Source organism: Magnolia sinica, chromosome 9, assembly GCF_029962835.1.
Source record: "Magnolia sinica isolate HGM2019 chromosome 9, MsV1, whole genome shotgun sequence".
NCBI lineage: Eukaryota > Viridiplantae > Streptophyta > Magnoliopsida > Magnoliales > Magnoliaceae > Magnolia > Magnolia sinica.
In genome coordinates this window covers 1,376,304-1,448,047 of record NC_080581.1, presented here as the reverse complement: position 1 = coordinate 1,448,047, position 71,744 = coordinate 1,376,304, and the positions used below count along the sequence as shown (strand labels likewise).

At 41.7% G+C, this 71,744-nt stretch overlaps 5 protein-coding genes across 8 annotated transcripts; 1 reads left to right on the top strand and 4 right to left on the bottom strand.

Annotated features, from left to right (window-relative positions):
* Positions 1–715: 715 nt before the first annotated feature.
* On the bottom strand, positions 716–5,739 carry LOC131256271 (uncharacterized). The gene is made up of 3 exons (XM_058257257.1): positions 5,518–5,739; positions 1,022–1,402; positions 716–940 (listed from the first exon to the last, which is right to left on the bottom strand). The coding sequence occupies exons 1-3, from the start codon at positions 5,737–5,739 to the stop codon at positions 716–718; spliced, it is 828 nt and encodes a 275-aa protein (XP_058113240.1).
* Positions 5,740–6,887: 1,148 nt separating this feature from the next.
* On the bottom strand, positions 6,888–7,991 carry LOC131256270 (uncharacterized). The gene is made up of 3 exons (XM_058257256.1): positions 7,672–7,991; positions 7,350–7,500; positions 6,888–7,283 (listed from the first exon to the last, which is right to left on the bottom strand). The coding sequence occupies exons 1-3, from the start codon at positions 7,989–7,991 to the stop codon at positions 6,888–6,890; spliced, it is 867 nt and encodes a 288-aa protein (XP_058113239.1).
* A 141-nt stretch (positions 7,992–8,132) lies between these two features.
* Positions 8,133–8,600, bottom strand: LOC131256269 (uncharacterized). The gene has a single exon (XM_058257255.1). It carries the CDS (start codon positions 8,598–8,600, stop codon positions 8,133–8,135), a length of 468 nt encoding a protein of 155 aa, XP_058113238.1.
* A 36,210-nt stretch (positions 8,601–44,810) lies between these two features.
* LOC131256600 (auxin response factor 19-like) lies at positions 44,811–61,002 on the top strand. Its single transcript, XM_058257517.1, has 14 exons — positions 44,811–45,448; positions 45,674–45,786; positions 47,636–47,734; positions 47,872–47,928; positions 48,866–49,021; positions 49,118–49,202; positions 49,620–49,710; positions 50,207–50,371; positions 50,593–50,715; positions 51,263–51,338; positions 52,024–52,162; positions 56,865–58,702; positions 58,814–59,004; positions 60,441–61,002. Exons 1-14 carry the CDS (start codon positions 45,406–45,408, stop codon positions 60,637–60,639), a joined length of 3,375 nt encoding a protein of 1,124 aa, XP_058113500.1. The 5' UTR covers positions 44,811–45,405; the 3' UTR covers positions 60,640–61,002.
* Positions 61,003–61,631: 629 nt separating this feature from the next.
* LOC131256601 (protein FAR1-RELATED SEQUENCE 5-like) lies at positions 61,632–71,029 on the bottom strand. Of its 4 annotated transcripts, none has more exons than XM_058257521.1 (7): positions 70,823–71,029; positions 68,198–68,270; positions 64,026–66,631; positions 63,809–63,901; positions 62,991–63,072; positions 62,819–62,908; positions 61,632–62,001 (listed from the first exon to the last, which is right to left on the bottom strand). In XM_058257521.1, exons 3-5 carry the CDS (start codon positions 66,611–66,613, stop codon positions 63,030–63,032), a joined length of 2,724 nt encoding a protein of 907 aa, XP_058113504.1. In that variant the 5' UTR covers positions 66,614–66,631; positions 68,198–68,270; positions 70,823–71,029; the 3' UTR covers positions 61,632–62,001; positions 62,819–62,908; positions 62,991–63,029. The 4 variants fall into 4 exon arrangements, with proteins under 4 accessions (XP_058113504.1, XP_058113502.1, XP_058113501.1 ...); XM_058257519.1 differs by having other exon boundaries at positions 62,819–62,885; positions 64,026–66,688; positions 70,823–71,028; XM_058257518.1 differs by having other exon boundaries at positions 62,819–62,885; positions 70,823–71,028.
* Positions 71,030–71,744: the final 715 nt, after the last annotated feature.

The following is a 71,744-nucleotide window of genomic DNA, read 5'->3' as shown; positions in this document are numbered from 1 at the left end:
AAATGGCCCTGTGGGGTCCATTCTGGTGATTGGAGTGGTTCTGATGACCCTCTGGCTATGAAATTCATACGATAGTTGCTCCATGGCCCGATGAAGGGCCATACAAATTTTAGGGACGATCGGGTCTGGGGTTTGGTAGTACGGGTCCGATTTGTGATGGACGGTCACCGCTCTACGATCGGGTCCCAGAGTTGGTGGACAGGTGTAGGAAAATTCATTAGACCTTCACCGTAAATGTGGAAGAGATCCGACGGTTGGATAGCTTGATATCTCGGTTTCATTTGTAAGCGACAGATTTCGGTCTTAGCATTGGTGGGGTGCATTTTGTCAGTGTCAGATCCCACTTCTAGGTGTCTACTGGGTCCGTGGTCCGCAATGGTGTACAAGCCCATCGAGATTTATGGTTCCCTTTATTTTTAGAATTTTCTGACCTTCCTGTGTCACGGTGTAGCCCATACGGGCTGTCGCTAAGGGCAAATGAGCCATCTGGCTCTGCAGCCCACACCGGGCCCTGTCATTACCCGACCGGTTTATTCTAATGGGCTAATACTAGGTTGATTTGCTTGTGGTATTTCACCGCGCATGGTTTAAATGATCAGTCCTCCAAAAAATCTTACGTGGACACCCCAGGACACTGTACTGGTTGGACGGGTTGTTATAATCTACCCCCCTTACAAATAAATTTCGTCCTCGAAATTTGTACATGTTCGTATTGCTAAAGCAAGGTTGGGTAATGCTTGCGGACTTCTGCTTTCGTCTCCCAAGTGGCCTCTTCTTCATCGTGATGGGTCCATAGCACCTTGACCAACGGGATGACCTTGTTGCGTAGAACCTGCTCCTTCCTATCAAGTATTCGAGTGGGCTGAAGAATGTATGTGGCATTTTTCTTAAGTTCCACATGTTCCCACCTGACGATATGCAAAGGATCGGGGACGTATTTCTTCAACATGGATACATGGAAGACGTTATGCACTCCGGCTAGAGGCGTGGGTAGGGCCAAGCGATAGGCAACCGCACCCACACGGTCCAAAATCTGGAATGGCCCGATGAATCGTGGCGCGAGCTTTCCCTTCTTGCCAAAACGCAAAACGCCCTTCATTAGGGAGATCTTGAGAAATACGTGGTCCCCAGCTTCAAATTCCAAGTCCCTTCGCCTTGTGTCGGCATAGCTTTTTTGCCTGCTTTGAGCCGTCAAGAGGCGGCGCCGGATAATTCCAATCTTTTCGGTCGTGATCCGCACCAGATCCGGTCCTAGCAAACTCTTCTCGCCAATTTCCTCCCAACAATGCGAGGCTCGGCATGGACGCCTATACAAGGCCTCGTAAGGTCCCATACCGATGCTAACTTGGAAGCTATTGTTGTAGGCGAACTCGGCATATGGGAGGCAATCATCCCAACTCTCCTGGAAGTTAAGAACACAAGCACGCAACATGTCTTCCAAAATCTTGTAATGCCCTGAAAATCGGGGGTCGTACATACGCTCGACTCCCAAATTCCCGGGGTCACTTATAATCGGTTTTCATTAATAGGCGATTAATCCAGGTTTAAAGACGCAGCATGGAATTACTTGAAACATGAAGCACGATCACAACTAGTCTGCTGAAATGAAAAATAGATCATTATATACATGTCCAAAAGGATATAAAAAGGGTCGCATCAGGCGTTGCCCAGCAAAATCACAAAAGGAGTATCATGCCCAAAAGAATAGGGCTGAGTCCACAACTCAGCGATTCAAATCCTATCTATTAAGCCGACGGGGAACCATCCATCAGCTGAAAGTAAGAGAACTCGTCCTCCTCATCGAGGCTCGCATCACCAGGCTCCACGAAATATGTATCACCTGCATCTATGAACGAGTCTGGTTGGTGTTTTAAAACACCGTCCCAAAGTGGGAGTGAGTGATCAACTCAGTGGGTACTATTCGCCATAAGTTGTAACAAGCATCAATTATAATAAGAATTTAATGAAAAACAATCAATCATAAATATCTATCTAGTCTTGTTAATGTGCATGCATGCAGGATGATATGATGTATGCCCTCACCACAACGCTCCCTCGTGCGACAACATCTAACGATCGCCAATGGCAACACTCCCTCAGTGCGACCTCGACTGCCGAGTCGCCAACCTAACTAATGCCATGCAATGATGATGTTAACCGGGTTCTTAGTTAAGTCCATTCATCCAGCAGATTTGAAAATTTGATACACCCCACGTATTAAATGCCCTGAACTAGTTGCGAGGCCAAGACCCCCCAATGTGTGAGGCCGAGACCCCGCCATCCTTGATCCCGTCGGGTTTCCCCCATCCCCGACTTCAAGCACATGGGGGGTGCTGAATGTGGGGTCGCTCGCGGTCAGTACGGGGAGGCGCGTCACCCCAGCATAGGCTGACAGCTCGGACACAGTATCCCATTCCACCATGCCCGACTCACGAGACTATGGATCAATATTCCATCCGGTATCGATGGGCTACAACGGTAGTAGGGTGTTCCAGTTTCCATACATATGTGAGCAAACAAGGTTAACAACCAGGGTTGGATAGTAAATAGGCTAAACCGCATGAGTCAGGCGAGCACGTGACGGACAACATCGAACACAAGAGGCCCATGTAGTCAAACTACTGCCGTCCACGCGCACCCGCCCAAATCCATGGGTTTAGACTTGGGTAGCCCTACCAATGGGGCTACCGTCTCTCCTCAAGTTTCCTAACCAATCCAAGGATTTGAGAATGACTCTTAACATGCCAACCATCAAGAATATCATCTAGCATACAGTATCATGTTCACATACATCTCAACATCTGATTCTAACACTCCTAGCAAGCAAACTACAACAACATGTATAAGGTGCATATGAGTGGTGTGGATTTGGGAGGAAGTCAAGCACTTCCTATACCTCAAGGGATCAATTACACAAGAACAATGAATCATACACACTAGGAAGCAACACATATGAGAGAAAAGAAAATCAAACAAACATGAGCATGTGATCATCCATACACTAGATCATGAGAAGCAAGATTTAACATCAAGGAGAACTGAACATGCCATTCCATACAATCCAACAACATACCATTCCTAGGTTCCTCTAGATTCTTCCATACAACATACCAAGCAAACAAAATCATTAAACTCCAACTATAATTGGTGTTAGGCCACTTAAGGATAATAGTCCGCACCTTTGGATCGTTGGAGGCTTGAAAAACGACCTAGGAATGAGGGTTTTTGGGGTCGGACGACCGGAATCCCTAAAGCAACCATTCGCATGTTAGAGTTTCAAGCAAATCCTTCCTCAACTCAAGGTTTTCAAGAAAAGTGATGAGGGCTTTTACCTAGACGATCAACGGGGTGAATGTGTGGTTGTGGTGGAGGGTTCTTCCTTGAAGAAGAGGTGGGGAGGTGCAAGATTGAACTCCCTTGGACCCCACCTTAGTTATGACCCACTTCCTCTCCCTTCTTCACTCTCCCTTTCTCTCTTCTTCCTTTCTTCCTCTCCCTTTTCTCTCTTCTCTCTTTCCTCTCTAGGAAAAATTCGTATAGAGAGAGGGGGTGCCCAAATAGGGCCTTTATATAATGTCAGGTTTGGTGTAAATGGCCCTAAGGGATGGATTTTTACCATACTAGCCCTAGGGGGTATTTTTCTACCATTTTGGGGCTATTACGGTGTGTAGGAGTCGACACCCACCGTTGGATAATTGACCCTAGTGATGATCTACATGTAGACACGAACGACCTGTCATTTGGATGCGTCGATCGACGGGTATGATCAGAATTCAGTTCAACGGTCACCGACTATCGATCGGGGCCGCGGCTATACGGATATGAGTAGAGAAATATCCTCACTCCACGTGTGAAGTTTGGTCGTAAACCGAAGGTCCGAAATCCTCAACTTTGCATAAAAGTGGACTACTTAATTCACTTAAGTTCCAACTCATTCCTTTAGGGTATTTGCACTTCTCATGCACTCATCCTTCGGCTTAAGTTAAGCGGTTCTGGACAGTACCCCGGTTCGACTCACGCGATGGGCGTCAAGCCTAGTAAGATGGACATTATTCTATAGTTTTGGAACTAGTGGCCCACCAACGAGCGGTCTAGAGTTTGTTTGGAGAATCGGGGTAGTTCTGGTGGCCCTCTGGCCATGAAACTTATAGGATAGGTGCTTCATGGCCCGATGAAGGGCCATGCAAAATTTGGGGACGATCGGATATGGGGTTTGGTTGCACGGGTCTGATTCGCGATCAACGGTCACCGTGCCATGATCGGGTCCTAGAGTTTGTGGACGGGCTTAGAAAAATACATTAGACCCTCATCGTAAATTATGAAGAAATCTGACGGCTGAAGTGTCTTACATTTCAGTTTTATTTACACGAGCCAAATTCCAATTTTGGCATTGGTGGGGCGTATCTGGCAAGTGCCAGATTCCACTTCTAGGTGTCCACTGGGTCCGTGGTCCGCGATGGTCCCTGAGCCCAGTGAGACCTATGCTCCTCTAGATTTTTATAATTTTCTGACATTCCTGTGTCACGGTATAGCCCGCACGGGCTGTCGCTAGGTGTTAACGGCCATCTGGCTTGGAGGCCTGCACCAGGATCTATCAGGATCCATCTGACTTATTCAATTGGGCTAATCTTAGTCTAATTTATTTGTGATACCTCACTACGAGTGGCTTAAACGAACGGTCCTGTGGTAAATCCTACGTGGACGCCCCAGGACACTGTTCTGGTTGGGTGGGACGTTACACTACACCTAATATTCAAGTGATTGGGCGGATTCATTGGCTTCCTACGGCTGATTAATCGGACTGGTGCGGTTCTTTACTAGTTCCACCCGTATTTAAATTATCATTGAGTGCTAATGGTCATTAAGTGATGTTATAAGTTAATTAAATAAAATAAAAAATAAAAATTGATGGATTTTTGGAAATCCAAAACAGTGAAAATCAAGGATGTTATAAATTTAGTTCACCCGTTCGGTTTGCTCATCTGTTTGCGGGTGGAAGGCGGTGTTAAACTTTAGTTTCACTCCCATAGCTTCTTGAATGCGGGTCTAGAAGATCGACGTGAATCGAGTATCCCAGTCTGACACAATCTCCAATGGGACGCCATGGAGCTGCGCTATCTCCTTGATATACACCTTAGCCAAGTTATCGGCGGAGCTAAAAGTCTTGATCGGCAGGAAGTGGGCTGATTTGGTTAGCTTGTCCACAATCACCTATATCGAGTCGTGCTCCTTTATAGTCCTGGGTAACCCGGCAATGAAGTCCATAGATATGAAATCCCACTTCCATTCTGCTATAGGCATGGGCTGCAACAGGCCCGGTAGTCGGCGATGTTCAGCCTTAACTTGTTGACAGGTGAGGCATCAGGATACATATTCCGTTATTTCCTTATTCATGTTGCCCCACCAATAGGTTCGCTTTAGATCCCGGTACATCTTTGTATTACCAGGATGCATCGCCAACTTGGAGTTGTGAGCGGCATTTAGATCTTCTTCTCGTAGTCCCTGAAGGTTTGGAACACAAAGGCGGCCTTGGTACCACAATCCCCCATCGGTGCCGACTCTCCATTCGGACTTCCCATCGTTCTTTACCCCTTCCCTCATTTTCTTCAATAGCTCATCGCCCTCTTGGGCTTCAATGATTTTACTGTCAATCATTGGCTGGGCTTGAATGTGGGCTATGAACTCGTATGGTTTCTCTACCGTTAGCTTCATGTCGAAGTCCCGAACGAACTCCACCATGTCTCACTCTCTCACCATTAGCGAGGCCGCAAATTCAATTGTCTTTTTGCAACTCAAGGCGTCTGCCACCAAGTTGGCCTTGCCAGGATGATATGAGACATCGAACTCGAAGTCTTTCAACGTCTCCATCCAGCGACGCTGTCTCAGATTCAGGTCCTTCTGGGTGAAGATGTATTTGAGGCTCTTATGATCAGAGAAGAACTCAAACTCCTCACCATAAAGATAGTGCCTCCATAACTTCAATGCGAAAACTACCGCCGCAAGCTCGAGGTCATGTGTAGGGTAGTTCTCCTCATGCTTCCTTAACTGTCGAGACGCATACGCAATTGCCCTGTCATTTTGCATGAGTACACAACCCAAGCCCACATGAGAGGCGTCAGTATAGGCGGTGTACTTGACCCCTTGCTCGGGTAGCACAAGCACAGGTGCCGACGTCAGTTTTTCTTTCAACTCTTGGAAGGCCGCCTCCGCCTTTTCATTCCAGACAAATTTGAGGTCCTTCCGAGTTAGCTGGGATAGCGGTCGGGCTATCTTCGAAAAGTCTTTAATGAATCTGCGGTAATAGCCTGCAGGACCAAGAAAACTTCGCACTTCTGTAACCGACTTCTGTTGCTTTCAACCTTGTACCGCCGCCACCTTGGCGAGATCCATAGATATCCCTTCCTTAGACACTACATGACTCAGAAATTTGACCTCCTCCTTCCAGATAGCGAATTTCCTAAATTGCGTAAACAGTCGATTTTTCTCTAGAGTTTCGAAGACTGTCCTTAAATGTTCTCCATGCTCTTCACGGCTCTTCGAATAAATCAATATGTTGTCGATAAACATGATGACGAATCGGTATAAGAATGGCCTAAGGATTCAGTTCATGAGGTCCATGAAGACCGCTGGGGCATTAGTGAGCCCAAACGACATAACAAGGAACTCGTAATGGCCAAAACAGGTTATAAAGGCCGTTTTCTGTATATCCTCGTCCCTAACTCGCAGCTGATGGTACCCTGATTGTAAATCGATCTTTGAGAAATATTGAGCACCCCTCAACTAGTCGAATAAATCGTCGATTCTGGGCAACAGGTATTTGTTTCGATCCGTCACTTAGTTCAGTCTTCTGTAATCCACACATAGTTGTAAAGAGCCGTCCTTCTTCTTTACAAATAGGACCGAGCTCCCCATGGCGACACGCTGGGCCGGATGAAGCCTGACTCTAGCAAATTATCGATTTGAGTCCACAGTTCTTCCATCTCACATGGGGGCATGCGGTAAGTAGGCAAGGAGATGGGCTTGGCTCCAGGAACCAGATCAATCGTGAAGTCTATCTCACGTCGAGGCGGTAGTCCAGGTATGTTTTTAAATACGTCCCAAAAATCTTGGACCACGGGTGTGTCCGTTATCGAGGGTCCAGTATATCCGTCCTCCAATGAAGCATAACACAAAATCCTGCGTTCGTAGCTGACCTGGACCGAAAATGTGAGGGAAGTGCAGTCGTCCTTATGTATCTTCACTGTCTTTGTATCACAACCGATTTCTGCTTTCATCACTGTCAACTAGTCCATGCCCAGGATGACGTCATAATGGAAGATTTTGGTCACTATCAAATCCACGTGTGCCACCTTGCATCCCAAGTCGATGGGGCAATCATAGCATATCTTCGTCGCTTCTGAGAAAGTACCGGCGGCTGCAATGATCTTTACCCCCACGAAGGGGCTAGGGCGTAGCCCCAGATGCTTGACAGTTGCATGAGATATAAGAGAAGCAGTGGACCTGGTGTCCACCAAAAGGAATATGGGAGTACCTTGAATGTGGGTCGTCACCTCAAAGACCGTAGGAGTAGGGACTGCCACATCTTGGCCTTCCACCGCTAAGGCATGCACTCGAGCCTGCTGTGGTCATTGTGGCGGTCTAACCTGAGGTGGTGGTGGATGACGAAACTACTGGTTAGGCCTCATTGCCCGTAGGGGCGAAATCTGCAAGGTCTGCTGCGGAGGCCTAAAGTTGCGCTGCGGCGGTGTGAAACCGAAGTCCCTCATCCTCGTGAAGCAATATGGCTCAGAGTGCCCTGCCCTCTTACAGTAGCTACATGTCTGGACAAGTCGTGCAGAAGGGGCCAGTGTGGCGGCCAGTCGGGGAGGAGAGTTAAGGCGCGGCCTTTTTCCTACAAGGGAAGAGGACGGGCCCTCCATCCTGTTCCGTGGCCCTAACTGCGAGCAGACCCGTGCGACACGCTCTTCATCTTGCTGTGCCCATGTCGACATCTCTACGAGCTCGGCATATATCCTGATGCTGGGACAACACATGTTGGAGCAGATACCGCTTCTTAGCTCTGCCGAAAATCACCTCATCTTAATCGCCTCGCTGGCGATCATCTCGGAAGCATAGCGCGACAATTCTGTGAATCAGTTTTCGTATTGCGCTACTGTCATGCCCCCTTGTTGGAGGTGGAGGAATTCATTTTTCCTCTCATGTTGGTACGTCTGAGGGAGGTACTTTTCGTTGAAGCAGGCCTCGGACGCCTTCCACGTCCATACATAGTCCTCCGGGATGGAGCGGAGAATGCTTTCCCACCACAAGTCTGCCTCCTTCTCAAAGAGGTAGGAAAGGAGCTCAACGCTCTCTGCCTCGGTACAATGGAGAGGCCTAAGCAGTTTGGTGACTCGATTGAGCCAGTACTCCGCTTCCTCGGGGCGGTGGGTGCCTGCGAACGTAGGCGGTCTGTACCGCTGGAACCGCTCAAATAGGTTGCTCACGTTGTTTGCGGGTGCGGTTAGACCGGGTTGCGCCGGTTGCGGCATACCCATGTTCTGGGCCATGGCCCCCATCATAGTGGCCATCATCTGCTGTTGTTGTTGCATATTAGTGACCATCATCTGTTGCTGCTATTGCATGAGAAGCAACATCTGGTCTACTCGATCCATAACCGGTGGCGGAGGAGGTACAGATGCCGCGGCCTGCGGTGGCGGAGCACTCGGGGCCGCCTCTTGGGTAGTGCTACCTGTATTCTGGGATCCATTCCCGCCTAGGGGGCCTTGCGGATCGTCAGGGAGGAGGTCCCTCTCGACTAAGCCGCCGTGAAGAAGGAGGACGTATCCACCCTCCGGTCGCGGAGGCATTTCCTGGACAGACAAATTTTTTTTGAGTGTTAGTTACTAGAACACCGCGTATACTAGGCAAGCACATTCTAGCGAGTAGAACTTCATGAAGATCCATACATTAGCATTAATTTCAAAATGTTATTAACATGGCCAGTTACATGCTGCAACATGGATTACACAGATTACTAGATATACTAAGCGAAAAGGAAATACAAGCTAGTTAAGCAGAAGTCCTAAGCAGTCTTCAGTACATAGAATTAATTCTAAATAACTTAGAGCAAACTACTAATTGGCAGTAAGGTGGTGCTGCTACTCGTCTGAGTCGGGCGAAAGCGGGAGTACTTCTTCCCCTTTGCTGCAGCAGATCAGGGCCTTTATGGCTCGGTACATCTTCTTTTTTCATTTCTCTTGCTTCGCTTGGTTCCTTGCTTGGGTTTCCTTGATCTCTATCACCTCTGTCTTAAGCGCATCCAAGCGCTCACGTATGTCTGGGGTGGTAAGTGGCTCCCTGCCAGCTCTGTCGATCTCATCGACTCTTACCGCCTCTTCGGCTTCATCCTCGCTCTCATACTCATCACTTCCGTCACTATCCTCTTCTCCTTCAACAGGATCCCCATATTGGTCTATGTGGGCCTGTTTTTGTTTGGGTCTCACTCTCATAGAGTTTAGTAGCTTGTCCCCCAGGATTTTCGTTGGTACGGGGTCCACATCCGATCCACCTATCCCATACTTTCTAGCTATGTAGCAGGCCAGTCGGCCAAATGGGAGAGCCACGTCCTTCTGTACTGAGCTTGCGGCCTTCACAATTTGGTAGAGCACGGTACTAGGAGCGCACACATTTGCTCCCAGGCCCACCTGATACAAGAACTCCACCATGTAACGAGAACATTCATTGCGGTTCTTCAGCCTCGGGTATATATTGTGGGTTGCAATGTGGTGGAGTATCTGAAATTCGGAGGCCAGGGACATTGCGTACAGGCGGACATCCCGCGTCCATTGGGCAGCTTGACCACACAAGAGGCGAGTACGCACATCACGGGCTTGACCCGATTTCAATTCTTTCTCATCGATTTGCACCTCCCCTAATGACACTCTCATAAATTCAACAAATTCTTCAACCCCCAAGTGGATGTTTTCACCACGTACTAATATGTCAAATCCCAGGGGCTCGAATTTGGGGTTTCTAATTCAAGTGTAGAATGCCCTGGCCTGCCCCACATCGGCCTTCTCGTTTCCATAAAACATAGGGCCCCAATCCTTCTTCATAAGCTGGTCGAGTAAGGGGTGGTTACCTAGCAAATGTTCTTCCACGGAGGCTTCAAAGGGGACTTGACGCAAGCGAAAATTTTCCAGATCTGCAACGAGCGCTTCATCTCTTTGGGAGTCATTCCGCCTCTTGGATCGGACCTCTGAGCTTGCCCTTCCCTTCGGATCGGCCTTCGCCTTTCTTCGTCGCTCTTGGCTCGGCCCCGCTCCCTCAGGAGCTGCCCTTTTCTTTCCTATGAGGAAAATGATCACCGGAATGGTGAAGATGAGACAATGGTGGCAAAGAATGCCATCACACTAGGAAAAGGGGAATGGGTCTTTAGAATCGGTTGTAGCTTGGGTTTTGAGGATGGATTTGTGGATGGATAGATGAATGTGGGTTGGGTATGAATTTGAAGGAGAAATGAACTTGAATAAATGGGTTTGAGGATGGGGTTTTTTTAAGGTTATATTTGAGAATGGAATTTGAGATGGTGTTGGGGATGGGAGTTGATAAATGGGGTTTGGAGTAAATGAATGAATGAGAGATTAGAGTGGAGGTTGGTGAAGTGGAAGAAGATGGGGTGGAGAGATGGAATGTGGTGATGGGATTGAGGAGGTAAAGAGTTGTGGGAATGAGTTTTCAAGAAGGGTTTGAGGTTGGGGGATGAAATAAATGAAGGGATTGAAGGAGTGTTGAGAGGAGATGTAGAAGTTGGAGGTTGTTGGTGATGGGTTTTTTTTTTTTTTTTGAAGAGGGTTGAGTTGTTGAAGGAAGGGAAATAGGAAGGGAGTTGAGAGATTTGAGGTTTTGTGGGGTATGAGAGAGAGAGAGGGTCCCTTAAGTGTACAAGGCAGTATGACCCACCCAAATTTCAAAAATTTTACAAGTAGGGCCAAGAAGGTGGCCCGGCGGGGTGACCACGCCGGTTCGGTGGGGGCCACGCACTCCGCTAGACGTGTGGCGGGGCGAGCACGCCGCTGGCGGGGTGGCCACGCCGATTGGCAGGGTCCACTTTGAACCCCCTTTTCGGGATGCTGGTGCGGCTCCCCGAGAGGTACCATATATGATTTTGGGATAGGAGGAGCTGATCTACGTAATGGGCCTATTGGTTTCATATGATTCTTCCCGGTTAGGATCGAAAATCTGATTTTTCCTCCTTTCTCTCTATTTTTAGTAAAATTTCGTTTGTGCTTACCTAATAACCCCTAAACGGGTCGGAACTAGCATGATCGGCCTGACATCAATTCATTTAGTCTTGGACGAGGGCTCCTATGGTCAAATCTTTCAGTTTAAGGATCATTTCTAACAATATACAGGGGAAGTTCGAGAATAGAGCGATGACGGTGAGTATCTTAAGAAGATATATTGGAAAAAGAATTTCGATCTTTGGCTTGCTTGGCTAGTGACCTTAAGTTGTACTAATTAAGATGGCCATGTTAATCCCAACTCGAGATTGGGAATGACATGCCTGGAATGATTGTGGGACGGGATTTCCTAATTAATTGAATCGTGTCGTGCCGTCAAGTTCCCAACTCCTTGTCTGGGAATAGGGTGGTTCCTAATGTTTTTGTGGTTTCTATTGCGTAACCTCTCAAGTCAGCGGACGCGTTAGTGAGTTCATGACCCATGGCCCAATTGATTCCAAACTATTGCTCTGATACCAACTTGTAACGCCCTGAAAATCGGGGGTCGCGCATGCGCTCAACTCCCGAGTTCCCGAGAGTCACTTATAACCGACTTTCATTAATGAGCATTTAATTCGGTTTTATTTGCGAAGCCTGGAGTTTTCTGAAATATGAACATAACCACACAAGTCTACTAGATGAAGGAGATCTATCATATATACTGGTCCAAAATATAAATGGGTCGCACAAGCGTTGCCTAACCAAAACAACAAAAGAATACTATGTCCAAAAATAATACAGCTGAGCCCACAACCCATCAATCCCGATCCTGTCCATCAAGCCGATGGAGAGCCGTCCATCAACTGAAAATAAGATAGCTCGCTCTCCTCGTCGAAGCTCGCCTTGCCCGGCTCCTCCAGTCCTGAGTCACCTGCATCTATAAACGGGTCTGGTTGGTGTTTTAAAACACCGTCCCAGAGTGGGAGTGAGTAATCAACTCAGTGGGTGCTATTAATCTTAAGTTATCACAGGCATCAATGATAATATGACCTCAATGAAAAACAGTCAAGCATAACCGTCTAATTAATCTTATTAATGCACATGCATGCAGAATGATATGATGCATGTCCTCACCACAACGCTCCCTCGAGCGACTCCATCTAACAATCACAAATGACAACACTCCCTCAGTGCGACCTCGACTGTCGAGTCGCCACCGTAACTAGTGTGATGCAATGCGATCGTGTTAGCCGAGTTATTAGTTAGGTCCACTCATCTAGCCGATTGGGGAATCTAGTACACCCCACGTATCAACGCCCTAAACGGGTTGCGAGGCTAAGGCCCCCCAATGCGTGAGGCCAAGACCCCACGGTCCATGATCCCGTCGGGTTCCTTATCCCCGACTTCAAGCACATGAGGAGTGCCGAGAGAAAGGGATCGCTCGCGGTCACTACGGGGAGGCGCGGTACCCCAGCATAGGCCGACAGCTCGGACAGTTCCATTCCACCATGCCCGGCTCACGAGACTGTTGACCAATTACAAGTGGGTTATTGATGAGCTACAATGGTTGTACGGTGTCCTAGGTTCCATACAAGTGTGAGCAAATATGGTTAACAATCAAAATTGGCCAGTGAGTAGGCTAGACTACATGAGTCAGGCGAGCATGCGACGGGCGACATCGAGCGCAAGAGGCCCATGTAGTCAAACTACTGCCGCCCATGCACACTCGCCCAAATCCGCGGGTTTAGCCTTAGGGTAGCCCTACCAATGAGGCTACCGTCTCTCCTCATAGTTCCTAACCAACCCAAGGGTTTGAGAACGGATCATTATATACCAACATCAAGGTTATCGACAAGCATAACAGTATCATGTTCACCTATATCGCAGCATATGATTCAAATACTCCTATCGAGCAAGCTACAATATCATGAATAGGGTGCAAGTGAGTAGTGTGGATTAGTGAGGAAGTTAAGCGCTTCCTACACCTGAAGGGATCAAATACACATGAGCAATGGATCCTACACACTAGGAAGCAAACACATATGAGGGAAATCAACCAAACATGAGCATGAAATCATCCATATACCAAATCATGTGAGAGGTAAATTAATCATCAAATGAGCACCAAACATGCAAATCCATACAATTCCAATGACATGTCATTCCTAGGTTTCCTCTAGATTCTTTAATACAACATTCCAAACAAACAAAATCATTAAACTCCTACTATAATTGGTGTTAGGCCACCTAAGAGTAATAGTCCGCACCTTCAGATTCGTTGAAGGCTTGGGAACGACCTAGGAGCGTAGATTTTTGGGATCGAATTGTCGGAATCCCTAAAGCATACATTGTATGTTAGAATCTCATGTAAGTCTCTCCTCTACACAAGGGTTTCAAGTAAAAATGGATGAAAGATCTTACCTAGACGATCAACGGACGATCTTTGGGGTTGTAGTGTCGGGTTTTCCCTTTGGAAGAAGGATAGGGAGATGCAAGATTTGCTTCCTTAGCCCCCACCTCGATCTAGGGTCCACCTTGCTCTACCTCCTTCTCACTTTCTCTTATTTACTCTCCTTCACTCTCCTTCACTCTTGGTGGTTGTAGCAATTGAGAGAGAGTTATGAGAGTTAGGGTTTATTCCCTAGACTTGGGCCCTTTGGCCTTAAGTTTCCTCAAATTCTCAAAATAGCCTACTAGGACTCACCTTTAGAGTTGGAGTGACCCTAACACTCCTTTGGCCACCAAATTTGGTGGGTACGTGCCCTATGGCCCGATTAGGGGCCATGTAAAATTTGGAAACAAATGGACGAACGGTTATGGGGTTTGAGTCAACGGTTCCGATCTTTAAATGGCCCTATGGGGTCCATTCTGGTGATTGGAGTGGTTCTGGTGACCCTCTGGCTATGAAATTCATACGATAGTTGTTCCATGGCCCGATGAAGGGCCATGCAAAATTTGGGGACGATCGGGTTTGGGGTTTGGTAGTACGGGTCCGATTTGTGATCGACGATCACCGCTCCACGATCGGGTCCCAGAGTTGGTGGATAGGTGTAGGAAAATTCATTAGACCTTCACCGTAAATGTGGAAGAAATCCGACGGTTGGATAGCCTGATATCTCGGTTTCATTTGTAAGCGCCAAATTTCGGTCCTAGCATTGGTGGAGTGCATTTAGTCAGTGCCAGATCTCACTTCTGGGTGTCCGCTGGGTCCGTGGTCCGCAATGGTCCACAAGCCCAGCGAGATTTACGGTTCCCTTTATTTTTAGAATTTTCTGACCTTCCTGTGTCACGGTGTAGCCCATACGGGCTGTCGCTAAGGGCAAATGAGTCATCTGGCTCGGTGGCCCACACCGGGCCCTATCATGACCCGACCGGTTTATTCTAATGGGCTAATCCTAGGTTGATTTGCTTGTGGTATTTCACCGCGTATGGTTTAAATGATCGATCCTGCGAAAAATCCTACGTGGATGCCCCAGGACACTGTACTGGTTGGACGGGTTGTTACAATTTTGAGCTCCCTAATATTGTTGTGGGCGGAGGCTACAAAAAAAAAAAAAAAAAAAAAACAAAACAACACAAAACAACGGGAGGGCCATGATTAATGGCATGGAAAAATTAGCTAAACACTGTTTATGTTACATAGAGTGGAAGTAAAATGAATTCATTTTTAGGTGTTTATCAAGCTTTTAAATTAGCAGTCAACAGTTAGGAAAATGAGTTATCCATGTTTATTTGCCATCCAATCTATATTCATAAGGTCATGCGAACCTAGATGAAGGGAAAACCTAAATATCAGCTTGATCCAAAACTTTTGTGGCCGTCGAGAAGTTTTCAATGGTTGTCTTTCAATCCCCATTAGTTTATATGGCGTGGTCCACTTGAGGTTTGGATATGCCTGATTTTTGGGCCCGTGCCCTAAAATGATCTTGAAAAATGAATGGATGGTGTAGATATACCTCATATATCATGGTGGGATCCACATAACTTGCTAACATGAACACCACCTTTTGTTGGATTTGGGAGCAATGCGAACGTGGTACATATCAAATTCCTTCCTGCAGCGTGTGAGCCTGAAAGGAATTTCGGGTATCCTCTCCAAGACAAAGCACATTTTTTCAAAGTTCGGAAAGGTAATTTCTATCGGAGGAAACAAATAGCACGTGGGTTTAAAGGATAGGATTTTCAGATTCAATAGCACCTAATACCTCCCAATACGTTTAACCAAATAAGCCCCAAGCTACACCCTTCAGATTGTGGGGTCCACTGTACATACTTAATCCCAAAATTATTGTTCAATCAACCCCTGATATGTAGACACCCAGATCCATAGACTGAGTGGTGATACCTCGTTTCAACACTTGAGGTCTTGGTATCGATCCCTAGTTGGGGTAGTTGGGGTGGCTAACATGGAGTGTGTGTACTGACATGGGTGTGTACTAACAAGCTAACCCAAAAAAAAGTCTCATAAGTGGAGACTTGTCTGCTGAACTAGGCTACGGAGGCACATATATCCCAATTGCCGGATCCTTACTCTTGCTCCCGTGGTAAACTCGCAGGAGTTTCAACACCCACTCAAGGGTTGAAGCATCCATAGGAGGGTGAAATCCCACTAAGGCATGCGTGTGTAATATATATATATATATATATATATATATATATCCCAGTTGACTCTCATGAGTTCTTGTGAAAACTTTTTGAGAACTTATCACATGTGATGTGATTCCAAAATCTAAATGGTGCATGTGATACAACATTCCATGAAACCCTCAAGCCCCAACTTTTAATATGATCCAAAGCTTTGGTGGGCCATGGCAAAAGAAAAAAGTTTCCACCTTGGATTTGCATCTCTCTTTGCTATGTCCCACTAGATTTTGGATTAGGATGAAAATTGGTCCCTGAGAGTTTCATGGAGTACCACATCAGATGGATTATTTATATTTTAGGCCCATGACACGTGTGCAAAGGTGCACACTTGCACTGGTGAGCATGCCTTATATATAGAGAGAGGCATACTCACTTGTGCACATGCGCACTAAAGTTTTGAAACAAGGTAAAAGTTGCGATCTTGAAGTTTCGTGAGGCGTTGCATCATGTTGGGCTCACATCATGTATGATGAGTTCTCAAAAAGTTATCACAAGAACTCATGAGTAATGGTACGTATCAAAGCGTCGGGCTATAGAGAGAGAGAGAGAGAGAGAGAGAGAGAGAGAGAGAGAGAGAGAGAGAGAGAGAGAGAGAGAGAGAGAGAGGAATGCTCAACTACTCTCAAGTTCTCATGAGTTTTTGTGAAATCTTTTTGATAACTCATTTATTGTAATATGAGCCCAAATTTTGAACCATCCACGTGATGTGAGCGCGCGCGTGTGTGTGTGTGTGTGTACACATACCTAGTTGACTCTCATGAGTTCTCGTGAAAACTTTATGAGAACTTATCACATGTGATGTAATTCCAAAATCTAAATAGTCCATGTGATACAACATTCCATGAAACCCTCAAGTCCCAACTTTTACTCTGATTCAAAGCTTTGGTGGGCCATGGCAAAAGAAAAAAGTTTCCACCTTGGATTCGCATCTTTCTTTGCTATGGCCCACTAGATTTTGGATTAGGGTAAAAATTAGTCCTCGGAGGTTTCATGGGGTACCACATCACATGGACAGTTTATATTTTAGGCCTATGACACGTGTGCAAAGGTGCACACTTGCACCGGTGAGCATGCCTTATATATAGAGAGAGGCATACTCACCTGTGCACATGCGCACTAAAGTTTTGAATCTAAGTTAAAAGTTGCGCTCTTTAGGTTTCATAAGAACTCGTGAGAAATGATACGTATCAGAGCGTCGGGCTATAGAGAGAGAGAGAGAGAGAGAGAGAGAGAGAGAGAGAGAGAGAGGAATGCTCAGCTACGCTCCAGTTCTCACAAGTTTTTGTGAAATCTTTTTAATAACTCATTTATTGTAATATGAGCCCAAAATTTGAACCATCCACGTGATGTAGTACCTCATAAAACCCTTAGGACCCAACTTTTACCTCGATCCAAAACTTTTGTAGACCATAGCAAAAGGAAATAGTTTCTTCCCTTGATTTACCTCTCTTTCTTCATCACCCACCAAAGTTTTGAATCAAGGTAAAACTTAAGCCCTAAAATTTTTATAAGGTGCTACATCAAGTGGATAGTTCAAAGTTTGAGCTCATATCACTAGAAATGAGTTTCTAAAGTGATCACAGGAGCTTGCGAGAACCGGTGCACATTGGCATTGATATATATACATAGGAATGACGCACTCTCACGGTGAGCACCTGTGCGCACCTTTGCACAAGTGTCATGGGCGTGAATTCTTAACAGTCCACATGATGAGGCACCCCTGGAAACTTTATGAGCCCAATTTTCAGCCCAATACAAAACTCTAATGAGCCATGGCAAAAGGAAACAATTTTGTCCATTGATTTGCATTTCTCTTTTCTATGGCCTACTATAGTTTTGGATCAATCTGAAAATTGAGAAAATAGAGTTTCACGAAGTGCCACATGACATAGACCATTCAGATTCTGTGCCCATGACATGTGTGAAAGGTGCGCACGGTGCTCATGTAAAAGGTGGGCAGGTGAGCATATATATATATAGGGAAAAGGTACTATGCGCTCAACCTCACGAATCCATCCCATGAGGTTGAGCTGTGTGGGCCCCACCGTGATGAGTTTCGAACATCTACCCCATCAGTTAGATGCACCATTCCATTGTGGGCCTAGGTCTCAAAAAACAAGTCAATCCGTGACTTGTGTGGGCCACACCACATACAGAAATGGGGAGGGGCCGTGCACCATTAAAACATTCATAATCAGTTTTTTGGACCCACCGAGATGTGGTTTGCAAATTCAGCCCATCCATTATGTGTGTCCCACTTGGATGAGGGTTCAGACCAAGTTGCAGCAGCATTAAAAACTCAGGTGGGCCCCACCAAATGCTTTTATATGTTTTAACAGTGTCTTCATATGATTTTAGATGGTATGGCCCACCTGAGTTCCGTATACGGATGATTTTTGGGATATCCCATAATTTAGAGGGGACCCATCAAATGCATGGTGTTGATGGTCGACATACATCAGTGGGGCCCACACAGCTTGATCTAACGGAAGCTTATCCCGAGGTCGAGCGCATAGTACCTTTTCCCATATATATATATATATAGCAAACCAGCGTTTGGTCTATGATGAATCTATAGAGGGATTCGCATTCCGCGGCGTGTGCCTGCATATCAACCCTCCCCTTCTGCAAGAGTATAAAAGTTTCTAATATGTTACAGTTGTTACTGACCGTGGCCTTTCATACACATGGGAGCACAAGTTGTTAAAGGCATGCGTCAGCAATAAGGTCTTCTTTATCTGCGGTTCTGATATTTTCAAGCCGTCTATTTCACTATTTAATATAAAATACTCATCTCCAACTGGTTGTAAGGCTGCAACCTGTCATGTGGGTGTGACATCCAACCCGTCCAATATGTTTCCTTGCTATAAGGATCACCTGTAAAAAAATCAGCTCGATCCACCATCAGGTGGGCCACAGGATGGAAGATGATAAATTTCTACGTACATAATAAAAAAACACAGGTATGGCCCACATGGTAGATGGTTAGAGCTGATTTTCGTACAAGGTGATTGTGATCGTGTAGACAACATTTTGAACGGGTTTGATTCAGCACACACATGACAGGATGGAAATTATCTTATGGTTGGACAGGAAATTAGCAGTCCAACAGTTTGAAAATTATCATCTATCATTTATTATAATATTCTGATTTTGTTTCCTGATAATGTGTTGGACCTAAACCATGTTCTAGACAGAAAGGACTCCATTATTTAATTAATTTAATATTGTTTTGAAATTAGAAAATTCGCATTGGCATGTGTACTTCCACGTGTGGTAGTAAATGCACACGCAGGAATTCCCTTGTGGTGGGCCACACAGCATCTGCAAACTACATAAGAAAATGGGATTTGATTGCCAATGGATTATAGAAATGGAGTCAGATTTCTCAGTGACTATCAGGGGGAATTCCATGTTACCCTCAAAGTTAGCATGTGAAGGGGCCAATGTTGGCTTATCCAAGCCGTTGATATGATGGCCCCATGATGGATAGAACATGCCCACAAAATCTTCCAAATTGGAAGATCCTATCTGTTCGTGGATTGTTGGTGGGCTTCTTCTCAACCATGTGTTTGGATGCTGACGGTGAAAAGGCTAAAGTAGTCCAATTAAAGAGATTTTTGGGGCATGGTCCATTGATCATGGGAGACACAAGTTCAATGGTCTGGATCCCCAAACCATGAGTCACATATAAATTCATTCCATCACGATGAATGTACGGTGGTAGATCGTCGGTACGGAAATCTCTTTCAACCGTGGCCAGACGGGATCTAATGCGTTGCAGCGAAATGAAAAAAAGGGTAGCGGATTGCGTGATGACCCCAACGGATATCCCTGATGACCGGACTCTGTGGGGCCCACCGTGATGTGATTGTTTTATCCACGCCATCCATTATTTTTTCCAGATCATTTTAGAAACAAAACCCAAAATTGAAGCATATCGAAAGTTCAAGTGGACCACACCACAGGAAAGAGTTGGGATTGAACGCCTACAATTAAAAACATCTCGGGGCCCACAGAATTTTTGGATCAAGCTGATATTTTTATTTCCCTTCTTCCAATTCTTTGTGAATTTATGAACAGTTTTGATGGCAAATAAACATCACGGTGGGCCCTAGGAAGGTTTCAATGTTGGATGTCATTATCCCCACTGTTTCCTGTAGTGTGGTCCAATTGAGTGTTGTATATACTTCAAGTTTTGGTATCATGCCTGAAATGAACTGAAAAAACGAATGGACCGAATGGATAAGATAAATACATCATCATGGACCCCACACAGTCCGGTCATCAGGGATATCTGCAGCGTTGGGTCACTACGCAATCTACTTGCAAAAAACAAAGGTGTTATTTCCATCTTGACTAAGGTTTGCTAAGCCCACTCACGTGTATAAGGCCTCTAAGTACATGCCACCATATGTGCCATCGTTGCACACGGAGATGAGATCCACGCCGTTCATCACATGGGACGCATGGTGTAAATTCGCTGGCCCATAAATTAGACGGATCCACTCATCATATGCTTGTTAATGTTAGCAATGGTCAAACAACTTCGAAAAAATGCTGAAATTTTCTTTTATCCATCTCTTATATACACGGTGGTCCACTCATTGTTCAAACAAGCCTATTTTTTTTTTGCCTGAGTATTAGCAAGATACGAGTACCATGATGGACGGATAGGATCTCATGCCTCTGCACCCCGGTTGTACAAGTCATGGAGTGTAGATGGGATGGCTTATACACCCTCATCGGAATTATTGCTAGTAGATGTTTTTTTTTAAAAGCACAAAAATACACGTCCCGAATGCCGAAAAAATTATTTATGTACTAAATAAAGCAATTTTTTAATGATTTTAAATTAATTTAATTATTGCGGTTGTGATGACCACTTGTTAATGTTTGAATTGGAAAATTCAAATAAGTTGGATGTTGGGCAATGATCGAGCATGACACCACCTTGATGAACGGTTGACACCGCATCAATTTTAGATTTTAAAATTGGTTTTCTAAGTTGAAAGGTACAATCCTAGTACAATGTTTTTACTTTTATAGAACTTAAGTTATTGATTTTCTGTAATAATTTAGTTCTTTAAAATTGACCACTTGTTAATGTTTGAATTGGTAAGTTGGATGTTAGACAATGATAGAGCATGGCACCACCTTGATGAACGGTTGACACCGCATCATTTTTAGATTTTAAAATTGATTTTCTAAGTTGAAAGGTACTATCTAAGTACAATGTTTTTATTTTTATAGAACTTAAGTTATTGATTTTATGTAATAATTTAGTTTTTTAAGTTAGTTTCCTATTTTCTGTTAAAACGATTCTAGATTCTCTACTTTGATTTTAAGATAGAAAGCTTGCAATGTGTGTTTAATTAAGAGAGGCTTATGTTCTTAGGCCTCATCTGACACTATGGATTGGGAATATTTGGATTAGAAATTCTCCGACTTTGAAATACTCAATATTTGGAATCTTTCAATTGTGTTTGGCAGCCTGCATTCAAAATTCCTATGATTCAAAAGCAATCATACACTTAAATTATGTAATATATTTATAGGAGTGTGAATTTAATCACTAAATCAATTTTAATATCCTTTATTAGTGTACATATGTAACGCTCGACGTAATGATTGTAATTAATTCTTGAAATATATACTCCGACAAAAAATGGTGAAATTCCAAGCCTTGGATAGGCCAGAGCATAGGATCACAACTAACCAACTAATCAATAATTTTTAATTGTTAATTTACATGGATAATGTTTGGTCTGTTCATGTCATCCTATTGAAAAAAATTAGTGATCCAATTGATAATTTAATAGTTTTAGGATATCACCGGTAGGCCACGTGCCTAATAGATTAGTTGGCGCCTAGTGACGTATATGTTACGCATGTGATTCTTCTGCATTTAAAAATAAAGAAACAAAAAAGGAAGAAGAGTAAAGGATTGGAAATCCAAGCAAAAGTAAAAGATTGCAAAACTACCAAAAAGTGAGGATTTGAAACCATTGGATTTGGAATACCCTCTAATCCCCCCAAATCCTCAGTGAATATGGATGACTTTATTTGTAGAGAGAATTAGGTCAAATAGATGCGTTCGGAAATTCAAGTAATAAAGTAATAAAGTGTTTTTCATTTAAAAATAAAAAATAAAATTCTCTCCTTTGTTTCCTTACATGTGGTGTAAAGGTTAATTAGTTCTTTTAGAACTACAAGCATGATCATTGATAAATGAAGTAGGATTTTCATAGCTTACAATCATTATAACCGCAATCTAATGGTTAGATGAATGGATCTCAAAATCCTAGCCGTACCAGATTGGCCATGGTTGTAAATGTAAGTCTTTGAGATGAGCTAAACATGAAAAGGCATAAATCAACATTAAAATCATTTTGAAACTGGTCGAAGAAAAAAAAAAGTTAGAACAAAAAATAATTGTTTTGTTTTATTTTATATAATTTTAATCTAATTTGAAAAACTTTAAACTTTATTTAGAAACCATTTTGGTATTCTGAAATCAAAATTAAAGTTTTATATAAATTTTAATCTATTTTGAAAAACTTTAAACTTTATTTGGAAACCATTTAGGTATTTTGAAATTAAAATTAAACACACGATTCTTCATTGTCACACATCTATTAATTTACCAACGCATCTATCAATTTATTAAATAAATTATAATTTGACCTAATTCTCTCTACAAATAAATACCAATATATGGTATAGCATTACTATAGCTTTCTATGTGAGGTATGTTTCAATGATCCAAACTTATTATGCCAACTAGTAATGTTATGTGATATAGACCGTTCATATGACATAGTACTATCATGGACAAAGGATGTCCAATAAAGAAGCTTTTTTGTAATATCCTAGATTTTCATTGTTTTGAATTTTCAAAAATTCTTAAATTTTTTTAAATGTAATTAACTTATATTATCACTTAATGACCATTAGTACTCAATATTAGTTTATACAGGGGTGGTACTAGTAAAGAACCGCACCAGTCCGATTAATCAACCGTAGGAAGCCAACGAATTCGCCCAATCACTTGAACATCAGGTGTAGCCCCATGATTTACTCACATAGGACTCAAATCTAACCGACCCATCGCTAACTAACCAAGACAATCATGACTAAATTAAAAATCTAACGGGGCCGAGTCAGATAAGACCCGGATCTTGAACTATTAGACCAAATCAACCCCGTACTCTTTTAGCGTAAAACCGACGGGTTAAAGTAATCATGATCAAATCTCCACTTTCACTAGTTATAAATAGGTAATCTTATAAACATAGTTAATCTAAACCCTAATCATCGCTTACGAGAAATCGCAATACCTAATTCATTTCAGAAAGGCCCCGATTTTTCGAACAAGCTCTAGACCGCTCGTTAGTGAGCCACTAGTTCTAAAACTACAGAATAATGTCCGTCTTACTGGGTTTGATGTCCATTGCGGGAGTTGGACCTAGGTGCTGTCTAGAACCGCTCAACTTGAGCAAAAGGACGAGTGCATGAGAAGTGCAAATACCCTAAAGGAAGAAGCGGAAACTTAAGTGAATTAGGTCGTCCACTCTTATGCAAAGTTGAGGATTTCGGACCGTCGGTTTACGATCAAACTTTACCTGTGGAGTAAGGATATTTCCCTACTCATATTCTTATAGCCGCAGCCCCGATCAACTATCGGTAGAGGTGGGCAATCCTGACTCGATCCGATGGATCTGACCCATTTCAACCTGATCCGACCCGATTCGACGGCTGGATCAGTGTGAGTCGAGTAGGTTAGGCTGGATCCAAAAGCTTTTCGGGTCGAGTACGGATCCATGCTTACTCGGACCGCCCCGACTCGAAATCTGATCCGATTGGATCTGATTCGATCTGAACAGACCCGATCCGGATGTATGTGTTTCTTTCATTCCGTTCATTCATTTTTAAAATTCATATCATGGCTTGGTACCAAAAATGAGAAGAATATAGATCTCAGGTGGACCACACCATACGAATACAATAACGGTTGAATATCCACCATTAAAATCCTCCTGAGGCATGCTATACTATTTATTTGACATCTAAGGCATACTATACTGTTTATTTGACATCCAATCCATTAATTAGGTCATACAGTCCCAAATGAAGAGAAAAAACAAAGATCACCTTGATCCAAAACTTTTACGGCCCTCAAAATGTTTGTAATGGTCGACTCTCATTCAACACTATTTCCTGTAATGTGGTCCACTTGAGAATTGGATATACCTCATTTTTAAACTCATATTGTAAAATGATATATAAAAATATATGGACGGCATGGATGAAACACATACATCATGGTGGGGCCACATCGCACTGACTATTTCAGGGAGATTAGCCTGTCCATTTCCCTCCCCGTACGCCCGGTGAGCCATGATGTCTATCTGACATCCACTCCTGCTATGTAGGTACGTGTCGTGAGAAGACGAGCACTGGCGCTCCTCGAGCTCCAAGTTGTACAAACGGTTCAAAGGATATCAAAGTTACAACTTACATGGCCCACCGTGATGTATTTATTGTATCTACACCGTTCATATATTTTTAAATATAATTATAGAGTATTTTCAAAAAAATAAATAATATCCAAAGATCAACTGGACCACACCACAAATAGTAGCAGAGAATGATTTGCATCATTAAGTAATTTGTGTGGTCCCCACGATAGTTAGATCTATCTTATTTTTTGTCTCAGGCCTTAAGACCAGCTTGCCAAGTGGATGAACGGTTTGGATATAACACATACCCCATTATAAGCAAGTAACGTGCTTATATACAACAAGTTACAACTGACGTGAAAAGTACGGCACTGCACTTGTGTGCAGTGCATGTAAACATTTTCCTTCTCCAAAGGAAAATCCTACACCACAACCACAAGAATAATTTCGTTGATCGTCTAGGTAAGATCTCTCATCCCTTTCCTTGAAACCCTTGTGTTGAGAAGGGATTTGCATGAGATTCTAATATACAAATGTTTGCTTTAGGGATTCCGGCCGTTCGACGCCAAAAATCTACATTCCTAGGTCGTCTTCCACGCCTTCAACGATCCGAAGGTGCGGCCTATTAACCTTAGGTGGCCTAGCACCAATTGTAGTATGAGTCTAATGATTTTGTTTGTTTAGATGATGCATTTGGAGAATTTAGGGAAAAACCTAGGTATTATTGGCTTGTTTGGAATTGGATGGAATTGTATGTCCTGTTGATTTCTTCATATGATGTTGTTTTTGCCTCTCACATGATTTGGTACAAATTAATGATCTCATGTTTATGTATTGTTTGGTTTTCTTCACATGATGTTGCTCTCTAGCATGTATGTCTTATTAATCCTTATGCAAATTGGCTCTATGAGATGTGGGAAGTGCTTAACTTCCTCACCAACCCACACGATATACATGCACCTTTATTCATGATATTGTTAGCCTCTCTTGCTAGGAGATTCTGAATTGTATGTTGAGGACTATGAGAACATGATGTTGTTTATGCTAGTTGATAACCCTGTTAGTCGGCATGTTATGAATCACCACCCAAACTCTTAGGTTGGTTAGGAATACGAGGAGAGTGAAGGCGGCCCCATTGGTAAGACCGTCTTGAGGCTAAACCCATGGATTTGGGCGAGTGTGTGTGGGCGACAGTATTTAGACTACATGGGTCGCTCGTACCCAATGTCGTTCCACCACGTACTTGCTTGAACTTATGCGGTCTAGTCTACTAGCTGACCAACCTCATTGTTAACCCTGTTTGCTCATACATGTATGGAACCTAGCACATCCTACAACTGTTGTAGCCTATCGATAACCACCTGAATCTGATCCACCGACTCGTGAGTCAGACATGGTGGAATGGGATACTGTGGCAGAGCAGTCGGCTTACGCTGAGGTGACGAGCCTCCCCGTAGTGACCGCGAGCGATCTCTTTCTTAACACTCCCCATATGCTTGAAGTCGGGGATGTAGAACCCGAAGGGATCAAGGATCTGGGTGCCCTGACCTCGCATGTTGAGGGGCATTGGCATCGCAACCAGTTGAGGGCATTGATATGTGAGGTGTATTAGATTTCCCAACCTACTGGATGAATAGACTTAACTAAGAACTCGGCTAACACGATCGCATTGCATCGCACTAGTTAGGGTGGCGACTCGGCAGTTCAAGTCGCTCTGAGGGAGTGTTGGTCATATGCGATCGTTAGATGGAGTCGCTCGAGGGTGTGTTGTGGCGAGGGCATGCATCATATCATCCATCATGCATGCGCATTAATAAGATTAGTCAGGTATTTGTGAATGATTATTTTTTATTAAATTCGTAATATAACTGATGCTTGTTACAACTTAAGACTAATAGCAACCACTGAGTTGATCACTGTAGCATCCCGTCCAATCGGTACAGTGTCCTAAGGCGTCCACGTAGGATTTTTCGCAGGACCGAACATTTAAAACATGTGGCAGGGATACCATAAACTAATTAATCTAGAATTAGCCCGTTTGAATAAACCAGACGAGCCTTGCCAAGGCCAAGTGCAGGCCGCCAAGCTGGATGACCATTTACACTGAGCAACAGCCCGTACGGGCTATACCGCGACGCCGAAGGGTCAGAAAAATCTAATAATTTAGGGAACCATAGAGCTCACTGGGCTTGTGGTCCATCGCGGACCGCGGACCTGGTAGACACCTAGAAGTGGGATCTGGCACTGACTAAATGTACCCCACCCATGCCAGGACCAAATCTGGCGCTTGCAATGGAACCAGGATTTCAGGTTATCCGACCATCGGATCTCTTCCATATTTACGGTGAAGGTCTAATGGATTTTCCTACACCTGCCCACCAACTCTGGGACCCGATCATGGGCCGGTGACCGTCGAGCACAAATCGGACCCGTGCGATCAAACCCCTGGTCCGATCGTCCCCAAATTTTGCGTGGCCCTTCATCGGGCCGTGAAGCACTGATCCTAGAAATTTCATAGCCTGAGGACCACCAGAATTACTCAAATCACTAAAATGGACCCCACAGGGCCGTTTAAAGATCAAAATAGTCGACTCAAACCCCACAATTGTCCGTCCGTTTGTTCCCAAATTTTACACGGGCCCTAATCGGGCCATAGGACACCTACCCACCGAATTTGGTGGCCAAGGGAGTGTTAGGGCCACTCCAACTTTGAAAGGGAGACATAGTAGGCTATTTTGGGAATTTGAGGGAACTTGGGGTCAAAAGGCTCAAGTCTAGGGATAAACCCTATCCCTCATAACTCCCTCTCCCATTTACTACAACTACCAAGAGAGAAAGAGAGTAAAGGAGAGTAAAGAGGAGAAATAGAGAAGGGAGAGATGCAAGGTGGACCCTAGATCAAGGTGGGGCCCCAAGTGAGAAAACCCCTCCAACTCCTTGTCTCTTTTACAAGAAGAAACTCTTCCCCTTAGCTTCTACAACCGTCCATGGGTCGCCTAGGTGAGATTTTCACCCATCTTTCTTGAAATTCGTGTAGTATTGTGGATTTGGGTTGGAATTCTAACATGCAATAGCTTGATTTAGGGATTCCGACCGTTCTACCCAAAAGCCCTCATTCCTAGGGTGTTTTCCGAGTCTCCATCGAGCCATAGGTGCGGACTATTACTCCTAGGTGGCCTAGCACCAATTTCAATATGAGTTTAATGATTATGATTGGTTGGTTGATGCATTTAGAGAGTGTAGAGAAAACCTAAGAAATTATGCCTATTTTAATGGTATAAAATTGTATGTTCTATTTTATTCTCCTCACATGACTTGTTGAATCTTGATTATCGCTTGTGGATGATTGGTGGATTGCTCATATGATGATGCCATATGGTACATGTGCCTTATCAATTCCCATGTTGATGTTTCTATGAAATGTAGGAAGTGAGCAACTTCCTCACCAACACCCACAACACATGCACCATTGCTAATGAATTGTGAGAACTTGCTTATTTGACGAGTATGATTTATATGATTGACGTGAGTGAACATGATTACGATTTTGCCTGTTGATACTCTTGTCCGTTGACATGTAGTGGACCACCATTCAAACCCTAGGGTTGGCCAAGGAAACGAGGAAAGCTAAGGCGGTCTCGTTGGTAGGATCGCCTTGAGGCTAAACCCACGGATTTGTGCAAGTGTGTGTGGGCGACTGTAGTTAGACTACGTGGGTTGCTTGCACCCGATGTCGTTCCGTCATGCGCTCGCCTGGACTCGTGCGGTCTAGCCTACTGTCTAGCCAACCATGATTGTTAACCCTGTTTGCTCACACTTGTATGGAAACTGGGACACCCCACAACCATTGTAACCCAACAACAACCCACTTGAAATCAGTCCACAGCCTCATGAGTTGGGCATGGTGGAATGGGACACTGTGTCCGAGCTGTCGGCCTATGTTGGGGTACCGCGCCTCCCCGTAGTAACCGCGAGCGATCCCTTTCTCTTGGCACTCCTAATGTGCTTGAAGTCGGGGATGAGGAACCCGACGGGATCACGGACCGCGGGGCCTCGGCCTCACACATTGGGGGGTCTTGGTCTCGCAACCAGTTTAGGGCATTAATAGAAGGGGTGTACCAGATTTTTCAATCTGCTGGATGAATGAACCTAACTAATAACTTGGCTAATACGACCGCATTGCATCGTATTAGTTAGGTTAGCGACTCGGCAGTCGAGGTCGCACTGAGAGAGTGTTGGCATTGGCGATCGTTAGATGGCGTCGCACGAGGGAGTGTTGTGGCGAGGGCATACATCATATCATCCTGCATGCATGCGCATTAACAAGACTAGACAGATGCTTATGATTGAATGCTTTTCATTAAATTCTTATTGCAATTAATGCTTGTTACAACTTATGGCTAATAGCACCCACTGAGTTGATCACTCACTCCCACTCTGGGACGGTGTTTTAAAACACCAACCAGACCCTTTTATAGATGCAGGTGACTCGGGACTAGAGGAGCCTGGAGAGCCGAGCCTAGACGAGGAGGTCGAGCTGTCATACTTTCAGCTGATAGAGGGATCGCCGCCTGCTTGAGGGGCGGGATTGGATGGCTAGGCAATGGGCTCAGTCTTATTCTTTTAGACATCATATTCTTTTATTGTTTTGGTTGGACAATGCCATGCGCGACCCATTTATATTTTTGGACTTGTATATATATATGTGAGACCTCTTCATTTCAGCATACTTGTGTGTTCATGTTTCATGTTCAGGAAATTTCAGGCTGCGCAACTCAAACAGATTAATTGCACATTAATGAATATCTGTTGATAGTGACTCTCGGGAACTCGGGAGTTGAGTCGATGCGCGAACACCGATTTCCAGGGTGTTACAATCACTCACTCCCACTTTGGAACAGTATTTTAAAACACCAACCAGACTCTTCAATAGCTGCAGGTAGCGATGAGTTTGAGGAGCCGGATGACGCGAATCTTGACGAGGAAGATGAGCTGTCTTACTTCCAGCTAATGGGCGGCTCTCCATCAGCTTGATAGGCAGGATTTGGATTACTGCGCAGTGGGCTCAACTCTATTCTTTTGGACTTGTCATTCTTTTGTGATTTTGTTGGGCAACGCCTTGAGCGACCTATTTACATTCTTTTGGACTTTATATATATATATATATATATATATATATATATATATATATATATATATATATATATATATATATATATATATATATATATATATATTTGACCTCTTTCATTTCAGTAGATTAGTTGTAATTGTGTTTCATGTTCCAAGAAATTCTATGCTGCGCATTTAAACCTGATTAAATGCCAATTAGTAAAAATCAGTATAAGTAATACCCGGGAACTTGGGAGTCTAGTGTATGCACGACCCCCAATTTTTAGGGTGTTACATTTTTGGTCAGATATTTTGAGCCTTTTATTATTTAAGGCTTTCCTTTGAATATGGACGACTTTTCATTGTTTATATAAATGAGTCTATCATGAGAAATGGGAATGTGTACTAAGTAACTCAATAAGTTTTTATCATGATGAGTAAACTCTCTTGGACCCACTGTGAATGTATGTGGTTTATCTATGCTGTCAATCCATTTTTCCAGCTCATTTTAATGGTTGAGCTCAAAATTGAAGCATATCCAGAGCTCTAGCGGACCACGCCACAGGAAACAATGGGAATAATAATTTCCACTGTCGAAACATTCCTAAGCCCCACACATGTTTATTTGTCATCCAACCTATACGTAAGATCACTTAGACATGGATGAAGGAAAAACACGAATATCAGGTTAATTCAAAACTTCCGTAGCCTCTAAGAATTTTTAAATGGTAGATGTTCAATTCACACAGTTTCCTATGGTGTGGTCCACTCGAGCTTTGGATATGTTTAATTTTTTCCTCGAGCTCCAAAATTATACGAAAAATGGATAGACAGAGTGGATAAAATACATAAATCACAATTGACCTCCACAGAATTTACTCAATATACAATCAATGTCACTACCATGGAGGGAGATATTTGATAAAGAGATTAAAGTAGAATATTTTAACCTTTTGATTATTTTACTCATATATTTAGTTTGTTTGCATTGGTAAAATTCAAAAAAGTAGATTTAAAAAGCACAATGTCACTAAAGAGAAAAGAAAATCATGAAATGAAATCTTAAAATAAGCAATTCTTTTAGTAAATGGGATTTCTAATGGAGTTAAAAGATAAGCATCATATCTCAAAATCTTAGAAAACACATTAGTTGGGTTTTAAGAGAATATAAACAACCTCCTTTTATGAAAAACTATAGAAAACAAAACCAATTTTCATGGAAGATGATTACTCTAATAGAAAACACTTTCTTTTCTACATGTACTTTTTGAGGAGGAATGCTCACATACAACTAATTATACATATAACTAAATAGCATGTGGGAGATACTATGGTGTTAATATGACATCTTGTCCATACAACAAGGTTGTCCCACCATAAAAATGAGATGCAGCAAAATTCAAAAACAATCCAACCATAAAAATGTGATATCCCATGTGAATGTGGAGTCTTGTTTTATATTTTCTACAGCATACCTCATTTGATAATTGAATCCACCTGATTTTTGGGGCATCTCATTTTACTAAATGGATAAGTGCCGTACAAACACTATGGTGGGCCCCACATGAAAACTCGTTGGACGTACAACTAGTGTGTGAGCGTTACTCTTTCTGAATTCTACAGCTTAAACAAAAACACTTTTTTTCCTTAAACAGGAACGATAAGATAATTACTCTAAGAAGTATTTACTAAATATTTGCAATGAATTTACTATTACTCTGGAAAATCAAACGTGCCCTTCAAAGATCCTGACTTAAGGTTAAGAAAATGTTGATAGCTGAATCTCAACCGTTCGCTATTTTACACTTCAACCAACCATTAGATGGCCACCAGTCTGCACGTCGACAGTAGTGGGGCCCACTATTTGAACGGCTTTAGCTGAGGAAATTGTGGACCACGTGTTACAATTATTGCAATCGCATGTGCATGAGCTCTCTTCCTTGTAAGGTCCCTCTTCTCTGCCTTTGTATGATCCGCTCTTCATTCATCTCTGTTCGGACACTAATCCCTAAGTGTCGTTTCCGAGTGATGCAGTGATGAGTCAAAATCTCTCTTGGGACTGCAAATTCCACGTGTCATGGGAGGAAGCCGGGGAGTAATGATTTTGCGGACGTGAATTGCGTTGGTACATGTAGGGACCATGTGGGGCCAACCGTGATTTATTTGCTTCATCGAGGCCGTCTATCCATTTTGAAAGACCATTTTAGGTACGATCCCAAAGATGGAGCAGATAAAAGGCTTAAGTGTACCACATCACGGGAAGCAGTGTTCGTAATTAGATCCACGGTTGAAACTTTCCTAGGGCCCACATGATGTTTCTTTGTCATCCAACCTGTTCAGATAGTCATGAATGAAGGGAGAGCATAAATACTGGCTTGATCAATACTTCTAATGTTCTTAGGAAGGCATTATAAATATTACATTGATGTAAAAATCAAGTGAGATAAGTGTAGAAAAGTGACACCCAGAACCGTAGCTCAAGTGGTAGACTGAGCGAGAGATACCTCGTTTCAACAACAACGAGGCCTTGGCATCGATTCCCTGGTAGGGGTGGGTAACAGTGAAGTGTGATCGGACAATGAGTGTACTAACACGCTAACAAAAGAAACACTAAAAAAGCCTTGAAGAGTGAATCTGATATTGAAATTTAAGTACCCACCGATAAATTGGGTCAGTCTGATATTTCGAGGTGAATTCATTACTGACAGTTTGGATGGCACATGAATATGAAGGCGAGTCTCAAAAAATTTCCAAGGATAAAGTCCAAATCCCAACTGCTCTATGTGGTGCGGATCACTTGGTCATTGATTTGCTTAGTTTTAGGGCTAACGTCTTAACTTAAGCTGGTGTAATTGTTGGATGAGTATATATCATGTGTATAATAGTTGAAATATAGTTTTTGAAAAATTTAAATTTAAAATTTTATTTTAAAAAATTGATAATTTATATGTGAAGGTGTGTAGTATACTTAATTGGCAAAAGTGTGTAATATTTTTACCCAGAGTTTTGAAAATTGATAAATAAATAAGTGTCTGAAATATATATATATATATATATATATATATACAACTAGGAATGGATACGAGCTTTGAGTGATGACGGTGATGTATGAGTCTTATCCACACCGTCCATCCACTTTTTCGTATCATTTTCAGTTACAAACCCAAAAATGAAGCGGTTACAAGGCGAAAGTGAACCACACCGCAGGAAGAAGAAGTGGTGATAATGATTCTCAATGTTGAAACTTTTCTAGGGCCCCATTGTAATATTTATTTTCCATCTAACCTATTCATAAAGTTACATAGAACTTAATGAAGAGAAAAAACAGGTATCAGCTTCATCCAAAACTTTTGTGGCCCTCAAGAAGTTTTCAACGGTGAGAGTTTAATCCCCGTTGTGTAATCCACTTAACCATTGTATCTGCTTCATTTTGGGGATTATAACCTAAAATGATATTTTAAAAAAATGAATGGACGGTGTGGATAAGACCAACACATCACGGTGGCTACTCAAAGCTCCTGCCCGTTCCCACCAGGAGACGGGCGGGGGTGGGATGCAATCTTCGTCTGGCTGCCACAACTGAAGTTGGCGTCCATGCCATCACGCGTGGTGGCACAGGCAATGTATGCAGTGCATCAACTTTCAAGCACCTTTGATTTGTCCACGTCAGCAACTTCCTCGGACCGATCTTGTTAATCTCGGTCAAAATGGTGGGCCCCAATTCCCACCGTTCCCCGAAACAGGGCAGCGGGGCCCACCCCTCTTGTGTTAAACAAAGCACCGGATAATAATAAATTAAATATAAAAAACGCTAATATTTAAAAAAAGAAAAAAAAGAAAAGGAAACGACTCCAGTCAACATCACATGACGACACGGGATGCCACGTCAACATGTTTTTCTATTCCAGAAGTGCTGGGCCCCACTGTGCTATCCCCAGAAATCAGGATGCTCCATCATCATGCGGGCCCCGTTGTATAAAAGAAGAGAGATTTGGTAATTCTACACACGTGTGAGAGCCATATACCTCCACACGCGGGCACACGTGTCACATTGTGATGTGTTTGTGAGATATGAGCTTTCTTTCATGTGAGCTGCACTGTTCAGATATTCCTGGCAAAAAAATCAGGTCATTCCACACCTCAGATCAAAACAAATGAACGGCTAGAAAAAAATCACCCATCATTTATTTTATAATCTGTGACTCACCTAAAAGAATGAAATTTTTTAGGAACTGGATCTGAGCATTATTTCCAACCTTACTGAAAGTTCAGATCTCATACACGTGTTTCATATTCCACAATATGCCCGCGTGTGGACGTGTGCGACTCTACACGCCTGTTGAATTAATCGGAATAAATAAAAGCCATGGATTATTGTAAAAAAAGGAAAAAAAAAAAGGAATATGTCTATGAAAATCAAATTACGACACAGGATGCCACGTCAGCATGCAATTACTACTCAAGCAGTGGTGGGGCCCATAGAAATCTCCTGAAAAATCAGGGTGGCCCATCATTCCATGGGACACGTGTATAAGACAAAAATACAAAAGGTGCACGACTAACACCACCAACTGTTTGTACATATACAAGTTATTCACTTGAACGGTCCGGATCTTGCACAAATGTGCCACGTAAGCATCTCACGTGCCCCCAAAGAAGCTATCCATGAGGGAGATCTTCGCGCATCGGGATCAGCCAGACTATCTGCCAACGTGGCATGTCTGTAGGGGGAACGGATTGGGTGTTACCCACGTAACACCTTCGTGGGTGTTACCCTTACGGTGGGGCCCACCTTGATGATGTGTTGTATATCCACGCTCTCCATCCGTTTTTAAAGTCCATTTTAGGTCGTTGTCGTAAAAATTAAGCAGATCCAAATCTAAGGTGGACCGTAGCACGGGAAACAGTGGTGAATGAACGTCCACCATTAAAATCTTTTAGGGCTCATCTTAATGTTTATTTGCCATCTATCACATTGATAAGGTCAACCAGTCCTGGATGAAGGGAAAATAGATGGATCGGATTGATCCAAAACTTTTGGAGCCCACAAACAGCTTTTAATGATTGATTACCACTGTTTTTAATGGTATGATTCCACTGAGATTTGGATCTGCTTTAGTTTTGGGATCACATCCTAAAATGTCCTGGAAAAACGAATGGACGGCCTAGATATGCAAAATATTCATCAAGGTGGGCCACACAGGGTCAGGGTAACACCCACCATCTCACCTTTTGAACGGCTCAGATATCCTGCGCAGGGGGCACGTAGGCGGAAGGACAACTGCATGTGTCAGTGCACGTGCAAGCACTGTATGCGATCATTCATCCTATTTCACGGAATCTTCAGCTGAATCGGAAACTATGCGAGTTTCCTGTAACCCAAAGTTCTGTGGGGCCCTATAAGATGTTAGTGTGAACTCGATTCCATCCATCGTTTTATACAGCTCATGGTAGAATTTTATACGAAAAAAAGAGGCATTTATAGAACTCAAGTGGACCACACCACTGGAAACAGTGGAGATAGAAATTCCGACCATTGAAAACTTCGTACGGCCCTCCATGATGTTTATATTCCATCCGGTCTGTTCTAAGCCAATAACCCACTAGGATTAAGGGAAAAAATGAATATCTGCCTGATTCAGAACTTCTATGGACATAAGAAGATTTCAACGGTATGATTCAGTACTCATTTTTCCTCTGGTATGGTACACTTGGTAATCGGATCTGCTTAAATTTTGGGCTCATGACACTAAATGAGATGTAAAAACGAATGAACGGAGTTGATATAAATCACATCAATCAAAGTGGGCCCCACATTCTCAGATCCACCGACGGTGGTGCCTTGATCCACTAAACGTACGTCCTCGCACTTAACTCACGCTAGCGGAGCTTGCGGACATTCATGAAACTCATTATCCAATCAGAGCTGAGAGCGTACTGTGCGCTCGGTAGCAGATTGCGTACTGAGTAAACTCTGTGGGTCCCATCATCATTCATAAAATTTATCCACTCCGTCCATAGAATTTATCAGATAATTTTAGATCTTATTGCATAAAAAGAAGCATTACAAATCTCAAGTGTACCACACCACTTGAAAACGTGCGAATTCAATGTTTACCGTTGAAAATTTCTTGAGGGTCACAGAAGTTTTACATGAAGTTTATATTTGTACTTTCAATTTATCCATATATTTTTTATCTTATGAACAGATTAGATGACAAATAAACATCACTGGAGGCCATAGAAAGGTTTCAACGGTTAAAATCAACATTTCCACTGTTTATTGTGTTATGGTCCACTGGAGCTCTGAATATGCTTAAACTTCGGGATCAACGATTAAAATGATATGTAAAAACGGATGGACAGTGTGGATAAACTACATACATTCACGGTGCCCAACAGAGTTTGATCGATACGATAAGAGGGTACTGAGTAACTCAGTAGGCAATCCGATTTCTGCGCGGTTTACCTCCAGAAAGCAGTACTCCGACGGTGCCGTCGGATCCATATACATGCAGAAGGCCATTATACACGTGGCATACGCATACGCCCATCCCAAACAACCCAAAATTCCAAAGCACCTTAGATGGTATGTCCTCAAAGCCAAAGTCGTAGGAAGATCCCAATCACACGTTCATTCACATTTATCTTTTAAATTTCGTTTGTTGATCTTGTTTCATTTTACCCATCCAATCGATGGCTGATCGTCCATTAACAATATCATCGGATTAGTTTCACGTAGCGACATCTATAACCGTGTGCATGTTTACGGATTTTCATACTCTAGTGTATATAATAACTTTTCATCGCCAAGGAAGAATGTAGAATTAAATTCATTTAGATATGGTCTGGTACGGCCCTCATCCAACGTACGCTTATCGTACTACACCTCTTTTCCCGCCAAATTATTTTCCGTGTGGGAAATCCAAGCTGTCTAAAATGTCTATCTCATCATGAAGATCATGCTGCTATAATTTTTTATGGATAAATCTCAACAAATGGACACAACTTTGAAATCAATCCCAGGACGGTCACATGAATAAACACACAAGTCGGCCAGATTTTTGCACCAGTTGATCTTCACGATGGGGTCCATCTATTTTACGGCTCAGATGTCCTGATCACGCGAAATTTTCGAGGGAAAAGTTGCATTCCTGTAAATGTACGGCCCAGAGGGCCGCACCGGATAACCTCCCATCGTCATGGTAGTGGGGTCCACCTTTTGCACGGTCTACATTCAATGCTAACTTTTTGTGTATGGTCATCGTCATGGTCGAGGGGTCCACCTTTTGCACGGCTCAAAATTCCTGGAGCTCGTCAGATAGACACGTGTTGTGCACGTGGAAAGAAATGCTTGTGAGGCTTTCCAACAGTAGGTGTGGAGTACGTCTGCATAGTATCAACCACACAACGTGACGGAGAGTCGTCCATTCCACGCGTTTTGTCAGGGTACGGTCCCTTATCTCTGCACCGCAAAGTGGCCGGTTTGCACTCCTGATTGCATCCTTAGATTGATCTGTACCGTTCATCTTACCATTACTTACATATAAAAGCTATGATCGTATAGTTATCCTTGATCGATGGTCCTGACGTTTGAATCTCGAATTTCAATATGAGCCATTAAATATTCATCTTCATACACAACCACCCGTTCATCAAAAAAATTCTTACCATGGTCCGGGTAGCAAATAATCCGGAACATTAACGGTTCAGATCATTATTTAAGTGCACTCTCAAGGGCTGTAAACGAGCTATTGTACCGTATTGTGGTAGTGGAACCGTACCCTAACAAAACCCGCCTTTTGCATGACTCTGTACACGCATTTATGTTCCAACAAGGAAACAATCACACGGCCCCTCTTCATCCCATGTGCAGCCGTGGAGCAATTTCAGCCATCCAAAAGAAAACACGTGGCATGAAAATTTGCTGCCACTTGGCAAATCTACAGCAGAGAAAAGTGATCTCCGACAGGCAACTGTACCATAACTTTGTCGTACGATGATATCTTTCCAGCTGACATGTCACTATTTAGGATATCGGTACCATAAAATCGATTGGCCCCACCACAAGGATCATCTTCCTCAAAAATCAGGTTGGTTCACTAACTAGCTGGGCCAAACCTGTATTTTTAGTTAAACCGTCGGTGGTCCCATTGATTACAACAATGTGGCCCACATCACTAGCAGACTGGCTTGATTTTTGTGCCAGGTGGTCTTCTTGAGGAATACTGCTTTCATGGCACTGATGCCCAAAAAAGTGGTATGACGTGGGGAAACAAGGTAAGGTACTGCAGGTTATGGTACTTTGGCTGCAGGTGAACGGAAGCGGGTTGCGTGGTGGCGCGGCGAACCCAACACGGCAACACCACCAAGCTACAGGGTGTAAGGACTACGTGGGGCTCACAGTGATGTATGTGTTTTATCCACGCCGTCCATCCGTTTTTAAATATCATTTTAGTATATGAGCCCAGAGCTGAAGCACATCCAAAGCTCCAGTGGACTACAGCACAGGAAATAGTGGGATAATGACGTCGGTAGTTGAAACCTTCCTAGGGCCCACCGTGATGTTTCTCTGTCATCCAACCTTTTAATAACGTTAAAAATACTGGATGAAGGGAAATCACAAATATCAGCTTGATCTAAAACTTCCATGGACCACAATAAATTTTCAACGGTAAGTGTTCAATACCTCACTGTTTCCGCTGGTGTGTTCCACTTGAGCTTTGGATATACTTAAAATTTTTTTTCATGCCGCAAAATAAGCTGGAAAAACAGATGGACGGTGTGGATAAAACATATACATCACGATTAGCCCCATGGAGTCATTAAACCACGTAGCTCATCTGCCTCCTATTCCCTTTGCTTGTTTAGCTCAGGAAATGTGTAGGTGGGCCACACCTTTTAGTGATCTGGACCGTTCTGTCGCCAATTTATATATGGCATGGCCTAAAAATGTCTTTCGTGAGTTGATCTTAACCATCAAACTGAAGGTACTGAAGGTGGACAGTCAGCCATAAGAAATGCTAACATACAGCTCGTGTCACAGAAGTTTTATGTAGCTTCCTCCGCATAGTACACATGGACGGTGATTGGATCTGTTCATCCGGTGGGACCCCCATGTGAATGGGCCATGAGCCAAAGATTGCAGCGACCAAAAGAACCCGACCATCCAGTTGCGAGTTAATCAGGTTGAATTCAGAGCAGCGTCATAACCGTTCCTTTTGTAGGCCACTGATCGAATGGCTACGAAAGCCCAACCCTCTTGCATTTTTAAACATGGCCTATCTATATGATGGTCCACCATATTAACGGTTCCAGTCACTGAATGTATTCTCCACTTGTTCCCATAAGGAATAAGAGATGCAGCATTTTTGCCTCACCAAAGTACTAGCATTTTTATTATTAGCCATTCCCCATAAAATGTCCATAACCATTTGCTTTTTTCGGTACTTACCGTTGGAACAAACGGAAACGGATCGGCTACGCACCCTGCCAGGCTAGTGGTCGGTGCTCCGTGGGCCCCACGATGATGTTTTTGTTTCATCCATTCCGTCCAAACATTCTTCCAGATCATTTTATAGTATGATCCAAAAACTTAGGTTGATGAAAATCTTAAGAGGACCACACAGTGTTGATTGAACTCCCACCATTAAATACTTCTTGGGGTCCACAAAAGTTTTGGATCAATCTGATATATATAATTTTCCATTCATCCAAGTCTGTATGACCTAATCAACAGGTTAGATGTTATATAACCATTACAGTGAACCCTAGGAGGTTTTTAATGGTGGAAATTCAATCATTACAGTTTTCCTATGCTGTGGTCCACCTGAGACTTAGATATATATAATGTTTGGGATCAAGCACTAAAATTATCTTTCAAGACATATGGACGGCGTGGATAAAACAAATACATCATGGAAGGGCCCACATAGCACTGACCACTAGCCACCTGGCTGATACCAGTGTCACCAGCCAAACCGCGTCCGGAACAAAGGACGCCGATTATATGGTGGTGAGCTATTATTAGCCATTATTTAAGGAGAATGTCCGTAATCATATGATTTTGTACATCTTTGGGTACTTTTACTATTGGAATAAAGGGCACCGATTATGTGGTGGTGAGCTATTATTAGCCATTAGCATGGAGAATGTCCATGATCATATGATTTTGTAAATGTCTAGGTACGTTTACTATTGAAATAAAGGAGGAGGAATGGGCGGTGGTGGGCTATTATTAGCCATTACTAGGGAAAACATCCGTAATCATATGATTTTGGTACGTTTACTATTGGAATAAAGGACACGGATTTGGTGGTGGTGGGCTATTATCAGCTATTACTAGGAAAAATGTACATGTCCGGGTCGTGGCCGACTATTATCAGCCATTATTACGAAAAATGTAAACAATCATACTTTGTTTCTTATTACATGTTTGGGTAGCCTTATTATTGGAATAAAGGACATGGATTAGGTGGTGATGAGCTCGCCACACATCTCTCGACGTGACTTAGCTAGATTTAATTGGTGGGATGGTACGCCATTGAAGATAAACCCAATATATTCTCGGTTGAAAAAAATCTTTAAAGGGGCTAAGCTCGCCAACTGAATCAATTCTACAAATCAAATCTTGCGTGTCTCCTCACGTCTTAATCCATGTGGTGGGATCAGTATTTGAATTATCTTTAATATTATTTTTATCTCTATTTCAATGATATCGATAACATTGATAGTAATAACAATAACACTGGTAGTGTTAGAAATTATAGGTATTAGCAATGTATTGCTAAATATCACCAACGTATCAATATCGCAAATGTAATTGTTAATATTTTCAACTATATAAATCCTAGGTGTTGCTTGTATTACCAATGTATCAATATCACTAATGTATTACTAATATTTTTAATTATGTAAATTTTAGATAATGCTTGTATCATAAATGTATCAACAATATTTCAATAATATCGACAACGTATTGATATCATCAAATTTTTATTTATTAGAAAATTTTTTATTTTAATTTTTATTTATAGGCACATGATTGTATGTAGTATTTAATTTGTCCTTGATAATATCTCGATATTATCGATATCGCAACATACGCGATATTAAGACCATAATCTTTCATTTCCTTTCCAATTGTTGATGATTTCTTAGTGAAATATTATGTGTTGTTAATACTTTGTAATATCGATGGATGTTTGGATTGAATGTTAGATGGTTAAATGGGTTAAATGAGATAGTCGGACTGATTTTTTACAACAACACATGCTTTTAAGACCTCATTAAATAAAAACTTATTATGTATGCATTTTTTTTGTAATTTTTTAATTTCTAAATATGTAAATATATACATTTTAACATCCATTGAAATTTTATTGAAAATTCCACAATTTTCTAATGTTTTCTCATATTTCCAGTTATCAATGATATTGTCGGCAATATCAATATTGTTTTTGTATCCCTGCCAAGCAAAACTTGCAGTGATGCCGATACTTCAAACATTGGGTGGGATAAAAGAATGAAAATTGATTGCACTGCATCGTTCACCACTCATCATGTTTCAACTTGTATGAAATTGACCTAGTTAATCAATCGGATGGTGGTATGAGTTGGGCCATGCCTCCAATGTGTGGGTCCTAACTTATGAAAAGATCTAGTGGCCAAAAAGAGATAATATAATGGAGGCATAATAATTTAAATACAGCATAGCCATCTTTGCATTGTATAAGTCACAGGATAATGCAACGAGTGAATTCGTCCATTGGGCCTAACTTGGATAGCTTATGTTACAAAATTCAAATCTTTTAAGACCATCTCCACATGGCCTTTTCACTCTACATAACCAGACATTAACCGTTAACTATTTTCATTTCTTACTATTGCAGTGATGGCTATATATTAAATGGTAAGGATTGTCCAATGGGTGTTATTTGTTGGACATAAACCATTTGTATTCATAACCAATATATGAATGGCCGTGATTGGTTCATAGTCTAACAACATGTATTGTAAAATGATTGCTTTACCATATTCTTTCTTCTAACTCCATTATGTTATCTCCATGATTCGTACAAGGGTACATTGGTCTTGTCTAGGTATAGATACATCTTTAATGTGCATTCACCTAGCAATTGTAAATGCATCATGTAGGAAACTCAAAAGAAATTGTCAAAATTGTGGGGCCACCTATAAATAGGTCCTGGCCCAAAAATCAAATTGATTGAATGATTCTAACCATCCATATATGGACATTTATCCATTGAATGTTGGATTTCAAGTCGTTAAAATTTTTGGTCTTTCGCTTATTTAAAGTGGGCCCCACATTCGTTCAATTTAAACTACATGTATGCTATATGTACACAAAATTTTGGAGTGTGAATGTATGAAGCATCACATGATATAGAGCATCAAAGGTTCCATTATCTATTTTATTAGGTATAGCGTGGGCCATGCACGTGGAAAAAGGAATGGAGAGAGATGAAAGGGAGGGTGAGAGCTACATGCAACAAGAGAACATGCATGTGCAGGCAGCATCAGGGATTTATGCGCTCAAGCATACTAATACTAAGGATAAGTAAAAAGAGGAATGAAAATGTCTCATGTAGAAAACGAAAATAGTATAAAAGTTAAACATCTAAATTACCTAAATATTATTTACTATGTTACAAATTCTTTTTTTCCCCCCTATAAAATAAAATTTTCACAACTACAAGAAAACCAATTCATAACTAAACATCAATGTAATTGTGAAACTTTCACAATATTTTTGTAAAAAAATTAATTGAACAAAATTATCTCGACAACATTATAAGAACTTCAAAGCATTGCATGTTTTTTCTTTCTTTCTTTCTTTCTTTTTTTTTCTTCCTGATTTTGTTGCCATCCCAATTTGAAAATTATAAAAAAAAGACCTATTCATTATGTAATTATATATTTTAAATTTTATAATGCCTTAAAATTATTACCAATGAAAGAAGTAAAAGCGCAAAGTTTAAAACCTTCCAAGAAATTTCTAGTTAAAGGAAGTGGTGAATTAACGATTCACGATCCACCCTCTATTCCATCCTCTATTATTGTTCACTGCGACGACCATATGCTGTGTTTTTATTATAGGTACCATCTGCGTTATATAAACAACCGTGAGAAATTAATGTCATTGAATTCTATGCCAATGAACAGTAAAGAAAATAGTGAATTGTACTAAAAAGTTATTACACATTTTCATACCCTACGTTGTTGGTGCAAAAAATTAATGGGGTGAAAAAGAAACTTGAAATATTCTCTTACCATCTAGAAAAGTACTTGTTTAAACTTAAATTTAGTGATAGCTCACCACCTACCTCCCTAGTAAAATAATATGACAAGAATTGATTGATGGGCTATGTTGTCAGACATATTTAATTTCTAACTAATGTACAGTCCCATCAATCAAAATTAGTAACTAGTGAGCTCCCAAAGGAAAGTATTATGTTGCTCTTGCTCCCCAGACTCTCAGGAGTATCAACACCTGGTCCTGGGTTGAGTGCACATATGCGGTGAAATCCCACCATGGGGCAAGTGTGTGGAGGTGTGTTTAAAAAAAAAATGTGTTATATGCACACTATCTAAGCATGCAAAGATCGTTTTAGGGCAAGCCAGAAAAATATCAGAGATGATGATGCTCATGGTCAAAACCTTACTAGGGCCCACTACAATGTTTGTTCGCCATTCAAGTGGTTCATAAGTTCACACAAACTTAGATGTAGGAAAACACAAATATCAACTTAATCCAAAACTCATAAGACCCTAAGAAATTTCCATAGTATAGTCTATTTGAAGTTTGGATTTACCTTATCGCTTGATTCATGTCATAAAATGGTATGACAAAATAAAAATAAAAGAGGATGATGTAGATATAACACATACATAATGGTAGAACCCACCGAACTCTACCACGTCACCACACCATGGGGTTGGTATTCCGTTGCGTTCGACATATGTAAGTGGGGCTTACTAGTGGGCAACCACTAGTGGATGGGTCTCACAAGATTTGGCCTCTTTTTATTAATAATTTTTATTTCTTAAATTTCATATATCGTAATAATCTGAAGATATTTATATTGTAGAATTAGAGGAGTGATTAAACCCATCTACTTTAACCGTGATTAGGCAAACGGCTAGATCTAGACCGTTCATCTTTAACTTGATGGAGATCCCATATCGTACAGACAGTTAAATCTCAAGGGCTCACTTTTCCGTACAGAGTTTCATGTTGTGGCACACCTTGCAGTCCACTTTCATTTTTGTCTTCCAAAGAAAGGATCCCAGAAAGACTCCGTGTTTAATCCTCAGTCGTGGCCCCCGGTTGGCAAGCCCCGCAAAAAGAAGGCTTGCCGCAACCCAGACCCTCCCTCTCTACAATCCACACGCACCTGCAAACGCATCACACGAGCTAAAATGGCAAACGTACGGAAAATCCAAGCAATGCATAAGGTGGATGCCACGTTGAGTATGACAGTGTGAAAAAAATCAGGCTGGTCCATCAACCAAGTGCGCCACAGTTATGGGAAAGGAATGGACGGTTTCAAACACTCGCCAGAAGTCAACATTCCACTTACAAGTTTGGCCCATTTGGATGAGTAAACCGCTCTGAACTCAGGAAGCGGATTGCCTACCGAGTAAACTATGTGGGGCCATTATGATGTATGTATTTTATCCTGTCCGTCCATCCATTTTATCAGTTAATTTTAAGATCTGAGCCCAAAAATCAAGCATTTGTAAAGCTTAAGTGAATAATACCGTAGGAAACAGTGTGAATTGAACATCAACCGTTGAAATTTTATTGGGGTTAATGGATTGAGCTGATATATGTATTTTCCATTCATCCATGTTCTTGTAATCTTATAAATAAGTTAGGATGAAAAATAAATATTAATGTGGGCCCTAAAATGGTTTCAACGGTGAAAATTATTATTCATACTGTTCTTGTGGCATGGCCCACTTGATCTTTGGATATACTCCAATTTTGGGCTTAACCCCTAAAATGAGAATTAATAATAATAATAATAATAATAATTTTTTTAAAAAAAATACGGATGGACGGCCTGGATAAGCCAAAACCAAGTAACTCAGTATGCATTCCGATTCATTTGAACTCAACTTGAGATCCACCTTATGCAACATTTCGATGTCTCGTACGCTTACAAGGTCAGCACATGTGCCGCGTGTGGGCCTAGCAAGCCTCCAAGGGTTGATAAGGAGACTCGCGTCTTGACCTTCATCAATTACCGATCGAAACCATTGCATTAGTGGGTCCTACAGCTGATGGCCTATAAAAATAGTTCAAGTGCATCAGAAATCCTCATCGTCAATGGTTGTTTCTACTGGCCCATCTATGAACGGCCAGGATCACTGCTGGGGCGAGCCTCCTTAATATATCTCCAGGTTGCGGGAATGAGAAACGCCTTTTCGGTCGGAGGCCAGGGACAGCAATCCGCTCTTCCTTTTTCTTAAGACGCTCCGCCTCGCTTCCGTGTCGGGAGCAGCTTACCGACGCCATTTCCGATACGCCTCGATCCCCGAAATATCGCCCGAAACTTTGTCCCGCTACCAACTTAGCTACCCTTCCTTCTCGAAACCTCCCTCCCCTACTTCGTTTCCGGTTTCCGCCGCGAGTCGTAGGAAGTTTCAGACCGGCGTCTGACGATCGGCTGGAAACCTGACGCACGAGCTCGGAGAGTTGTCCCGAAACCAACGCGCGACTCAGTCTCTCCTATCTCTTCTCTCGTCTCCGCCTGGAGAAGTCGCGGGGAGCTGTGGGGCGGGCTTTCCTGCAGGAAGTGTGGGATTCCGGCACAGTTCGGTTTTTCCGGCGAGTCAAGACCTCGATCCGGTGCTGGAAATCTGACGCTATGCGTCCGTTTCTCTTTCCCTCCGGTGGAAGACGGGTCATGTGAGTTTCCCGACGAAACCGCGGCGGAGAACTCGCCGGATTCCGTGCAATGAAGGCGCCGACGAGCGCAGCGGCTGCAAATGCCGGTGATGGTGAGAAATCCGTCCAAACGCTTTCTTGTTCTTCCTCCATCCTTCTCTCTTGAAGGAAATGACATATCCGCCCGCGAAATTGATAGTTCCACCCCATTCAGGCATTTTGGGAGTCATTGCAGAAAAATATAATGACCGAATTACCCTTATGGGGGTGGAACAATCAATTTCAGTGGATGTGGGGACGATATCATCCAACGGCGTGTTGACACGTGTCACTCGCAGGGGAGAAGAAGAGCATCAACCCGGAGCTGTGGCAAGCGTGCGCGGGTCCGCTCGTGTCGTTACCGCCGGTCGGGACTTACGTGGTCTACTTCCCTCAAGGCCATAGCGAGCAGGTAATGCCGGGGTCTATGCTATCATGCGCCGTGGGTGTGAATAAGCTACTGTTTATTCACCTCCCCGGTCTTGCTGTGAAATGACTAAAGTGCCCTTTGCTTATTAGTTCTTTGAGTTTCTAACACCATTTATTTTTATTTCGAATTTTTATGGGCTTGAAGCATTTTTAAGGAGGGATTATATGCTGCATGGTCCATATATTTGCAACAATTGGAGCCCATGGTTCGCTAATCCAGACCATTGGTCTGTTGTCCCCCAACATGGATGGACTATGCCTCGAAAATATTGTCGACTCAGATTAACCTTTTGACCTGTGGCCCATGGATAGTCGGTCATGAAGATAGAAATGTAGTGGCGGTCTGAATTCAACTGAAAAGGGTCCTAATATTGGATGCTAGAATGTTCTAATCCGGGAGATTAATGGTCTGGATTACTGAAACATGGGCCACACTTATCAGAATTGAGAACCCATGTATGATGTGCAAAGATGGCGGCGCATATCATATAATTTCTCTTCTCTAAATCATACACGGCATATTGGATATTGGCGATAACGTTAGTTTCAATTTATTATTACTTTTATTTTTATTTTTATTTTTAATCTCTTCTATAACGGGTGGAAGCATTTTCTAAATTTTCAGATGAATTATATTAAAAACTAGGCCATGTTATGAATTGAAGCATTGATTTGTTAATTTTGAGGTTTTTTTTTTTTTTTTCACATTGTTCAAAAACTCATTGATCAATCTGAAACTCAGCCAAGTTAGCTCAGTTTGGCCAGTTCGGAGTTGGGATTCCCATCCCTATTTCACACAAAAGTGAGTTTTCTGACCATTGGGTTTTCCTCCTTTGTCTGGATGAACCTGAAATAAACAGAGATCGGAACCGTTTATCAGTGTCCAAAGACCAGGAAAGAAGTGTCATGAGACTGGGAATCACTTTGGTGGTATGCTTTTCTAGACCGTAGGGATTTCTAGGTTTTGCTCTTGATTTGCTGAGGTATTTTGCAATGGGGTTGCTAATCCTCATTTATAGAGTCCGATTCACCGTCCTAATTCACCATCCTAACAGTCGGATCTTCAATTCCCCAAAGAGAAATGCTTCTGCCATGTTTTGGGAACACTAATGCACATTAACCCTTGATTTGAACGGTGGGAAAATGATTTTACAAAATAAATATTATTTTGTAAATATTAATAGTATTAAAAAACTGTTTAAACATCTTAGTTAGCGAACCATCGTGGGAATTACCTGGGTCTCTGCCATGAATGGTCAAGATTAAGAGGGCCTCATGGCCATTGATCCAATAGAACCATGGATTATTATTTGGGGCAAGTATTACAAAATTCAGTTAAAATTTGGACCATTTTTTGTTTTTGATCTTGTGAGGAATAGAATGACAAAAATAGAACTTAACATTTTGGAGACAGAATGAAGCAGAGTGAATTTATCCACCAAACTTTTAAGTCATTTTTGAAGTTTTCAGTAGAATTGAGGGTAGAATAAAACACTGTGTAATCTACTACTAGGTACCAACATCCTTTCTGTTTCTTTCAAATTCCTCTGTAATTTTTTGAGCAAAAAAACCAAGTATTTGGACTCCGAACAAGGTGTAACCGAGACTAAAATATGAAACATGAATTTTTTATGGGTGAAATGGGTTAAAATTCTAATTGAATTTACTTTTCCTATCTTTCTTCTTCATCATCTTCTTCTTTTTGTTTCCTTAACATGGCCATGTGAACTTGGGACAGGTAAAATTGCTTCGAGACATCAGCTGTTTACTGGTTTTTACATTATTTCTACATATGTCTTTTTGGAAAGTTAATGAGAAATTCTCATTTCCAGGTTGCAGCTTCTATGCAGAAGGATGCAAACGCTCACATCCCAAACTACCCAAATCTTCCCTCAAAGTTGATTTGCCTCCTTCATAATGTCACATTGCATGTATGGATCTCTCTCTCTCTCTCTCTCTCTCTCTCTCTCTCTCTCGGTAAATATATACGATTTGTCATCACGGACATGATTTTTTTGCCCCTAGTTTTAGGTGGGTTTTTGTTGATCAATGTTATTTAATATTCTAGGCGGATGCAGAGACAGATGAGGTGTATGCGCAGATGACACTTCAGCCAGTCAATACAGTAAGTGTCAAATTGTCAATTGTAACTTCATCCATCAAAGAAGGGGGAAAAAAAAAGATTATTTTTTTTTCACATGATTTCATAGCAGTCAGTTAGGACATTCATTTAGCAGGACATTAGCGATCAAGGTTTAGAAAAACATCATAGTACCCATCATAACCTAAACGGTCACTCTAAGGCTGTTATTTTCTCAATAGTGGCCATTATAGAACAGAATAGTGGCCATTACTTACACAGGCCATTATAGAACAGAATAGTGGCCATTACTTACACAGGCCTCTTATATAAATCTAATATAACAGCGTTTGGTTATGCTTTATAGCACTGGTTTTGGGTGAAATACAGCACTATTTTCTGCAGGGCTGTACATTTTCAATTTTTCATTTCACGACACTGCCGTTGTTGTCATATAAGTGGCGCTAGTAGGCTGTCGTGGTGTCATGACACTATCTTCTAGACCTTGGGTATCAAGAATATTATAGGATCCTGATGCATCATGACTTGAAGAGTGTCTTGATGCTCCTTCTAGTAGAAGTGGGGCCTTGTTTTGGTGATTCAGACAGTTGATCTGACAAGTTCCACTGTGGATTAGGGGACGAAAAAAATAATAACAAACAAAAGCTTCCAGATTGGAAGATTGTAGGCATCCAATCTTTGTCCTTTTCTTATGATCTTCATCTTTGGGAGATTTTTGGTGCAGTTCCATCCAGTATCCCATCATATTCAATTGATTTCATCATTGTGCCATTGGCCTTTTGTAACAGCTCTGTTAGGACAATTCATGTCCTTCATGCATTAGGATTCTTAACAGTACCTCAAGTACCAATTTCTAGTATTGAACTATAAAACTGATTTATTTCATGAGACTGTAGGAATGCAGTATTGCAATATGTAATCATTGTGGTGATTTTATTTCTGAATTTTCCATTTGTTGCAGTATGAGAAGGAGGCACTACTGGCATCAGATCTTGCACTCAAGTTGAATAAACCGCAACCAGAGTTTTTCTGTAAAGCATTGACAGCCAGTGATACAAGCACTCATGGAGGCTTCTCAGTACCCCGCCGTGCAGCAGAGAAGATCTTCCCTTCTCTCGTAAATGACTTTTTCTTACTCAAAAGTTTGTTAACATTATTTTATGTATCATGCAACCATCAATCACTTAGTTGTTTTGTTTGGCACCATGTATAGGATTTCTCAATGCAGCCTCCTGCCCAAGAACTGGTGGCCAGAGACTTGCATGATAACGCATGGACCTTCCGCCATATTTACCGAGGTGAGCTTTTTAGTGGCCATTCAAATGATACAAGGCGTATGAACCCAAAACTTAACATTGGACTTGATGTGGGCCTGGGCTATGGAACTTTGTTGATTACTCTATTGAGATTACTAGGCTATGAACCTTATGTTATATTACAATCTTTTGAGTTTCTAGGTACTTGATCAAGATTTATTCCTGGGTTTTAAGAAAATCGAGTTTCCCGTTAACTTATATCACTTGATCAAGCTGAGTCAATACGGCCTTTTCTTCTCTTGGAGTATTTTATTACGGTTTTAGTCTCTGAAAGTATCAATTGTGAATCCATACATTCACATTTATAAATGCTTGCTTTAATTCCTGTGGGCGTATGCTCTCGCTCTTCTTTAATGCCAGAATATCTGAAAAACAATTCTTCTTTTTCCTTAAGCACAGGTCAGCCAAAGAGGCATTTACTTACGACTGGCTGGAGCCTATTTGTGAGTGGAAAGAGGCTGTGTGCTGGTGACTCCGTCTTGTTTATTAGGTATTCCCCAATAAATAACAGACCAAAACCATTCCACAATCTATTCTTCAATTTTTTAAATGTCTGATTCACCTAGAGAAATTTAGTGATTAATGGTAGTCCGTTATCTTTTCGTTCTAGAGGAACTTGTTTTCTTTTGTTTTCTTTTATTTTTTATTGGATATTGAGGATAATATTTGTTGTAATATAGAAGTACCAAAAGCAAGGTAAAGATTAATATTTGTCAGACAAATCGGTAAATAAAGATAACCAGTTTCAGTCAAGTATGAGAGTTCATGACATCTTGTTCCACTCTTTTAGTATACTAAAAATTGCCAAGTAATGGACCACAGATTTTATTTTGATTTCCCCCCTTTTGGAACATCAACTTATTCTCTTTTATTTTTCTTGTGTCAATTGTTTTGTGGTCTTGTTGTTCATAACTCTCTGTTGACATCTTTTCCAGAATCTGGTTAGCTTTTGTTATTCACTTTCTCTTTCTTGTGGCTTTGAGCAGGGATGAAAAATCACAGCTTCTTTTGGGCATTAGGCGGGCTAACAGACAGCCTATAAATATATCGTCATCTGTTTTATCAAGTGATAGTATGCACATTGGGGTTCTAGCAGCAGCAGCCCATGCTGCTGCAAATCATAGCCCCTTCACCATATTTTACAATCCAAGGTCAGTGGTTCCTTTTCACTTTAAACTTTGAGATTTAGCTTACAAATGTTCAAATCTGCTTTAAAATGGAATCAAGCAGATTCAGGTTGTTTTTCTTTAATTATTCCTAGGCTAATTTCATCTGTTCGTTTCTTTGTTTTTTCATGGGTGAATTTTATCTATTCTGAGAGGACTTCCTTTGAATTAAAAAAATAAAAAAATAAAAAATCCTGTTTTTGCAGGGCTAGTCCTTCAGAGTTTGTTATTCCTTTAGCCAAGTACAACAAGGCAGTTTATAGCAATCAAATATCCCTGGGCATGCGGTTCAGAATGGTTTTTGAAACTGAGGAGTCAGGAACAAGAAGGTGATTGACTTAGTTTTCTATTTCTTATAGAAGTATGGCCTTGTTCATCCCTCTCATCTTGCCAGACTAGAGAGAAATATAACAAATTTTAAAGGGAGCAACAATTCTTTAAGTTCATCCCTCTATCCCTGCACTGATAAAAACACCCACCATTTCTACCTCTGGTTATACAATTGGATTTCCACACTTGACAGATAAAATCACTCATCCATTCTACCTTTGGCTATACAATAGCATAACTCTGTATTATTGTTAAAAAATTCTAAAGGATTGTTTTTATCAGTCAATGTTGGGTGTCAGTAATGGTTTCATTTCCTTTTTGACAACTCGAGACTCTGTCTATGCTTGGTCTAGTTGTTGACATGAGACTCAACTAAAGACCATAGCCCAAGCTGACTTGAAATTCGTTTGATCACTCAAATATCTCGAGTTTAAAAAGTTTATGCTGTGGTTTATAAAACCCGAGTATTGATTTAGTCAATCTTGCAAGTTTTCAAGTTCTAGATCAAGTTTTTAAGCGCTGAACCATAATGGTATAGTCCTGCAGGTATATGGGGACAATTACAGGCATCAGTGATCTAGATCCTGTAAGGTGGAAAAACTCACAATGGCGTAATCTGCAGGTAATCAATATAGGGCAAATGATCCTTTTTATTTATTTATTTATTTATTTTTCCTCTGGCTTCCATAGAAGAGCTGGTAGAGACATCCTGATGGAGGAATGATCCAGGCTTATGGTCCTGCTTTCCTTACCTTTAGGGCCGGTTTGGTCGGGTGGATTGGAAGGGATTGGATGGTATTGGAAGGGATTGGAAGTTAAATCCCGGGATTGGCCGGGCGTGCCAAACAGACTGGGTGATCTGATCCCGGGATATAGCAATCCCATGGATCTTAAGACAATCCACTGACAACACCATCATTACCTTTAAATCCCATCCAATCCACCCTAATTCATTCAAATTTGCCTGGGACGTGTTTGGTTCGAGGGATTGGAAGGGATGGGAAGGTTTAATCCCAGGATTGGCCGGGCGTGCCAAACAGACTCGATTTCCCAGGATATAGCAATCCCATGGATCTTAAGACAATCCACTGACAACACCATCATTACCTTGAAATCCATGCCATCCACCCTAATACCATTCAATCCCTTCCAATCCACCCGGCCAAACGGGCCCATACTGTCTTGCAGTTCCTGCTTCCAAGGCTACCAGAAAGATGTCCTTTTTTTTTTGGTCCACTGTGTTAACTTCTTTTCTTTTCCATTATTCAGTATGATATACATTGCTGGCGTTGTATGTTCTTAAACAGGTTGGCTGGGATGAATCCACTGCCGGTGAAAGGCGTAACCGGGTCTCAATCTGGGAGATTGAACCTGTGGCAGCTCCATTTTTCATCTACCCCCCACCATTTTTCAGATCAAAGTGTCCAAGACAACCAGGAATGCCGGGTACGCAATGAACCATCTTTTTGGTAGATCATAGGTGCTGTGCACACACCAATGTCTAAACATCAAAGCTAAGTGGGAACTTCCAATCATAAACCACCCCGGTCCCAAAAAAAAAAATTTGTAAGAAGAGGATGGATATCATCATTAGAACTGCAGAGGTGATTGCTAAGTTCAGGGAGAACCAAGAAAATTTCTGGTAAAAGCATGATTTTAGGTGTTCAGGAAGGGGTTTAAAAGGAGCATTTAACAGTTGCTGAGATATCCCCACAAGCTGAGAGAAACGAAAAATAAAAAAAGGTAATCTGGGAACTGAACTTTAATTTCTCTCCTCATAATCTGGACTAAGTATATGAAAAACTTGGCTAGTCGATCATTGGCTGATGTTTTCGGGTGAACTGAATTTTCTGAAGCAAGTGTTGGAGTTCAACCAAACCAATTTGTCATTCAGTTGAGTCTGGGTTTTGATTTGTCTCTTTACCTTTGGTGTATGCACTTAAAGATGCAAGTCTTCTATTATTTGGAGAAGTGTGACGAATAATAGATTTTTCTCAGGAAAAGAATGTCACTTTTGTTCATCTATTTCTCCATGTCTTCACTAATGACCCACGGTTTCACTTTTGTCCCTTCTGCTTTATTCATGATCTCAAGTCCCTAGACTACCCTTTTATTTTTCTAGCCAGCATGTATCACACACAAAAGAAATTCCTCCACTTCTCTATGGCCATAGTTGTTTGATACAGTTATACCCTATGGTGATCTATACACATGCACAAAACTACTATTCATGTGGCATTCATGTATCTCAATCAAAACCATTAAAATCATGGGAACATCTTTGATTGATCACGGCCAAAAGATTGATTGACCAAGATGAACCTCTGATTGATGGATATTGGTTCATTGCATTTGGATTATTGATAACTTTATATTAACCATCCATTTGATCACAAATTGTGGAAGTTAGGATCATCCATTCATTGGAAAAAAAAAAATTCTTTTTCTTTTTTCTTTTACATCTCATGGCCCATTTCAAGTCGGGGAGGGGGGTTTGGATGGTCTTGATTATTGAGTTACATATATGCGAAGTGGCTGATGTGTTGTTGCCTGTTGTTTGTTGTACTTTCCCCAAAGATACCCCTCCCTCACCCTCTGTATCTATATATAGAGGGGCAGATTATGGTGATCAATGTTTTAAATATCGACAATATTGGCCGATACATCCCATGATATATCTTGTATCTCACCTGTGCAATACAAAATGCACAGGTAGTGCCGATATATCCCACATGTTCGATCTGGTGAGCATTTTTAATTTTTAATCTTTTTTTTTTTGTTGAAATTATGTTTTGTTAAAATTATGTTAAATCGGTGTCAAATGGTTATAAATCCATTGGTTCTTCATATTTTGCATGAAAAATCATGGAGTTGGAGTTTTAATTTTGATAACCATTGGTTCTTCATTTTCTCCATTTTTTTTTTCCCCCGAAAATTCCCTTCAACCAGCTATCAATTGAGACTAATTTTGTAGTATTTAGGAATATTTGATGAAATGATCATCACATATATTCTAATTTTGAAATTTGAGTGTAGGTGATCCAATTTAGGAAAAATTCAAAATTTTTCCAATTTCTCCCAAATTGCTTGCAATGTTACACCCGAAATATGAAATCAAGCATGTACGAGGGTTGATCTATTGATTTGTTAAGTCCTTGTCAAAATTTGAAAAATAAAAATAATTTTTAATTAAAAATTAATAATAATAAATTATTAATATATATATATATGGGAAAAGGTACTATGCGCTCGACCTCACGATTAGCTCCCGTGAGGTCGAGCTGTGTGGGCCCCACCGTGATGCGTGTCGACCATCAACACCGTGCATTTGATGGGTACCTTCTAAATTATGGAATATCCCAAAAATCAGCCGTATACGGAACTCAGGTGGGCCATACCATCTAAAATCATGTGAAACACCGTTAAAACATATAAAAGCACTTGGTGGGGCCCACCTGAGTTTTGAATGCTGCTCAAACTTGGTCTGAACCCTCATGCAAGTGGGACACATAATGGATGGGCTGGATTTGCAAACCACATCTCGGTGGGCCCAAAAAACGGATTATGAATGTTTTAATGGTGCACGGCCCCTCCCCACTTCTGTATGTGGTGTGGCCCACACAAGTCACGGATTGACTTGATTTTTGAGACCTAGGCCCACGATGGAATGGTGCATCTGACTGATGGGTTTGATGTTCGAAATGCATCACGGTGGGGCCCACACAGCTCGACCTCATGGGACGGACTCGTGAGGTCGAGCGCATAGTACCTCTTCCCTATATATATATATATATATATATATATATATATATATATATATATATATATAAATTTTCCTTCAACCAACTGCCAATCAAGACCAATTTCAAAGTATTTCGGAGTGTTTAATGAAACAATCATCACATACACAACTATTATGCATTCAATTTGAATATAGTTGCATTAGTTCAGTCAGACAACGCATAGCGTAGGACCGTACACAAGGGAAACCTATTATTTGCACTTCTTTTTTGAGATGTTATGATTTAAAGGCGTGTATTAAGGTCTTTTTTAGTAATCCCTGAAGTTTCATTTAAAAAAAAATCAGCCATTTCCCCAATGTTTCCCAAAAAGTGCGATAAATTACTCGATACAAACGATATATATCCCGTGTGATAACCGATTCGGATCCGTATCCCAAGGATGCGATATGTAACGCAATACCGATATTTAGAACACTGGTGGTGATAGTTCACATCCTTTCTCAAAATGGTGGGTGATGTTTCCGTTGTACAATGGCATGCATGCAAAGTGCAAGCACCTGCTAGGCATGTATAATCATTTCACATAGGTGGCCTAGAGATGACCTAGAGATGCCAACACAGCACGTGTTGGCAGGCCTCACGGTGAACTTGCCCTAATGTATATTATGTATATATAGGCATTTCCAAGGATGTGGGAATTCTGGCTTGATTGACCATTTGTCCCCATAACACACAAGGTGACGTATTGGTGATCCGAACTGTTCATTCATTCATACAATTAGGAGTAAAACATGGTGCAAAAATCATGCCAATTGGGTGATCCTAAGCTTTCGATCAATAGCGTGAAAATGGATACTTAAGATTGACTGGATAAACAAAATAGGTCCAATCATCATCTTGAAACATCTACTAGATGGATCCTAATTTGTATTTCTTATAATTCTAAAGTAACCCTCTGATTTGATGATTCTAACCACATGATTTATGGCTCATAAACAATGGATGGTCATAATAAATTGGCTCCATTCAGAGGGTTAAGATCATCTGATCGGTGTGATTCTTGAACCATGGCTTGCTTCTAGTTGTATGAGTGAATGGATGGTTCAAATCGATGATAGGTCAACCCATGTGCCATTTAAGAGACACTAGCAAAACCCATTTATGTATATATATCAGGCTAGTTCACATTAAGTGGCAAAGCATGTGCTGTTGGTTATCCCCTTTTTTGACTGTCCGCTGTTTCACACGTGTAGCACACTCGGTTTGTGCACTGGCCTGCATGATGAATGATCTATCGTCATGCATGTGCGCCAAGTTGGCAATTGTGTACTGCTTTTGTCTTGCAACTAGTATTCTTCTTTTTCCAACGAATGTTATTTCCAGATGTAATCTCCAAGTGCAAGACTTGAACCCCTTATACGTGCTGATGTGGCACATGTGTATGAGATCAGGGCCTTTCATAGGATGTCTCGACAGTGAATGCTCTGGAGCCCAAACTTCAGACTGATCCATTTATCAACATGGGTCATAGATATATAGCGAAAGGTCGGTTAGAAAAATGATAACCAATGGTCTACATTTGATGTACTTTGTTGCCCACTGTAGTGGGCTCCCATAATTTTTTTAATATGGGACAGCACTAGTAGACCATCTGATGGACACCGGGGATCTTGCACACTTGTGTCATCGGCAAAACCCCCATCCATCTGATGTGCATTCCCCGAAAAGTGAAGTGGATGGTAAAGGTGTTCTATGGCTTATGTAGTGTTGACTTGGTTCAAAAGCATTTTATGGACAAAAGGACAATGAAAAGTAAATTGGAGTAGAAGTGAAAAGTGTGGGACGTTTAGTGAAGATAGGGAAAAGGTGGGACAAAATGTTTGCCCTTTTCTTAGCCCTTTTTTTTTTTCTGATGGAAAACCTACAGTGAACCATGAAAGAGAGATTGGTAACGTGGAGTTCATACTCCATGGGGGTGAGTTTGGCCAAAATTTTCTAATAAAGATTTGCACATATGGTGGAGCCTGCTCCACTTACTCTCACCTGCTTGTCATTTTGTGGGACTCCTGCAGAGTGAAATCATGCAGAAATTACATTATTCTTTTTGGGCAGGAGCGATGTCCATGCTTCCATTGCATACCGTGCCAGATATTCTAATCCATCCCATTTGTGCGGCCTCTGAAAATCAACCCAAACTCGAAAAATCTCATAATCAACTTTTGAGTTGTGCTTGCTTTCAAGTTGACAATCGGCTCTAATTGATTCACATGTTATTAAACGGGCCATGTAATCCTTTTCCAATTATTGAATGCTGAGCATGCTTTTCAATAGAAGCCACACAACTGCACTTTATGGTTTCAACAGGGGAACAACTAAGAAGCCAATTTTATGATTTGCTTTTGCAGGTGATGAATTGTTGGATATTGAGAAACTTTCCAAGAGGACAATGCCATGGCCGGGTGACGAAATTTGCATGAAGGATCCTATGTCTCAGGGTTCTGTACTACCCGGGCTCAGCTTAGTTCAATGGATGAACATGCAACAAAATCCCCCACTCTCTAATGCAGCAATACAGCCAGGCCTTTTGCGCTCGTTTAGTGGACCCTTGGTCCAAAACATGACTGCAACTGAACTGTCCCGTCAGTTGGGGTTGCAGGCGCAGGCGCAGGCATTACAGCATAGCAACAACTTACAATTCAACATTCCAAGGCCACCACAACAAGCCCAGCATTTCAATCAGCTTCCGAAGCTACCAGCCATATTGAACCCATTAGGCTCCACTAATCTACCTCATCAACAACAGCTGGATGCCATCAACCAGCACCAGAGGCAGCAGCAATTAACTAATCTAGCACTTCCCCAGAACCAAATGCATTCCCCAATCTTACAGCCTCAGGTTCTAGTCCAGAACAATATTCAGCAGCCACAGTCGCTGATCCAAAACCATCAACCCCAAGCCAACCTCAGCCAAAGCCAGCAACAGCAACAGCAACAGCAACTGCTACAGAAACAGGAACAGCAACAGCAGATTGTCAGTCTAAACCAACAGCAAAATCGAATGCCGGTTCAGCTTCCCCAGCAAGCAAACCAGCAGTTACCTCTATCCGAACATCAGATTCAGCTGCAACTGTTGCAGAAACTTCAGCAACAACAGCAGTCACTCTTGTCACAACCTGCACTTCAGCAGCCTCAACTTACCCAGCTCCAGGAGCAGCAAAGGCAGTTCTTGGAAGTACCGCATCATCCATCAAACCCCAATTCCCTTTCTCAGCAGCACATGATCCCGCAGCAGACAGTGAAGAATACTCAAGTGGGTGCCCATTTTTCCCAACCGATGCAGCAACAGTCACAACCGAAGCTTCAGCAGCAGCAACTTATGCTGCCTGAGTTGCCTATGTCGGTACTTCCTCCACTGCCATTGACCAATCTGCTCTCAACTCCCACTGGCTCTTTATTGACAGCCGGAGGATCACAATCAGGGCTCACTGATGAAATCCCATCTTGTTCCACATCCCCTTCTACAAACAACTGCCCTGTCCTTCCAACACCAATTATGAATGGTACCCACCGTGGAATGGTCTCAACAGAGGAGATGGCTCAATCCGCAACGACAATTTTTAGTCCAGGCACATTGGAATCCATGACGACTAACTTGAATGTAACTAAGGAGTTGCAGAAAACTGATGGCGACATCAAGCCATTGATTCCCATTTCCAAAAATCAAAGCCATCATGCGCCCACTTTGCAGACATATACAAGTGCTCCACAGATGGATTGCTTGGATGCATCTTCTGGAACGTCAGTATGCCTCTCTCAGACTGATGGGCCATTGCAGCAAAACAATCTGTTGTCACCTTTCAATCCATCAGCGATGTTGTTCAGAGACACAACTCAAAACAGTGAAGTTCAGGCCGATCCTAGGAATAATGTTCTGTTTGGAGTTAACATCGATGGGCCCTTGGGCATACCATTGAGTCCCGATCCTCTGCTAGCTAAGAACATTGGACCGGAGAAGGATTTCCAAAATCATCTCTCATCTGGAAACATGCTCACCAACTATGGTGGATCTAAAGAAGTGCACGAGGAGCTCTCATCCTCCCTCGTTTCTCAGTCCTTATGGGTCCCAGACATGACATTCAGTCCTACAGTCCCCATCGATTCTACAATCAGTGATGGTGGCTTCTTGAATGGAGGCTCATGGGCTCCTCCCCCTCAGTTTCAGCGAATGCGTACCTTCACCAAGGTTAGATGTGTTTGCTATGCGTTCTTCTGCTGTGACAAAAATGACTCAAACTAGGTATAACCTATAGATACTGCTTGTTGTGCTATTACTGATACTTTCCCTCATTTATAGGTGTACAAACGCGGGGCTGTGGGAAGATCTGTAGATATTACCCGTTATTCAGGTTATGAGGAGCTCAAACAAGATCTGGCACGTAGGTTTGGGATTGAAGGTCAGCTCGAGGATCAACAGAGGATAGGCTGGAAGCTGGTCTATGTGGACCTCGAGAATGATGTCCTGCTTCTTGGTGACGACCCGTGGGAGTAAGTTGACTTTTTTTTTTTTTTTTTTGCAAGAAATTACATTTGGAGAATGGTATCCAGTTCCAATGTTAAACCCTAATGTCTAAGTTATCAAGCACTCAATCTCCGTATGCATGGCCTACCATGGGACGGGTCACATGCCACACAAGCCAAACAATCCTATCCATTAATGGGATGACTATTCATATTGAATGTCAACCGTTGGTTGGGTTTTCTCCTAACCGCCCATTTGTAATGATCAAGATTTCTCTGATCAGTGGCTTGGATCACCTGATCGATATGATTTTTGAGGAAAGCTCCACCCATTGCAGGGGAGAATATATGGAAGGTCCAGATAAGCCCATGTGTATATAAATGCTCGATGACTGACGTAGATATTGTCAATAGCACTGGATTCCTATTACTTTACGTATATCATTCTCATTGCATGGTAGGAAGAAAAATTACAGAAGGGGCATGCAAGAAAGATGGTATGGGCATTTCATTGGGAAGATCACAGTACTGGTTGTATATAGTTGGGGATTAACCTAGGAAATATTTTTAAGCACGTGAAAGCTGGAATGAGCAATATATTCCGTAACCGTAACAGTGGGCATAACAGCTACCACCATTACCTTTACGATATGGGTCCTAACGGTTGTTACGGTCTCTTTTTTATTGAAAGAGAGAACCCAAAAAAAAAAATTTGTATCTGCCTGTAATGTTGAAAAAAAATATATCTGAAAAACTCGTATTTGCCCTATAACAGGCCATTACCGGGCTGTTATGGCCTTTACAAGGGGCATAACGGGCTGTTAACGGCAGTTATTGGTCATTTTTTTCCATAATAATTGCTACGACTATTACAACCCCGTAACGTATAACGGTTGTCACTGTTACCTTTACGTACGGCACACCATGGGAATAAGGCTCGTGAAAATCTGGAGGATTTGAAGAGAATGGGAATATGGAAGTGGGGGGAGAGTTTGCAGAGAAACGGAGATATGGAAACAGAGCATTGGATATGTTGATAGGAGGGTCCTCAGGGTTGTAGAGAAACTGGATTAGCATTCATCACAAGAACTAACGTAGTTAGTCAAACATGTAAGCTTTTTCTAGACTACAGATTCCACATTTTACTTGTTTTTTTGGATGATTATAAAAAATGGACGTTGACTAGAAAGTGTATTTTTGCCATTTTTCACTGCTACTTGACCAAGCTCTAAAAACTTGTAGGCAGTTTTGAGTGGTCTTGAATCTAGGCTGAGTACTGGTGGAGGGTTTCCTTTTTTTTCTCCTCGTTGTTCTGTTTCCTTTTATTATAGAAAAAGCCTTGAGCAATAGAACCCTTGAAAAACAAAGAGCCTGGAGCTGTAGTTTGGTTATCAAGTTGACTTGATACAGTGTGGTTTTCAAGTCCTTAAAAATAATAATAATAATAATTTCTGACTCTGCAGAGAGTTTGTGAACTGCGTCCGTTGTATCAAGATACTGTCCCCACAAGAAGTCCAGCAAATGAGTCTGGATGGAGATCTTGGGAAGGCGTCCCTTCCCAATCAGACTGGTAGCAGTTCAGACAGCGGAGACATGTGGAGGACTGGGGGTGGCCAGTGCAATCCAAACACCAACCCTTCTGCAGCGCCATATGACCACTGAGATTGATGGGCAGAAACCAATTAGACGAGAGCTTTTAGAATAAGAGGTGGTACTGGTATGATGTCATGGCTGGAGATGATTTTTTTTAGGCCACCCGCTGATCTTCTTTGCTGTGTGTCCAACCGATCAAATGCCGACAGCCTTTAGACCTCCACAAGACTGGATTTGAAGAAAACTCAATTGGGTAATCAGAGGTTTTGGGGGCTCCAAAACCAGTTCTGAAGATCAGAAGTGAGGTCAGACAAAAAAGCAGCAGATTGGTTTCTAGTGTAAATGTGTAGCTTTTTGTCCATGTAATGCTTAACACTATGCCTGTTGTAAGATTTTATATTATTTTGCTTAAGCAAAAGCTTGAAATTTGTATTGGTGGTTTCTAGTGTGTAAATGTGTAGCTTTTTGTCCATGTAATCCGTTTTGGTTGGTTTCTGACCGTTGGATGAAGGATGCAATGAACTTGAGCATATTGGCTACAAGCATGGTGTTTGGGACGCTCGAGGTATGCTAGAATACATCCTCACGAGGTTTATCAGATGAAAGATCTGGATCTAATGCCCCATAGTGTCCCTGATGCATATATGAAGGGGAAAAAAAAAGAGAGAAAAAAAAAGGAATACATACACAACTAAGAATCCTCCAAAGACCTATGAGCTGACCCATTCCGCAGGGAACATTAATCAGGTGGGACATACTCGTACTAAGAAATGGATGGTTTAAAAATGTTGACCAATGGACTGCACCCTAGGTAAACATGGCCAACCTGACGACCAGTCTAACCTGCTATCCTTTTGGCCAAGGGATGTGTAATGGGGTCCACCCAATGAATAGCACTGGCCTTGCAGGCATGTGCCCATTATGATTAGGTGTGTCGTGTGTCAACAGATGTGCAGGTGGCCATCACATCTACCTTCATTTTTAGCGGTGGAGGCGGCAAAGGAAGGACTGTTATACGTGTTTCTCATTTTACCTCAAAACAAAATATGAAATCTGAAAAATGGTAAAAGTACCATGCATTAGAAATGCTGATTGTTGGTCATCAAGATTATTTTTACAATAAAATGAGATGAACTCATTTTAGGCATCTACCAAACAGGCCATAAGATTTGGAGATTTCACATTTCAATGAACAAAGCGAACCAAATGCTCTAATGAAATACACACATATTTTACAACAGATACATACAAGCATATGATATCTGACCCAACTCTAAACAGATCTGTAATGGAAACACTTTCCATTGGGGGGGGGGGGGGGGGGACAAAAAATAAAACCCAAGTCCAAATGTTTAGTTCAGCACTATTGAGCCCATCTGCATTCTGATTGCTTCACCAAGTAGGCCATCAAATACATTTGGTCAAACAATCCTGCATGAAAAAATTAAAAAAAAAAAAAAACAAACAAAATAAAAGGAAAGAGGTTAAAAGGGAAAAATTATCAAGGAAAATAACATGAAATTAAAAGAGGTATACCGAATGCGGTAGACTTGGGTTTTCAATTTGTGCAAGTGGGAGCCCATAGTTCAATGATCTGAACATTGGATATAGAAGGCTCCATTGGGGTCAATCATGCACAATGAAACAGCCCCAGATAGAAAGGTTCTATTCTCTTTCAAGGTTGGATGTGGACTGTTGATGTATTTTCCTTCTTAATAATCTATGCTGCCAATTGATGGGCTAGTATTTTCTTATATAGGAGTCTCTTTTGGTGCCTGGGGTACCCACAATGAGGCCCACGGATGATTGGTTTGGATCATTAAGACATGGGCCCCTCTTACGATATCTGAAAACCTGAGTGTACTTGCACATTTCTGGGGGCTTTTGCACCCTGTATAACACCTCATAGATCCTTCTCTTAAAAAATTAAAAATAAAAACGCTAAGGGCATCATTCGACTTTATTGGATGTGCCCTTGATATTAGACAGCAAACTCGTGTGAGACTATATGCTGCAATAAAATTGGTTTTTAACTAAATCATGGGTGTAAATAACCATGAAATGAAATGCTTAAAAAATGACATGTTACAGGCGGAAAATTCAGGCGGAAACATCACAACCCATCAGGGAAAAAATGAAGAATAAATTATAAACCAACCATTTGGAATTGGCCAGATTTATTTGCCCAGAGAGAAGTGGGGTAAGTGCAAGAGAAACTTGTGATGGGTGTTTTGAGGATGAATATTACCATATTGCATGACAAGCTCATTGGAAATGGGTATTCTGCAATCTTGGAAGCTAATTACATGGAAAACCTGCAACAGAGATGATTGAACTCCTAAAACAATAGTTAATTCAGCCAATCATAATCTACATACGAAGCTTTAGATGCTAGAAAATAGCAATCAAACTGAAAAGACCTTGAAATAATTTTTGGCTCAGGAAGGACTCTGATTAGGCTATACATATCGAAAGAAGTTGTTGTCACCCATATGGACAACCCTGTTTCAGTTGAGCATTTTAACGTCAGAATATAAAAGATAAGTTAACAAAGGGCCTGCTAGGATTGTGGGAAAAGAGGAATAATGATTATTCAACGATGGATTCCATTTTTTGAGTCTTGTTTTGATGGCAAATGGAAATCTCATGTTCCTCCCACAATTTTCACCTCGTATATTGTGCGTGAGAATTTGACCATGGAAAGCCAATGATTGCCATTTCTGATCTCACTATTTCCTTTCCTATCCAAACAACGAAAAAAGTCTAAACAACGGAAAACCTTGAGGGGTGTTTGGTTGCAGGGTTTTTAATTCTCAGCTTAGTAATTCCCTGGTTTTTATGAAAACCAAGTTTGGTTCACTCTTTTTAGCTGATTTTTACATTCCCCAGGAATTCCATTCCCAAGCTTTTCCTTTTAAAAAAAAAAAAAAAAAAAAAAAAAAAAACCATGCCCCAGCTTGTAGTGGGAAATCGTAAACCTAGGGAATTAAAACAGAATTTTACTCTTTCCCAGAATTCCCCACAAAACCCGGCATATCAACCAAACAGAAGTTAAATATTTTCCCAGGAATACTAGGCCAACTCTAACATCCCTCAGGAAACATAAGAACCAGGGAATCAATTCCCCAGCAACCAAACAGGCCCTCGAGTTTTCTCTCCTTTTCTTTTTCTCCCACAATCCAAATAGGCCCGAATTTTCAAACATGCCAATGAATGCATGGAAAGAAAAAATACTCACGAAATATTGTCGGAGAACCCAAGTTGTTCTCCACTCATACCACTATGTAAGCGCTGACTTTCAAGCATGTCCTCAACAATGTTAGAATTAGCCCTGAAAAATGAGTTGGAAACATTGACAGATGAACTTGGTTAAGAAGGTTCGAAGCTCCCCAGGAAAAAAAAAAACGAAAAAAGTAAAAAAGATGGAAACCATTGAGAAAAGCTTTTCATATTACCCTGCAGACCTCGAGTATGGGCATTTGCGCTTGTCATGATCAGGATACTTGCATATCTGACATTTTCTTTTCTTCTTTCGCTGCTCCTCTGCTGTGGGTCCAGTACTACTGGAGGGGTGCCCTTTAGTTTTCTCATACTGACGATCACCCAATGTCCTGTCCACCATTACATTATCAGGCAGATTCACTGCACAGACATTGTCTTGGTGACAAACACCATTGCCTAGATAGCCAGGTTGCATGACAATGCCATCAGTTTCTTTTGCAGCATCAACTTCTTCGTAAGCCTTCCGCAAAGCACGCATTGCAACACTGTAGATGTTTATAGTTGTTGCAGCTTCCCCTGCATATTTTATGGCCTGACGACATAAATCATTATATCTGAAAGTCCACGAGTCTTGATAACTCCCTTGCATTTCCGTGTCGCGTTCATCGGATCCGCTTGTGGCATTTTTTGACCACCTTTTCAGAATGTAATGAGATGGGAGCTTCATAACACTTTTCATAGAGAAGACTCTTAAGACGTGTCTGCAAAGAATTCCAGTATACTCAAACATTTGGCAGCTACAACTTGCTCTCACTTCTGAAACGTCAAACGTAACAGTGTACGCCCTCTTCTCCACCCCAAATTCTACCACCCTTAACGTGTTAATTGGGCCATCCTTGGTTATTTCTGCAGTATGATGAAGACTTTGAAACAACTGCTCCTGAAATTCCATGAATATTGTTCTTGTATAAACTTCTGCCACTTGGTTTTCCATGGGCAATTCCGTTTTCAATATTGGTTTCATGTAACTTGTTTTGAAGTCCTCTTCAAGCTCCTTTTCGTACTGACTATCTACGGCCTTTTCACATTGATTAAGAAGCATTTGAAGGGAGTTGTGTGGACTCATATACCGGTTGAAAAGTGAGCCTATACTATCACCATAGGATTCGTCATGTAAGTACACCTGGACCCACTGTTCGCGGCTTTTATATAGAGAAGATAGCCATTCATTCTCCCCAAGTTTGTATTTATCAATGAGCGACTGCCAAACTGATTCAAACTCATCATTTAACTCAGTCAAGTTGATGCATTTAGAGAAATCTCCTATAAAATCTTCAAGCCGGCACTCTACATTACCCAACTTCTCTGGGATTCTGCTTGAGATGTCACGCTTACAAAAACGGTGACGGGTTCTGGGGAATACCTTTGCAACTGCAGCTTCTATAGCTGGATCTTGATCTGTGATAAGTGAGAATGGATGGTGTTCAGACATTGCTTCAAGCCATGTATTAAACAACCAAACAAATGAGGCTTCAGTTTCATCTATCATCAGCGCACAACCCAATAGGACAGGTTGTTTATGATGGTTAACCCCTATGAAGTGTGCGAATGGTACTCCGTGTTGATTCATCCTATATGAGGTGTCAAACGTAACCACATCACCAAAGTAGGTGTAAGCCATCCTTGACCTAGCATCAGCCCAGAAGAAATTGGTCATATTATATTCCTTGTCAGCATGTATTGCATAAAAGAAGGAGGCATTCTTTGCTTGCATCCGCTTGAAATATTCTAGCACATATTGAGCTTCTCTTCCAAGGACCCTCTCTCGAAGACTTCGAATATAGTTTGAATGATCTTGCAAAGCTCCAATGTTGTTGAATCTGCCAGATTGATTGGATCCACGCCTACGTGATCGAGCAATGGGCACTTTTTCTTGAGTCCCTAATTCATGATTATGATCTTTCACAAACCTTGTAACAGCCCATTTTGCACCAGTTGCCTTCTTTATCCTAATCATTGCCTTGCACCCTTCCCTTGTTGGCCTTCGCATATTTTTGCATTCCTTGCGACGGAACCCCTCTTTGGAACATACAAATTCCAGGCCAATAGTTTTCCCATTACGCTTCGAGCGACGTCTTAAATTGGTTCGTATGCCAAAACCAACATTTTTACCATATTCATAATAAAATATCCTTGCAGCCTTCTCTGATTCAAACTCCATACCCACATGCGGATCAAGAATTTCAAGTCCTTCAGATTCAGTTCCTGTTGCGTCAATCTCCCCCACACGAGCACCACGTGATTCATGGAGAGACAATTCTTTTGGAGATACCAATGCATGAGTATGGTCCTCAACAAATTTTACCACCACCCATTTCCCGGAATCTGCCTTCTTTACTGAAATCAGTGCTTTGCAACCTTCCCTTGTTGGCCGCCGCTTGCTTGGATATTGACTCCGACGGAATCCCTCTTTGGAGCAAACAAACACCAAGCCAATGGTGGTTCCATCACGCTTTGAACGGCGTCTGAAATTGGTGCGGATGCTGAAACCTGTACGCCAGGCGTATTCATCATAGAATATCCTTGCAGCCTCCTCGGATTCAAACTCCATACCAACATATGGAGTGACACTCGCATATGGATCAAGATTTAAATGTCCTTCGGACTCAGCTGATGTCCTTCTCACAGGAGTTTCCATCGTTAGGAAAGCCTCACCCATACGAGCTACACCATCCACAGTTGTGCGATATTTCTTGGCAATGTGTTCTGAACCCATGTTAGATTCTCTTGACATATAACTTTCATTTGTGATACCTTTCATGACGCTGTTTAGCCAAACCTGCAAGCATCGCAATAAGGTTAGAGTATAGCAAATTCCAGTGCCTCTTTCTCGTCCCTGCAAACATACAAAGAACAGAGGTTACAAAAACAGATACTCCGTCTCCAACATAAAACTGTCATAAAATCCAAAATTTTCTCAAAGTCTGTGCAAAACCCTGAATTAACCAAGCAGAACAACTGGAGATGCACCAGATTTGGGTCTTCTACTTGTATTGTTTCAGATATGAAATTAGAGAAATGTAAACAGATACCACTGCAATGATTGATTTTTCCATTAGAGGTTCAAAATATTAACATTGGAGTGTGTATCGGACAGCTCCAAGACATACATATTGGTATATCTCTGCTGCTATGCACTATCTATTGACCAATAAGGTGTAAATTTTGACCAACTTGTTCTCATATAAGCAATGCAAGTGAGAAATACATGGTATCAATTTTCCAAAAGATACATATGTGCCGATATTTTGAACCATGATCCATCAGACTGCACGCATTACAAGTTAAACCTGTTGATGAAGAAACTCAACTTTTCACATGGATTTCTATGTTAGACACGGTTGTTGGACACATCAATAAGGATATCTTGAGGAAAAAAAAAACTTAATTCATATCTCATTGCTTTTTTCATATTATCAATAAATAGAATTAGCCTTGATAGAGTAGAATCGCGGAATAGGATTCATGTAGCTGACCCCAATTTTTTTATTTTATTTTTTGAAAGGTGTCGTGGGCTCGAACCCATGACCTCGATGTTGAAACGCACTCTGTCTACCACTGAGCCATGGGTTCGAACCCATTAATGGGGATAACGCTTAGATGATGATGATGGTCTATAAATAGAAATTAGCAAGAACCTATGGTTCAAATTTCAATACAGTCTGAAAAATATTATTGAATAAAACAAAATTCCAAGTTCCATAGGCCACCAAACAACCAACTGAACATAGAGAAATCCACCATAAGGAATTGTATGAAACATGGCTTACATATCTGCAGAGTATACATTGGTTTTCAACTCTGACAAGTGTATAATTCAGCAATACAAACCACTAGGTCTATTCTTTCCAACCATGGATGGACTATGGCTCAAAATTTCCCTTGATAGATCTATAATAATCTTTCAACTTATGGCCTACGCATCGACAGCTAAAGAGATGCGACATCAATCCACATTCAACTGAAGAAGGTCTAATATTGATCGCAGGGATCTCCCTATTTGAGAGAGTTTCGGGGCATGGTCCATCTATCCTGTGGGACTCAACTGAAAATTAGTGGATAACTGATCCATATCACTTGGAGGCACATACTCTGCAAACCTGCAGGCCACGTATCATACAATTCCCCATCAATATATCCAATGTAACTTGGACATGTGTGTTAATGTAGGACATGCAGACTTTAGAAAACGCTGTGTGCTGACATGTCTAGACAAGTATATGATGGTATTGAAAATTAAAAATAAAAAATAAAAAAATTCACTTCATAAATGCATAAGATATAGAAAAATGTATTTGCATAAGGCAATGGCAAAGAACTAAAGAGGAATCAATGGATCAATGACCTGAGGCTTTATACAATGTACTCTGTTTTTTAAGTTCAGACAAGCGGGCCCATGGTTCAGGATTTTGTTTCTCCTGCAAGCCAACAAAATTTTATTAGCACAATGAATAAGAGAATCAAAGAAAGATATCGAGGCACCAATAGCAAGAGAACCCCCACATTACTCCCTCTCTAGCTAGCCGCCTTTAATCCACCTAATTGGCTAACCTCAAGACTAGGAAGAACCAGTGTCATGGCACAAGTGCTTCCCTAAGTGTAGAACATGCGACACTCGTACTCATAGTCTGGTCGTGGACGAGTCAACCCATCCCCCAAGTGCAGAACCCAAGCGTTATGCACCAAACCCCACACATGAGAGAATGGAATAATGCTTCTATTACTCAACAGCACCAAAGCTTACAACTTTCAAAGGATTCTAAAGATAGTTACAAATTAGGACCCCACCTTATCTAGACCCACAAACATTATGGACACCACTAGCAAGGAGGTGCCATGTGGTGATCGTCCAACAGCTAGGAACACCCTAGAAGCCTTTTAGATTATTCTTAACTACTCTCTCTATAAGACTTAACTAGAGAACTATAGAGTATTCCAAAGATCTCTATACTACTCTACACAACTCTATGGGACCCTAGCCTCCTCTACACAGCATATCAAAGCTTCTATTGTCTAAGAAGAGCATAATTAACTAAGTCCCTGATTTAATCCCTTGTGAATGATGGGTCCATGACATTCTCCCCCACCTATTGCATCGACGCCGTCATCAATCATTTGTCAATGATCTTCTATTCCTCCAATTGTTGCAATGTATCGTACCGTCCTCATCACTCTTGTTAGTTGCAAGGCTGAGATTGTTATGTCGGCCTTCCCTTTCTTCACAACATAGGTACCACACAGGTACCACACATGGATACCCCTCATTCACAATGTGCATCACTCCCAAGGCGTATGCATACCATGTGTGCAATTTCATCGTGTGAATCGCAGATTGGGCCTTATCAGCCAATATAGATGATTTATTGGTTTCCATCCTTTCTGATTTTTAATCCTTGATCAAAATAGCTTCATTTCCATCCTTTCAACGATGAGTCCCAGAACACGGTCTCCTTGGAATTGCACCCAAGTAGGAGACCAAGATAAGAGAGCAAGGGACATTCAATTTTGAAATGAGGATATGGTCCTTGAAAGAGTGGAATGGCGGAATAGAATTCATGTAACCGGCACCAAGTAGATGGGACAGGGCTTAGACAATGATGATTCGCTCAGCTAGACTTTTAATTAATTCCTCGCTTGAGCCAATTCCCATCGACGTAATCTTTCCAAGTTCACCTGAAGTCCTAAAACTCCGTCAAAGCACCAAAGTATGCCTCTCATATCTAATAACTAATGGAAGGATGCCCCTACAAAAAATGAGCATATCACCTATGAAATGGAGATGAGACAGCACCGTTTCTGGTTCCAATTCTAAATCTAATGATAAGGTTGATTCTAGAATCCATGTCTGTCATCACACTAAAGCTCTCCATTGCCAAAGAGAAAAGAAGAGGTGATAATTGATCCCCTGCCAAAGACCTCCTGAGCTTGAGGAGTAATCTGCGAGAGATCCATTAATCAAAGATACATAAAACCATCAATGATGTACATTCTTTCATCCACCCGATCCATTTCCGCTCAAAACCCATTCCACTACTGAAGTATAATAAAAACTTACAATCAACATGATTATGATCTTTTTCCATGTCAACTCTGCACAGGCTCCCAGCTATGCCATCTTTTGCCCTTGAATGCATACATTCATTCACCACCAAAACACCATTGAGAGTCTGCCTCTCATGTAGAAATTTCAACCCACCTTGCTAAATAGCTTCTAAATTCAACATTGGAATTCAGATGAAAATATTTTGCTAAATAAGCATATGGTTAATGCAAAATATGCAATTGACAAAGTTCACAGATCTTATTCTTGTCTCCCAAAAATTCAATCATTTCAAATTTTCTATTAGAAATCCAAACACATTAGCTAGAAGAACATTAGTCATGAACAGCGATGTGGAAGTGATAGGGCCCACATCCCATCACTGGAATTACAGACCACCACCCTTCACCACAAGAAAAATAAAGCTGTCTCCAGTGACGCAGGCAGTCCGATGAACCCACCACTCGTAGCCATTGACCATCATCAAGTGGGCCCCACTGTTGATGAGCCACTCTCGGAAATCACACCTGTTAGACGATCTTAACCACTCAATCAACAGATTGTCAGTTGACTGTGGACCGTAGCCATTTCCATTCTTATTCGAAGGACACTAATCAGACAGTCAGTAGTCCAACTCGTGGTTGAACCAGTTGATTATCCAAGGTAGGGCAGACTAGATGGGCGGTTCTAGCATGCGGCTAGCTATACAGTAGTGATGGGCGCCGGAAACATCTCAGTCCGGCGCGCCTGAACAGGGAAAATCCTTCTAAGGAAATCAAACCAAGACCATGCAAATAGCTGCTAAAGATCCATCTTGTTAGAGAAAACCCTAATTCCAAGATGGAAACGAAATCCGCAAAACCCTAACACATGAAACCCTAAAACCGCTACGATTTCATCCACGGAGAGAGAGAGAGAGAGAGAGAGAACCTGGCTTGGGAAATAAGTGCTTTTTTTGTCTTTGGTTCTTCGCGACGGATGCGTTCCTGTTTCTTACTTCTCCGATCTCGATCGAGATGGAATTGGAGGAGAAGCGGTGGGAGAGATCCGGTGCGACGCGACTGATAGTTTAGGATCCGAAGGAGCGGAGAACGGAAGAGAAGAGAGTGGACTCTGATCGAGAGCGCTGGATCATGGAGGGGAGTTCGTCGCACCAGTAAAGAAATTTACACGTTGAAAATGGGCACTGGATCCAGGCCGTCCATCTTAGGCCGGTTCTCACTTCCGTAGCGGATTAGGTGCTGCTCGGCCTCACCCCAGACGGTGCGGCCCCTTACCGTGGGGCCCACCTTGATGTATGTATTCTATATCCACGCCATCCATCCGTTCTTCCAGATCATTTTAGAGCAAATTCCCTAAAATAAAGATCCAAATCTCAGGTGGACCATACTGTAGGAAACAGTGGTTATTGAATGCCCACAGTAACGTTTCCATAATTTTTATTTGCCATCTAACCTGTTGATAATGTCACACATACCTGAGTGAAGGAAAGAAAAAAAAAAAGCAAATATCAGCCTGATCCAAAAATTTTATAGCCAATTAACGGTCAATCGCCACCATTTCCTGTGGTATGGTCCACCTGAGAATTGGATCTTCTTCATTTTTGGGGTCTTACTTTAAAATGATCTGGAAAAACGGATGGACGGTGTGGATATAGAATACATACATCAAGGTGGGCCCCACGATTAGGGCCGCACCGTCAACGGTGGGGACTTATTTGATACTCCGGCTGCATATGACGCTTCATACGCTGGAACTTAGGCGGCATACTTTATTCGAAAATAAACCGACGTTTTAGAACCCAGTAGCTCCAAATTTACAGGCCAAAATTTTTATTTTTTAATAATCCTAA

What these genes read in the sequence shown, in the direction of transcription:
- LOC131256270 (XM_058257256.1), bottom strand. Translation starts at nt 7,991, where the DNA reads ATGTCGACATGGGCACAGCAAGATGAAGAGCGTGTCGCACGGGTCTGC. An exon ending in CGGGCAATGAGGCCTAACCA is followed by an intron (nt 7,501 to 7,671) that starts GTAGTTTCGTCA and finishes GGTGGACACCAG; the next exon opens with GTCCACTGCTTCTCTTATAT. An exon ending in CCATCGACTTGGGATGCAAG is followed by an intron (nt 7,284 to 7,349) that starts GTGGCACACGTG and finishes GGCATGGACTAG; the next exon opens with TTGACAGTGATGAAAGCAGA.
- LOC131256271 (XM_058257257.1), bottom strand. Translation starts at nt 5,739, where the DNA reads ATGGTGGAGTTCGTTCGGGACTTCGACATGAAGCTAACGGTAGAGAAA. An exon ending in GGTACCAAGGCCGCCTTTGT is followed by an intron (nt 1,403 to 5,517) that starts GTTCCAAACCTT and finishes CTTAACTTCCAG; the next exon opens with GAGAGTTGGGATGATTGCCT. An exon ending in CATTCCAGATTTTGGACCGT is followed by an intron (nt 941 to 1,021) that starts GTGGGTGCGGTT and finishes TCCATGTTGAAG; the next exon opens with AAATACGTCCCCGATCCTTT.
- LOC131256269 (XM_058257255.1), bottom strand. Translation starts at nt 8,600, where the DNA reads ATGGTCACTAATATGCAACAACAACAGCAGATGATGGCCACTATGATG.
- LOC131256601 (XM_058257521.1), bottom strand. Translation starts at nt 66,613, where the DNA reads ATGAAAGGTATCACAAATGAAAGTTATATGTCAAGAGAATCTAACATG. An exon ending in CCATACTCGAGGTCTGCAGG is followed by an intron (nt 63,902 to 64,025) that starts GTAATATGAAAA and finishes CTCATTTTTCAG; the next exon opens with GGCTAATTCTAACATTGTTG. An exon ending in GGGTTCTCCGACAATATTTC is followed by an intron (nt 63,073 to 63,808) that starts GTGAGTATTTTT and finishes CAACTGAAACAG; the next exon opens with GGTTGTCCATATGGGTGACA.
- LOC131256600 (XM_058257517.1), top strand. Translation starts at nt 45,406, where the DNA reads ATGAAGGCGCCGACGAGCGCAGCGGCTGCAAATGCCGGTGATG. An exon ending in GAATGCGTACCTTCACCAAG is followed by an intron (nt 58,703 to 58,813) that starts GTTAGATGTGTT and finishes CCTCATTTATAG; the next exon opens with GTGTACAAACGCGGGGCTGT. An exon ending in CTTGGTGACGACCCGTGGGA is followed by an intron (nt 59,005 to 60,440) that starts GTAAGTTGACTT and finishes CTGACTCTGCAG; the next exon opens with AGAGTTTGTGAACTGCGTCC.